The following is a 72,089-nucleotide window of genomic DNA, read 5'->3' on the forward strand; positions in this document are numbered from 1 at the left end:
TACGGCTGTCGACCCTGCTGGTTGCGGAGATGCTCCTCCAAACTGCAGCATGACTAGGGTTGAGATCAGAAAATTAGACAAGAATAATCTGCAGCCACAGAGAAAACTACATTATAGAAGTGATTATTCAAACATCTTTTCATTGGCTAGTGCAAGATGGAAATGAAGACTTAATTACAATTCCATCCACTTTTTAACAACCCTCATTTACATATGTGGCTAAGAAGGTGACGTGACAAATTATTATAATCACCTTAATAATATAATTACCTTATGAAAGACAACAAGTTTCTCAACTGCATCACATGGAGACTTCAGTCCCCCTGGAGGTGGTGGAATGAGATGTAACAGCAACAACAGGGAAGCCATTTCTTGGTCGTAGGCTGAGGACAAAGAGTCACAAGAATGAACTGAAAACTCTTCAACTGTAATACTTTTAAAGTTTGAATGAGAACAGGGAGGCAACATTTTAAACCGTCATCCATCTATTAGTCACATTTATCCCAAAAATCAGATCAACGTTCAGAGATACACAGAATAAACAAATTAAATATTATTGCAGTTATAGTTTAACTGCAATTATAGCAAATTTATTAAAATAAAAAAAATAAAAACAACTCACTTGTTGCCTCATCATGCTTCACATGTTTCTGCTGTCGGCTGTACTTCACCTGGACCAGCATTTTCACTGAGACATGCAAGGAAGTTTGACAAAGTAAATAAACATTTAAAGGAAGAACGATAAAGATTAAAGCTAAGTCGACAGTGTTACACCATTTTTGGTGACCCATCAGATTCTGTGACTGAGATATTAAAATGCTGCTTATGCATTGACTCATCAGTATTTAATGATGCACTTAAATGTTTAATAAATGTTTAATATATCAGTCACAGCCCGATTTTCTGCTAATTTTGTACTTTAGCTTTAACTTAGTAATTTCAGTACAATTAACTGGTAATACTTATATACTTTTACTTAAGTAAATGATCTGAGTATTTTTTCCAACACTGCAGGTCATAGAATCTGATGGGTCACCAAATACAGTGGTACGCTGGTCACACAGACAACGAAACACATGAAACACCGTCTGCATGTTGGGACATGTTGTTTGCGGCCCCTTTGATGTTCAAAGTGAAGGGGGGAAAAAAGACGTTAGCTCCAGCCTCAAACAAGATTTTATACAGTAAAAAAACATAACGCTTTGTTTTTCCTTTATTAAATCATCATTGATGAAGTTGGAGACGGTTTAAGTAACAAACTGTTAGCTAGCTTACCATACACTTCTAGCTAGCTAATCACCAGGACAAGTTTGCTGCTCAGACCTGGCAACAAACACGGTTTTGTGAGGCATATATTCTCCATAGATGTTTCATTGTTCATACTGAAATTCTCAGCATCAATTTATAATTGTTTCAGTAAGTTTGAGTTAATTGCACTTACGGTATAGTACTGCATGGGAGGGAGAAAATGGCGCAGACTTGTCTCCTCTGTCTCCAACCGAATAAGTGAAAAGCATGGGCGGAGCTTAATTACATCTCTGCGGAGTTGGGTTAACACTGACCGGATCAACTCTGTCAAATAACTCCAACACTGAACACCATTTAAATCAGAATGTGTTAAAATTACACTCTGGGAGTGAAAATCAACTCGGAAATGTTTAACCCTGAAATTTCAACACTCCAATTTTTGCTGTGAAGTATACTTCTAAAGTTGTGGCAAAATGGCTTAAGGATAACAAAGTCAAGGTATTGGAGTGGCCATCACAAAGCCCTGACCTCAATCCTATAGAACATTTGTGGGCAGAACTGAAAAAGTGTGTGCGAGCAAGGAGGCCTACAAACCTGACTCAGTTTCACCAGCTCTGTCAGGCGGAATGGGCCAAAATTCACCCAAATTATTGTGAGAAGCTTGTGGAAGGCTACCCAAAACGTTTGACCCAAATTAAACAATTTAAAGGCAATGCTACCAAATACTAATTGAGTGTATGTTAACTTCTGACCCACTGGGAATGTGATGAAAGAAATAAAAGAAAAATAAATCAATCTCTCTACTATTATTCTGACATTTCACATTCTTAAAATAAAGTGGTGATCTTAACTGACCTAAGACAGGTAAGGGAAGACCCCATGAAATGGACAAAAATGAATGGCAACGTATTGCCATTGGGCGATACATACACGATCACAAATACCCCTCAAATGGACAGCAGTTCATTCAAACCTTATTGCAAGTGGCATATGGCAAATGCCAAGTGTCATAACTCATATATCCCAAAGATGGTGAACACGCTCCACCGTACATTTTCATATTGCAAATGGACATAAAGTCAAGACCCAAGGGTCAAATTTAGAAAAAAAAATGTAAAAAATATTTTTGGTCAATAATACATATATAACAACCATATGAACATAATTTTGTCTTATTTTATTGAGTTTGTCCATAAGGCCTATGTTTTGTCCATTTGCATTATATGACCATAGGAAGTCAAAAGTCAGTGAACCATATCCAAATGGCATAAGAAATGTCCACATGCCATACATAAGTATTGAAAGTGCCAAATCAGTATTGAAAGTGCCACGGTAGGATATGCATAGTATTAGTAGATTTGGATAGAAAACACTCTGACGTTTCTAAAACTGTTTGAATGATGTCTGTGAGTATAACAGAAGTCATATGGCAGGCAATAACCTGAGAAAAAATCCAACCAGGAAGTGACTAATCTAATCCCTATTCAAACTACAGTGTCTGTGGGGTCATTTTGCACTTCCTACGGCGTCCACTAGATGTCAACAGTCTTTAGAACCTTGTTTTATGCTTCTACTCTTGCTGGGCAGAGAATAGGAGCTGACTCAAGCCTGGGACCAACGAGTTGTTTACTGCGCAAGCACGCAAGCGCGCCGCTCCTTCTTTTTCCTCTGTAATGAATACGCTATTGTCCGTTTGGAATATTATCGAAGATTTATGTTAAAAAGACCCTAAGGCTTGATTGTAAACATCGTTTGACATGTTTCTACAAGCGGTAATGGAACTATTTGACTTTTCGTCTCTGGTTTTGCGCTCTCGCGTTATGCCTTTGGATTAGTGATCTGAACGCGTGAACAAAACGGAGGTATTTGGACATAAATATGGAGTTTATCGAACAAAACAAACATTTATTGTGGAAGTGGGAGTCCTGGGAGTGCATTCCGACAAAGATCAGCAAAGGTAAGTGAAGATTTATAATACTAATTCTGAGTTTAGTTGACTCCAGAACTTGGCAGGTAACTGTATAGCTTGTTTTGATGGCTGAGCTCTGTACTCAGAATATTGAAAAATGTGCTTTCGCCGTAAAGCTATTTTAAAATCTGACACAGCGGTTGCATTAAGGAGAAGTGTATCTATACTTCTTTCAATAACTGTTGTAAATTTTATCAACGTTTATGATGAGTATTTTTGTAAATTGATGTGCTCATTCACCGGTAGTTTTGGAGGGAATTCATTTTCTGAAAATCACGTGCCAATGTAAAATGGGGTTTATGGATATAAATATGAACTTTATCAAGCAAAACATACATGTATTGTATAAAATTGAGTCCTGGGAGTGTCATCTGATGAAGATCATCAAAGGTTAGTAATTAATTTTAGCTGTATTTCTGTTTTTTTGTGACGCCTCTCCTTGCTTGGAAAATGGCTGTTTGGTTTTTCTTGTCTCGGCGCTGTCCTAACATAATCTAATGTTATGCTTTCGCCATAAAGCCTTTTTGAAATCGGACACTGTGGTTGGATTAAGGAGAATCTTTAAAATGGTGTATAATACTTGTATGTTCGAACTATCAAAGAACCGTCAGACCTAGAGCTCTGAAACTGTATATACATGTTCTAGAGTGATAGTGCACGATGAGTTATGTGGCTCTAGAAGGTTCTCAGGCCGAGAAACAGCCTCGTACATTTGCAATGACTTCAATTCATTTTTGACCATCGCGAAAATGACAACTTTTAGAAAGTCCCAGAGTCACAAGACTAGGTGCATTGAAATTGCCTCGGCCCATAGAGAAGGACCCTAAAGTTTCTGTACCATAGCTCATTCAGGGACCACGTAGCAATGCCCTGGAAAAGTGGATTTTTAGCACTAATTAAGGTCACAGCTCGGGTTCCGAATGACCTACCGAGCCAAAACTCGGTATTCGGGGTCGCCTCAGTTAGGCCAACACATAATGTCATAACTGGACCCACAGCTTGAATGTAACTACATGTTTTATGTTTTTATTATGGTTTAAATAGAAGGCGCTGTGAATTTTGGGCCTGCTCTGAAATATGTAATAGTTGGCTTCTAAACGTGTTGGACAAAGTGGGTTTGGTGTCAAAATGATATCTTATTGACTGATGGACGCTGACTTGATGGCTGACTTTTGTCCATTTGCAATACGTTTAAACAGTGATGAACCATCACCAAATTGACATGCTGAAATCAACACCAACGAGCGATGGAGAGGAACCACTATCACTGCCTGGCCATCCCGAGTTCAACGGGCCAGTCAATTGGGCATTTCTGCAGTATATTAGAACATGTCAAATTCGTGATGGTAAATGCCCATTTTAAGACATTGCAAATGGACAGCTGTGCACCTGGTGATAGGAATGGGTTACCAGGAGCACATTTTTAAAATGGTTTTTAACCTCTCTAGGGTAGGGGGCAGTATTTGCACGGCCGGATAAAAAACGTACCCGATTTAATCTGGTTATTACTACTGCCCAGAAACTAGAATATGCATATAATTGTATGATTTTGATAGAAAACACCCTAAAGTTTCTAAAACTGTTTGAATGGTGTCTGTGAGTATAACAGAACTCATATGGCAGGCAAAACCTGAGAAGATTCTATACAGGAAGTGCCCTCTCTGACCATTTCTTGGCCTTCTACACTCTCTTTATTGAAAACTGAGGATCTCTGCTGTAACGTGACACTTCCTACGGCTCCCATAGGCTCTCAGAGGGCGCCAGAACGTTGAATGATGACTTTGCAGGCCATGGCTAAAAAACAGTAGCGCATTTGGTAAGTGGTCGATCTGAGAACAATGAGACGGGGCGCGCGTGCATGTGAAGAGTCCATTTTAGATTTTGAGTCTTTGAACGAAAACAGTGTTTCCCGGTTGGAATATTATCGCTTTTTTACGAGAAAAATCGCATAAAAATTGATTTTAAACAGCGGTTGACACTCTTTGAAGTACGGTAATGGAATATTTAGAAATATTTAGTCACGATAAGCGCCGGGCGCGTCACCCTTCGTTACCCTTCGGATAGTGTCTTGAACGCACGAACAAAACAGAGGATATTTGAACATAACTATGGATTATTTTGAACCAAACCAACATTTGTTATTGAAGTAGAAGTCCTGGGAGTGCATTCTGACGAAGAACAGCAAAGGTAATCAAATTTTTCTTATAGTAAATCTGAGTTTGGTGAGTGCCAAACTTGGTGGGTGTCAAAATAGCTAGCCTGTGATGGCGAGCTATCTACTCAGAATATTGCAAAATGTGCTTTTGCCGAAAAGCTATTTTAAAATCGGACATAGCGATTGCATAAAGGAGTTCTGTATCTATAATTCTTATAATAATTGTTATGTTTTTTGTGAACGTTTATCGTGAGTAATTTATTAAATTCACCGGAAGTTTGCGGTGGGGTATGCTAGTTCTGAACGTCACATGCTGGTTTTTGATATAAATATGAACTTGATTGAACAAAACATGCATGTATTGTATAACATAATGTCCTAGGAGTGTCATCTGATGAAGATCATCAAAGGTTAGTGCTGCATTTAGCTGTGGTTTGAGTTTATGTGACATTATATGCTAGCTTTGAATATGGGTATCTGATTTTTTCTGGCTGGGTACTCTGCTGACATAATCTAATGTTTTGCTTCGTTGTAAAGCCTTTTTGAAATCGGACAGTGTGGTTAGATTAACGAGAGTCTTGTCTTTAAAATGGTGTAAAACAGTCATATGTTTGAGAACTTTGAATTTTGACATTTTGTGGTTTTAAATTTGTCGCTCTGATTTGTCACTGGCTGTTGAATAGTGTGTGACGATTTCGTCCCACGTACCCTAGAGAGGTTAAAGACTATAATCCAATGCTGTTTGTGAGTAGATTTTTAAGACTAGGACACTGTTACTACTTCAAAATGAGCAGGGCAGAGTTGATAAGATGACCTTGGGAAAGGAACAGGAGAAGAGGCCTCCCAAAGTTAGGGAGAGAAACAACGGCCTGAGAACGGCTTAGCTGGCAGGAGATTAGAAGACAGGTTGCAAGGTTTGATAATGAATGTATGTGTACAGTGGAAAAATACCGCCGCCTAAAGCGGGGTGGAGTTCTCTATTGATGCGAGTTCATTTGGGTGTGTGTGTGTTAACTTCTATGGGCTAGGTGGGACGTTTGCGTCCCACCCTAGTCAACAGCCAGTGGAATCACGTGGCGCGAAATACAAATACCTAAAAAATGCTATAACTTCAATTTCTCAAACATACGACTATTTTACACCATTTTAAAGACAAGACTCTCGTTAATCTAACCACATTGTCCGATTTCAAAAAGGCTTTACAGCGAAAGCAAAACATTAGATTATGTCAGGAGAGTACCCTGCCAAAAATAATCACACAGCCATTTTCAAAGCAAGCATATATGTCACAAAAACCAAAACCACAGCTAAATGCAGCACTAACCTTTGATGATCTTCATTAGATGACACTCCTAGGACATCATGTTATACAATACATGCATGTTTTGTTCAATCAAGTTCATATTTATATCAAAAAACAGCTTTTTACATTAGCATGTGATGTTCAGAACATGCATACCCACCGCAAACTTCCGGTGAATTTACTAAATTACTCATGATAAATGTTGACAAAATACCGAACAATTATTTTAAGAATTATAGATACAGAACTCTTTTATGCAAACGCTATGTCAGATTTTAAAATAGCTTTTCGGCGAAAGCACAGTTTGCAATATTCTGAGTACATAGCTTGGCCATCACAGGCTAGCTAATTTGACACCCACCAAGTTTGGGGCTCACATTTGAATCCCTCTCTCTCTCCTACCCTGCTTTTCCATTCTTTTCTGTCACCTCTACCCTTCCCTGCAATCTATCCTAGAGTGGCCATCAAATAATCCGCTCCCTTCCGTTCCTTCTTTTCTTTCTCACTTTTCCCATGGTGCTCATAGTGAACTGCATATCTCTTCACTTCTCTCAGCTCTGCTAGCCCCCACCCTACGAGGTTCTGTTTGATGGCATGACTTATCTCGGGACGCATTCCACTGAGGAAAGTAATTTTTAACTGCTGATAATACGGGGCATTAAATCCATCCACTAACTGGGGTTCTATTAACCCACTATTTGCGTTGAACACATCCTTTAATCTCTCTAGGTATTGGTTTATAGTCTCACTGTCTTCTTGTTTACACTCATGGACCTTAGATACATCTGCATATCATTGATAGTGGTCCCTCAGATTATTACGCAGCTGTGTGATTTTCTCGACATATTGTCCATCTATCGCCCAGGGCACTACTACTAAATCACCATGTCCTGGTACCCAATTTCCCCCTTTCTTTTGACTCTCTATCCACTTTTCTCAACTTAACATTGTTCCAAGTAATGGAAACAGATTATAATGTTAGAATACATTCACTTCTTGTTCAATTCACTGGTGTTACTAAACAATCAAACCAAGAATCAATAACCAGAAACTATCACAGAGCTTTTACGATTCAACTATCCAAACCTGAACCGCTTTACAGCCAATATATATATATATATATATAGCCCAGCGAGCGCGCAAACAATGTTCTGCTTTACCTCCATCATAAGATCAAAACATATGTTACAACTTTCTTCTCTCTTTCGGCTTCACATTTTTGAAATGTCTACGACTTTAAATGTACCATGTAAATCGCCCCATTTCACAAAATACTTAATACAACTCCTTTCCAATAAAAACACATTTCGGTCGGTACTATTCTATCGCAATCACCTATCCGCTCATTATAATTGATTAGATTTAGGTAACTGTCTCTTAAATTTAAACTAAACAAGCTATCAAAACGTTCAGTTTATATCTTAAACAACCGTATCTTTCCAGGCAAAACATACCAACAGTTGAATAACAATCAGCACCTCAAATTTCAATCCACAGGCTGAGAAACGAACCATAGCCTCCTGCCTGGCAGTCGAGAATTCTACCACTGAACCACCAACGCGCTATTGAAATGATGGAGACTGCTCGCAAACAACGCTATTTCTAAATGTCTGTAGTCGTAAAACTAGGCATGTACTACCGATACAATTTCCAGAACATAACCCTAATGTAAATGTCTAAGCCTTTCTCCTGCAATTACTCTCCTTAACCTTGCTCCCGTTGACTCTGCCTCTCTCTTTTTCTCCTTCTCAGAATTTAGGAATAATTACTATTGTGACTTTTGATAAGTTATTAGGTCTCACACATATACTAGTTACCGAACTTATGACTTTTATTAACTGGTCAACAACCCTTTCTCACACGCACATAATTATTTATTTATTTTTCCCCTGCTGATATCCTTCTTCAAACCTTCTCTCTCTCTCTTTCGCTACACTTGCCTTCTTGCCTTCTTCTTCAGCCATACCCTGGCTATGTCTAACCCTCAACCTGCTGTTTCCCTGTCTCGTCCCCACATACCTTATGTATCTTTCTTATCATTAGTCCCAAATTTTCTACGTCCAAACTTCCATCAAATTCATACTTCCTTCTCCACATTGGACCGAAATAAATATTTATTTTATAACATTTAACTCCATGTATCGCTCATCTCCCGTTAATTCCTGCACCTCCTTTGAGGATTTGCCATCCATGGTTATCCAATAACTATCGTTGTTATTATGCTTCTTCTCACAATCTGTGTGTACTTACCATTAATCTCTATGTGAGTGGTTTCTACCGTTATTATTAAAACTCAAATTCAATTTAAAACTTCTGTGTGATGGCCGACCAATTGTCTTTATATCCTGTATCTATGATCTCTTGTACTTTTTAATGGTTTGTGCTATGATTCCATACCTTTCTGATACCCTATTTCTAGTCATAGCTCATTTAAAGTAGAGAAATAATTTGTGCTTTGTGCATACCATGTACACTACATGACCAAAAGTATGTGGACACCTGCTCGTCAAACATCTCATTCCAAAATATTGGGCATTAAAATGGAGTTGGAGCACCCTTTGCTAGTATAACAGCCTCTACTCTTCTGGGAAGGCTTTCCACTAGATGTTGGAACATTGCTGCGGGGACTTGCTTCCATTCAGCCGCAAGAGCATTTGTGAGGTCGGGCACTGATGTTGGGCGATTACGCCTGGCTCTCAGTAGGCATTCCAATTCATCCCAAAGGTGTTCAATGGGGTTGAGGTCAGGGCTCTGTGCAGGCCAGAAAAGTTATTCCACACCGATCTCGACAAACCATTGTCATGCTTAAGTTGAGGGACTGCAGAGAAGAATGGGAAACTCCCCAAATACAGGTGTGCCAAGCTTGTAGCGTCATACCCAAGAACACTCAAGGCTGTAATCGCTGCCAAAGGTGCTTCAACAAAGTACTGAGTAAACAACAATCTAACAATAGATTGTGTCACTTGCTTTTCTATAATCTGTGAATAAAAATATAAGAATAAAAGTCTCTGTGACAACACAGGGTAGGATTAAAAAACCTACAACGAGTTTCTAACCGCAAATCTCATGTGTCCTTCTCAATCGCACATAATGTATCTAACAGCAAATTCACATAATCTGTATTAAGTGTCCATAATAATCTATGAAATTCTATTTAAATGAAAATCTCATGAAGTGCTTAACTTCTATGGGCAAGGTGGGACACAGCCAGTGAAATATCAGGGCGGCAAATTCAAAAACAAGAAAATGCCACAATTGAACTTTCTCAAAGATACAACTATTTTACACCATTTTAAAGATACACTTCTCCTTGATGTAACCACATTGTCCGATTTGAAAAAGGCTTTACAGCGAAAGCAAAACATTAGATTATGTTAGGAGAGTACATAGACAAAAATAAATAATCACACAGCCATTTTCCAAGCAAGGACATGTGTCAATAAAACCCAAAACACAGCTAAATGAAGCACTAACCTTTGACGATCTTCATCAGATGACACTCCTAGGACATTATGTTACACAATACATGTATGTTTTGTTCGATAAAGTTCATATTTATATCCAAAATCAGCATTTTACATTGGCACGTGATGTTCAGAAAATGTATTCCCACCAAAATGCCGGTGAATGTGCACATCAATTTACAAAAATACTCATCATAAACATTGACAAAATATACAACAATTATTAAAAAAATTATAGATAGACTACCCCTGGATGCAACCGCTGTGTCAGATTTTAAAATAGCTTTACGGAGAAAGCACATTTTTCAATATTCTGAGTACATAGCTCAGCCATCACGGTGAGCTATTCAGACACCCGCCAAGTTTGGGGCAACCTAAACTCAGAATTAGTATTAGAAATATTCTCTTACCTTTGCTTATCTTCGTCAGAATGCACTCCCAGGACTGCTACCTCCACAAGAAATCTTGTTTTTGTTCGAAATAATCCATATTTATGTATAAATACCTCCGTTTTGTTCGTGCGTACAGATCACGTGCTCGCGTGACCACGCATATCCAATCCCTTTGTTGCCAGGCAGACCACTCAGTAACTGAGCTCCTATTATCTGCCCAGTGACAGGAAAATGCTCAAACCACTTTCTGAAGGCTTTTGACAGCCAATGGAAGCCTTAGGAAGTGCAACGTCACTCCATAGACACTGGAGCTTCGATAGAGAATCAAAAGAAGAACTACAATTCTCAGACTTTTCACTTACTGCTTGGATTTGAAAATACTGCCCCCTAGCCCAGACAGGTTAACATCAAACCAGGAGCACTGGGTATTGGCGCTTCTCTTGAATCGATTCTCTGTGGATATTAATAGTTATGCTATTCTCAGAAATGTGTGAGAAACAGAAATTATTAAGGTTGAGGGGATTTTGGTTGCAAAGGAAACATTGAGCTCTGTGGTTTGCCATAGTTTTGAAAAGTGTTCATAGTTAAAGTCGTTTTTATTTTAAAATAAGGCCACTTAGAAAAGCTTTAAATTCATTTTGAATAAGGCAAACAGTTTTTAAAGGAATTATCTTCCTAACATTAAAATCCCTTTTCCCATATACTGTAGATTCCTTTCGGAGACAGCATTTTGTACACAGTAAGGCACAATGTTATTACAAGCATGACTTCAACATTTTTCACTGAGGACAAACAAAGGACAGGAAGAGATCCACTTCATTTTGGATCACCACAGAGGACGGGTGAATGTTGTCCGGAGAATAGTGGCAGGAGGTCATCTGCCAAACGTCGATGAGGACCACAGGCAGGTCCCTGAAAATTTCCCTGAGTGCCATGTCGAGCTGCCAGGAGAGCCAGTCGCTGCCGTACACATCCTTGTAGCCCGTGTTGGCTGACTTGATCACTACCAGAGTAGTGGGAGATCGTCGTAGGAGCGACGCCACAGCCCTACGGATGATGACCAGACGGTGTGCGTACATAGCCAGTGGGTACGTGGTGAAATGAGCCCAGATGGTGAAGACAACTACAGAGTGTGCACCCCCTGCCAGACCCTCCACCTCACTGGCGATGTAGTGGAGGTCAGCCCAGGGGGTCTTGCTTGTCCGTATAGGTATCCCATGGGCCCGCCAGATGATGCGGGTGTTGGACTGGGTGTCGACTGCCTCAAAGGGGCCCGATTTGCTTGATGTGTGAAGGTTCAGGCGTTTCAATGCTGCAGAAGGATCATACGTTTAATGGAAATATATGAATTCAGACAAAGAATGCACTGGGATGTGCATTAAAGAAATAAGTTATAAAAGTTATTATTACACTTTTGCCATATACCATGACTTACATGGGTGTCTTTGCATTCAACAATACCAGTTGCATAATTGCCTGGCCAAAGCTTTGTTAACCCATGTAAACCCATTTGAACACATGGACTTGACTACAAACATATTGACATAATAAACTGATTACAAACTATATCATACTTGGAACAGTTTTCTCCAGGTAGTCGAACCACTGACGGAGAGTGGAGTCACCCATCATAAGGATCTGTTTGTCCTTCAGGCATCCAGATATCAGTTTAGCTGAGGGAAAGGATTTTGAGTCACACACCAGGGACGTCCAGTGATCCTGGAGGTAGAATCCAGCTGGTACTGAGGTGTGCAAACCAGGACGACATTTTGTTTGTGATCCTAGAGAGAGAAAAAAATACTTTCAGGCCTATGTTAGAACAACATGGGGTTAATAGATAACAGTGGGTTAATAATTAATCATATGCGTTAGGCTAAAGCATGTGATTTATTTGAAATGTTTTTATATATCCTCATTTTGACATTCAATGTGATAATCCCACAACTAATCATGTGATTAATTTAAATGTTTTTAGTATCATCTATTAACATAAATAATTCAAATGATTGTTAACCTCTATGGGCTAGATGCGTCCCACTCTATTCAACAGCCAGTGGAATCACGTGGCGCGAAATACAAATACCTCAACAATGCAATAATTTCAATATTTCAAACATAAGACTATTTTACACCATTTGAAAGATAAGACTCTCATTAATCTAACCACATTGTCCGATTTCAAAAAGGCTTTACAGCGAAAGCAAAACATCAGATTATGTTAGGAGAGTACATAGCCACAAATAACCACACAGCCATTTTTCAAGCAAGCATATATGTCACAAATACCCAAAACACAGCTAAATGCAGCACTAACCTTTGATGATCTTCATCAGATGACACTCCTAGGACATTGTGTTATACAATACATGCATGTTTTGTTCAATCAAGTTCATATTTATATCAAAAAACAGCGTTTTACATTAGCATGTGATGTTCAGAACTAGCATTCCCACCCAAAACTTCCGGTGAATTTACTAAATTACTCATGATAAACATTGACAAAATACATAACAATTATTTTAAGAATTATAGATACAGAACTCCTTTATGCAATCGCTATGTCAGATTTTAAAATAGCTTTTCGGTGAAAGCACATTTTGCAATAATCTGAGTACATAGCTCAGCCATCACGGCTAGCTAATTTGACACCCGCCAAGTTTGGGGCAACCTAAAATCAGATTTACTATTAGAAAAATTGGATTACCTTTGCTGTTCTTCGTCAGAATGCACTCCCAGGACTGCTACTTCCACAACAAATGTTGTTTTGTTCCAAATAATCCATAGCTATGTGCAAATATCCCCGTTTTGTTCGTGCGTTCAGGTCACTATCCAAAGGGTAACGCGCGAGCGCATTTCGAGACAAAAAAATTCAAAATGTTCCTTTACCGTACTTAGAAGCATGTCAAACGCTATTTAAAATCAATTTTTATGGTATTTTTCTCGTAAAATAGCGATAATATTCTATCCGGACAATGCTGTATTCATTCAAAATGGAAGAGAAAAAATGGCGAGGTCTTGTGAAAGCGCATTTCCCATGTCTTAGCCACCAGGCAGTCCACTGACAAACTGTGCTCCTGTTATCTGCCCGGAGACAGGAGATGCGTCAATCCGCTTTCTGAATGCGTTAGAGAGCCAATGGAAGCCTTAGAAAGTGCTACATAACCCCACGGGCACTGTAGTTTTGATAGAGAAGGAAAGGGAGAACTACAAAATCGCAGACAGGCCACTTCCTGCTTGTAATTTTCTCAGGTTTTTGCCTGCCATATGAGTTCTGTTATACTCACAGACACCATTCAAACAGTTTTAGAAACTTCAGAGTGTTTTCTATCCAAATCTACTAATATGCATATTCTCATTTCTGGGAAAGAGTAGTAACCAGTTTAAATCAGGTATGTTTTTTATCCAGCCGTGAAAATACTGCCCCCTAGCCCAGACAGGTTAAACAAGATTTCACCTTGAAGTAATGTCGTCAAAATAAATTGTACTGGCAAAGGACTTGCATCACCTTGAAGCAACCATTATGTGCCATCATTGTGGTTATGTTTTTATTTTTAAAAAATCTGAAAGTCAAAGCTGTGAGAAACACATACGAATGTCTCTGCAAAAGTCTTGTGAGTTACAATCAATTAGCTAGGTGTCACGGTTGTCGTTGGTTAAGGAGGACCAAAACGCAGCAGGTATGTGTAAGCTCATCTTGACGTTTATTAACTCAGAATGAACGTACAAAAATAACAAACAAGAGAACGAACGATCAACAAACAGTCTGTCAAGGCACAAGGCTAAACACAGAACAATCTCCCACAAACACACAGACAAACACACCCAACTAATATAGGACTTCCAATCAAAGGCAACACCACACAGCTGCCTTCAATTGGAAGTCCACCCCAATTAACTCAACATAGAAACAGACTACCTAGACTAAACACAGAATGAATCTCAAACAGTGCCCAAAAAACCCCGGAATACTAAATCAAATGCCCTTACTACAAAAACACCACCCTGAACCACATAAAACAAATACCCTCTGCCACGTCCTGACCAAACTACAATAACAATTAACCCTTATACTGGCCAGGACGTGACACTAGGCCTATGTCCGACTTGGTTATTGGTTCATAAGTTAAGCAAAGGATAAGTAGTTTGCAACAACTTACGGATTTCAGTGTCCTGTTGCTGGACATCGATAGCTGAATTGTCACCTGGTACAATAATGTTTGTGGAACTACAGAGAAGAAGGAACTGTTAGTTCACAATTATTTCAAACCTTGTAACCAAAAGTGATTTCTTGAGATTTTGTTCTTAGTACTGTTTACTACTTGGCTGCTGTGCCGTGTGTTTCAACATCTTTGCTGCAAGAAACTTTCATGTTTCACACCAGAAATATATATATTATAATGGTTTCAATCACTAACGGTTGAATGTGGGCTGGTCTGACCTAATTCCAATAAGGGAAATTTCCCCCATAATTTACATTTTGTGTTGTTACTATAAATATTTAGGTATTTCCTGCACATTCCCATTTTATGTCATGCTTATCTGACTGTATAATGGAACGTACAATTTAATGACATAATAAATTGTATTCTTTAGATGACTAAAAGTGAATTCTACATAGTCATTTTCAGCATCAAATGGGAAACCTTCCAAGCAAATCAAACTGTAATACATTACACATTACAAATGATCATTAACCTCTAAAGGATTTATTTAAAAAAAATATATATTTCACATTTATTTAACCAGGTAGGCAAGTTGAGAACAAGTTCTCATTTACAATTGCGACCAAGATAAAGCAAAGCAGTTCAACACATACAACAACACAGAGTTACACATGGAGTAAAACAAACATACAGTCAATAATACAGTCAATAATATAAGTCTATATAGAATGTGAGCAAATGAGGTGAGATAAGGGAGGTAAAGGCAAAAAAGGCCATGGTGGCAAAGTAAATACAATATAGCAAGTAAAACACTGAACTGGTAGATTTGTAGTGGAAGAAAGTTGTTAAAAGAATTTTATATCTTGATGATAATAATCAATAATCAATACGCCTTGACTAATGCCCAAGGTTTGTAAGATAATGGGTTAAATAATTAGGCAAGGACTCAGCTTTCTGCAAAAGGTTCATGTAGCTTTATTCAGAGAACGTTCTGAGGTCAAGATAACAAAACAGTCATTATATCGTTTCTTGCTTACCTACGCACATGCATTTACACACAAACTGTTGGTGAACTGCATCCCCCTTTGACTTCCCACACTGTTTATCACTAACCAGTTCAGACTGTTCCTTTCCCTCAAGGTTAGGAACCCCTTGAAGTTTCTACTCCATTTACCATCTGGCCCCTGCCCTCTTGGGCACACTAAATACACACACACATTTCTCTCCCTCTCCAGCCTCTACTAGACTTTCTGGGAATAATCAATCATTACATTGATTATTCATTAACCATGCTACATGACTTATAATTCATAATGGTTTATTGATTAATTTACCTTTATTAGATAATTCTCTTATCAAAAGTGCAAAGTAGAAAAATAAATAATGGTGTGCAAAGGAGCAAAATAAATAAATAAATACAGTAGGGGAAGTGGTAGTTGTTTGGGCAAAATTATAGATGGGCTATGTACAGTTGCAGTGATCTGTGAACTGCTCTGACAGCTGGTGCTTAAAGCTAGTGAGGGAGATAAGTGTTTCCAGTTTCAGAGATTTTTGTAGTTCGTTCCAGTCATTGGCAGCAGAGAACTGGAAGGAGAGACGGCCAAAGGAGGAATTGGCTTTGGGGGTGACCAGAGAGATATACCTGCTGGAGCGCGTGCAACAGGTGGGTGCTGCTATGGTGACCAGTGAGCTGAGGTAAGGGAGGACTTTACCAAGCAGGGTCTTGTAGATGACCTGGAGCCAGTGGGTTTGGCGACGATTATGAAGCGAGGGCCAGCCAACGAGAGCGTACAGGTCGCAGTGGTGGGCAGTATATGGGGCTTTGGTGACAAAACGGATGCCACTGTGATAGACTGCATCCAGTTTATTGAGTAGGGTATTGGAGGCTATTTTGTAAATGACATCACCGAAGTCGAGGATCGGTAGGATGGTCAGTTTTACGAGGGTATGTTTGGCAGCATGAGTGAAGGATGCTTTGTTGCGAAATAGGAAGCCAATTCTAGATTTAACTTTAGATTGGAGATGTTTGATGTGAGTCTGGAAGGAGAGCTTACAGTCTAATTGCTTGGTCCCACTCGAAACGCTTGAGCTAACATAGGCTAATGCAATTAGCATGAGGTTGAAAGTAACAAGAACATTTCCCAGGACATAGACATATCTGATATTGGCAGAAAGCTTAAATTCTTGTTAATTTAACCGCACTGTCCAATTTACAGTAGCTATTACAGTGAAAGAATACCATGTCATTGTTTGAGGAGAGTGCAGTTATGAACTTCAAAAGTTATTAATAAACCAATTAGGCACATTTGGGCAGTCTTGATACAACATTTTGAACAGAAATACAATGGTTCATTTGATCATTCTAAAAGTTGCACATACACTGCTGCCACCTAGTGGACAAAATCTAAATTGCTCCTAGGCTGGAATAATACATTATGGTTTTTCTCTTGCATTTCAAAGATAGTAAAAAAAAATGCAAAAAGCACATGGTCTTTTCTTTGTATTATCTTTTACCAAATCGAATGTGTTATATTCTCCTACATTCATTTCACATTTCCACAAATTTCAAAATGTTTCCTTTCAAACGGTATCAAGAATATGCATATCCTTGCTTCAGGTCCTGAGCTGCAGGCAGTTAGATTTGGGTATGTCATTTTAGGCAAAAAAAATGTTTTAAAGAGTCCGATCCTTAAGAGGTTTTTAACCAAAGGGCCTTGGTAACTACATTCCATTCACCTCATATCAGTCCACATACAGTAATACACTACTGTTCAAAAGCTAATCCAAGTTTATCATTTTAAAAGGCTAACTGATCATCAGAAAACCCTTTTGCAATTATGTTAGCACAGCTGAAAAATGTTGTTCTGTTTAAAGATGCAATAAAACTGGCCTTCTTTAGACTAGCTGAGTATCTGGAGCATCAGCATTTGTAGGTTCGATTACAGGCTCAAAATGGCCAGAAACAAAGTACTTTCTTCTGAAACTCATCAGTCTATTCATGTTCTGAGAAATTAAGGCTACTCCATGTGAGAAATTGCCAAGAAACTGAAGATCTCGTATAACGCTGTGTACTACTCCCTTCACAGAACAGCGCAACTGTCTCTAACCAGAATAGAAAGAGGAGTGGGAGTCTCCGGTGCACAACAGAGCAAGAGGACAAGTACATAAGAGTGTCTAGTTTGAGAAACAGATGCCTCACAAGTCTTCAACTGGCAGCATCAGTTAAATAGTACCCGCAAAATACCAGTCTCAATGTCAACAGTGAAGAGGCGACTCCGGGATGCTGGCCTTCTAGGAAGAGTTGAAAATAAAAAGCCATATATCAGACTGGCAAATAAAAAGAAAAAATTAATATGGGCAAAAGAACAGAGACACTGGACAGAGGAAGATTGGAAAAAAAGTTATGGACAGACAAATCTGAGTCTGAGGTGTTCGGATCACAAAGAAGAACATTCATGAGATGCAAAATTTTTTTGAAGATGCTGGAGGAGTGCTTGACGCCATCTGCCAAGCATGGTGGAGGCAATGTGATGGTCTGGGGGTGCTTTGGTGGAGGTAAAGTTGGACATTTGTACAGGGTAAAAGGGATCTTGAAGAAGGAAGGCTATCACTCCATTTTGCCATGCCATACCCTGTGGACGGCGCTTAATTTGAGATAATTTCCTCCTAAAACAGGACAATGACCCAAAACACAGCTCCAAACTACGCAAGAACTATTTAGGGAAGAAGCATTCAGCTGGTATTCTGTCTATAATGGAGTGGCCAGCACATCTCAACCCTATTGAGCAGTGCCCATCAAGCCAATCCAACTTGTGGGAGGTGTTTCAGGAAGCATGGGGTGAAATCTCTAGTGATTACCTCAAAAAATGGACATCTAGAATGCCAAAGGTTTGCAAGGCTGTAATTGCTACAAATGGAGGATTCTTTGACATAAGCAAAGTTTGAAGGACACAATTATTATTTCAATTAAAAATCATTATTTATAACCTTGTCAACGTCTTGACTATATTTCCTATTCATTTTGTAACTCATTTCATGTATGTTTTCATGGAAAACAAGGACATTTCTAAGTGACCCCAAACTTGTGAACAATGTAGTATCCTACTGGCTACATTCAATCTCACTAAAGAATCCATTGAAATTATCTACATTTGCTCTTTTTTAAAAGCGCTATAGAAGTTGAGCGTATTATTATTATTATTATTATTAATAAATATAGACCTACTATGTATAGTAGTTCACAGCTCAATTGAAAATGACCCACAAAGCAATACACACTAATACTGTATACTGAATCCTCGTTCCCAATGTGCTCCCTTCCACAGTGGGACCACTCCTTAAAACCAGAGGAAGTGCTCTAAATGTCATAAAACATCATTCACTCATGCAGGACATTCTACTACTGTTACCTCTTTCTGTTTGGCCTTGCCCTAGGGAACCTCACTGCCCAGCAAACCTTACTGCAGTACATAAACTGATAATCCAATCTTGAATAAACAACAATTGTTTTGTTTGCCATACATTTTTCTTCTAAATGAAAATCTTTGCATTAAACCAATAAGGTTTTCTTTGAATAAGTCTTTTGGTTATTCTTCTTCATGCAATATAGCATTTTTTTGTCATTTGGGGGGGGATTTTGTTTGGCTTTATTATACATTTCTGTAGTTTTGTCATACTGTTCTAATTTAGCGGGATTAATCCAAACTAGCCGCACCCTGCCCTTATGGGCGGTAAATCATCTGAAATAATACATTTGATTCAATGCAACTTCATCTTTGAGGACTGACAGTGAAGAACCCACCACAGAATTCTCACCTCAATACCTGCAAATATATATTTTTGAGGTTATTCTCTTTAGCTTTTTGGTCTGCATATGCCTCAACTCTGCATGGTCTCAACTCTGTCCTAAATTTCCTGTTGTATCAAGGCTTGCATTCCATGTTATCCAATAGGACACCGAAGGCCAGCTAATTCTTTTTGCTCCTGGATGTGCATTGCGCAAAAATAAGCTTGGAGTGAAGGTTATATTTCGCCCTCTAAGTGAAGACCGACTAATCTACCAGCTCAGTTTGTGGTTAACATAATTATAATATGGATAGTATTGCGTATAAACCCGGTGAGTCGTAGAAATTTGCACATACAGTGCCTTTAGAAAAAATTCACACCATTTGACTTTTCCATATTTTGTTCTTTTACAGCCTGAATTTATAATTGATTAAATTCTGATTTTTCATCACTGGCCTACACACAATTCCCCATAATATCAGAGTGGAATTATGTTTTTCTACATTTTTACAAATTAGTTAAAAAGAAAGCTAACATGTCTTGATTAATTTGGTAATCAACCCCTTTGTTAATGTGAAGTTCGTCAGTATGGGTAAACCAAGGCGCAGCATGGAGTTGGGCTCATCATATTTTATTTAAAGGTGAACCAGCAAAAAACAATAAACAATACAACGAACGAAGAGCTTCGTTGTGCAAAATTACATGCAACCAAACAAAGACAAGATCCCACAACTGACTGTGGGAATAAGGGCTGCCTAAGTATGATCCCCAATCAGAGACAACGATAGACAGCTGCCTCTGATTGGGAACCATACTAGGCCAATCAAAGAAAAAGAAAACATAGATATACAAAAACTAGAGTACCCACCCTAGTCACACCCTGACCTAACCAAAATATAGAGAATTTAAAAGATCTCTAAGGTCAGGGCGTGACAGTACCCCCACCCCACCCCAAAACCTGAAACTATAGGGGAGGGTCCGGGTGGGCATCTACTTCCTCGGTGGCGGCTCCAGTTCGGGGCGTAGCCCCAACTCCGCCCGCCAATCCCTCCGCTTTTGTGTCACCGGACCATGAATCGTCGCCGGAGGAACCGGACCGTGGATCATCGCCGGAGGTTCTGGACTACCGACCGCCGCTGGAGGCTCTGGACTGCAGACCGCCGCTAAAGACTCTGGCCTGCAGACCGTCGCTGAAGGTTCAGGACTGGGAACCGTCGCTGGAGGCTTCGGACTGGGGACCGTCGCTGGAGGCTTCGGACTGGGGACCGTCGCTGGAGGCTCCTTGCCATGGATCATCGCTGCAGGTTCCGTGCCATGGATCATCACTGGAGGCTTCTTGCCATGTATCATCACTGGAGGCTCTGGGCCATGGATCATCACTGAAGGCTTTGTGCCATGGATTATCACTGGAGGCTCCGTGTCATGGATTATCACTGGAGGCTCCGGACCATGGATTATCACTGGAGGCTCCGGACCATGGATTATCAGTGGAGGCTTCGTGCCATGGATCATCACTACAGGCTCCGGGCCATGGATCATCACTGGAGGCTTCGTGCCATGGATCATCACTGCAGGCTTCGGACCATGGATCATCACTGGAGGCTTTGGACCATGGATCATCACTGGAGGCTTCATACGTGGAGCCGGAACAGGTCTCACCGGACTGGGGAGACGCACTGGAGGCCGGGTGCGCAGAGCAGGCACAGGATATACTGGGCCGTGGAGGCGCACTGGAGGTCTGGAGCGTGGGGCTGGCACAACCCGTCCTGGCTGGATGCTTACTTTAGCCCGGCAAGTGCGGGGCGCTGGCACAGGACAAACTGGGCTGTGAAGGCGCACTGGCGACAGTGCGTAGAGCTGGCGCAAGATATACTGGGCCGTGGAGGTGCACTGGAGGTCTGGAGCATAGGGCTGGCACAACCTGTCCTGGCTGGATGCTCAGTTTAGCCCGGCAAGTGCGGGGAGTTGGAACAGGCCGCACTGGGTTGTGCTGGCGAACTGGGGGTACCGTGCGTAGAGCTGGCGCAGGATATACTGGGCCGTGGAGGCGCACTGGAGGTCTGGAGCATATGGCTGGCACAACCTGTCCTGGCTGGTTGCTCAGTTTAGCCCGGCAAGTGCGGGGCGCTGGCACAGGACGAACTGGGCTGTGAAGGCATCCTGGCAACACAGAGCGTAATGCTGGCGCAGGATATCCTGGAACGAGGAGGCACACTGGAGACCAGGAGTGCTGAGCCGGCACAATCCGTCCTGGCTGAATGCCCCCTCTAGCACGGCAAATGCCGGGAAGCAGACACAGATCGCACCGGGCTATGAATGCGCCCTGGCGATATAGTGCGCATCACAGCATAACTCGGTGCCTGACTGATCACCTGCTCCCTACGGTAAGCACGGGGAGTTGGCTCAGGTCTGAACCCTGACTTAGCCAATCTCCCCGTGTGCCCCCCCCCTCATTGCCGTGCTAGTTCCTCATCTCGTCGCCGCTCTGCTCTCACTGCCTCCACCTGTTCCCATGGGAGGCGATCCCATCCAGCCTGGCACTCCTCCCACGTCCAGGATCCCTTGCCATCCAGGATGTCTTCCCAGGTCCATGTCTCCTGACCACGCTGCTTGGTCCTTTTGTGGTGGGATCTTCTGTGACGTTCGTCATTATGGGTAGACCAAGGCGCAGCGTGAGTTGGGTTCATCATATTTAAAGGTGAACCAGCAAAATACAAGAAACAATACAACGAACAAAGAGCTTCGTCGTGCAAAATGACATGCAACCAAACAAAGACAAGATCCCACAACTGACTGTGGGAAAAAGGGCTACCTAAGTATGATCCCCAATCAGAGACAACGATAGATAGCTGCCTCTGATTGGGAACCATACTAGGCCAATCAAAGAAAAAGAAAACATAGATATACAAAAACTAGAGTACCCACCCTAGTCACACCCTGACCTAACCAAAATATAGAGAATTTAAAGGATCTCTAAGGTCAGGGCGTGACATTTATGGCAAGTCTTAATAAGTTCAGGAGCAAAAATCCACTTAATAAGTCACATAATAAGTTGCATGGACTCACTCTGTATGCAATAATACTGTTTAACATGATTTTTGATTGACTACCTAATATCTGTACCCCACATGTACAATTAACTTTCGGATCCCTCTGTCGAGCAGTGAATTTCAAACACAGATTCAACCACAAAGACCAGGGAGGTTTTCCAATGCCTCGCAAAGATGCGCACCTAATGGTAGATGGGTAAAAAAATAACAGACATTGGACTATGCCTTTGAGCATAGTGAAGTTAATAATTACACTTTGGATGGTGTATCAAAACACCCAGTCACTACAAAGATACAAGTGTCCTTCCTGCCAATGGTGACTTTAAAACAGTTACAGAGTTGAATGGCTGTGATAGGACAAAACTGAGAATGGATCAACAACATTGTAGTTACTCCACAATACTAACCTAATTGACAGAGTGAAAATAAGGAAGCCTGTACAGTATAATATATTCCAAAACATTCATCCTGTTTGCAACAAGGCACTAAAGTAATACTGCAAAGCAATTAATGTTTTGTCCTGAATATAAAGTGTTATGTTTTGGGAAAATACAAAACAACACATTACTGAGTACCACTCTCCATATTTTCAAGCATAGCGGTGGCTGCATCATGTTATGGGTATGCTCGTAATTGTTAAGCACTGGGGAGCAGAGGTGAAAAAAGTACCTAAATGTCATACTTGAGTAAAAGTAAAGATACCTTAATAGAAAATGACTCAAGTAAAAGTAAAAGTCTCCAAGTAAAATACTAATTTATTAAAAGTCTAAAAGTATTTGGTTTAAAATATACTTAAATATAAAAAGAAAATGTAATTGCTAAATATACTTATGTATCAGAAGGAAAATAAGAAATAATTTAAATGTACTTATATTAAAACCTGTTGAGGCCAGGGGGCAGGATCTTATCCCGGTATTGGGATTCATTGTCATGTGACCATGGCGGGGAATTCAAAACTGCAAGAGTAATCATTTCAAATAATCAAATAATCAACTATTTTCCTCCATTTGAAAGATATATCTCCTAAATCTAACCACGCTGTCCGATTTTCAGAGGCTTTACGGAGAATGCATAAAGTTAGGTTATGTGAGGAGAGTACATTGACAATAGCTGCGTGTAATGTTTAGCCAATTCAAAGAAGGGCATCAACAGACAGAAAACTAGCTAGAATTATGCACTTACCTTTGACAATCTGCATCAGATGACACTCATAGGACATTATGTTATACAATACATGCATTTTTAGTTCCATCAAGTTCATATTTATATCCAAAAACAGCATTTACAGTCGCGGTGAAATTCAGAATTTTTTTCGGCTCGAATGCTCCCAGTGAATCTAGCATTACAAATCACGGAATTACTATTTGAAAACATTGGTAAATTATAATATTGTCATTCAAAGAATAATATATTATCATCTCGTAATTGCTACCGAATGGCCAGATCTCAAAATAACTTTACTGGGAAATCACATTTTGCAATAAACTTGGTACTATGCTAACAACAATAAGCTATAAGCTAAGCTATACCGTTAGCATTAGCATCATCTAATATCGATAATAACATTCTAAATATCCCCTTACCTTTGATTATCTCCATCAGAAGGCGCTGCCAGCGATCCCAGGTCCAGAACAAATGTGGTTTCTTTTGATAAAGTTCATAATTTATGTCCAAATAGTTAGCGTTCAGTAGGCTCCCACAAAATGAGGTGGGCAGTGTAAAGTCACGCCGAAAAGCTAAAAAAAACCTAGTAAATAATCTATTTATGTTTGTTCAAACATGTCAAACGTTGTTTAGCATTAATCTTTTGGTCCATTTTTAACGTGAAACATCAGTAAACATCAGTAATATTTTCACACAACCTATCAAGTGTCTAGAATAAACGATTATGACAAAGACACTCTTCTCAGATTCATGCGCAGGCGCAAAAAATGAAGTGATGACGTGTCAACTTGTAAGCATTCTAATTCGGTCTGTATTCATGACAGATGCTTCCAACAACTTTTCTAAAGATCGTTGACATCTAGTGGAAGCAGTAGGAGTTGCGAACTGAATCCTTTCTCACTGTGGTATCTTTAAAACAATGACACTAAATAGTACAGTCACAAAATTCTCATTTTTTTTAATCTATTTTTCACAGGTTTTTGCCTGCAATATGAGTTTTGTTATACTTACAGACACCATTCAAACTGTTTTAGAAAATTCAGAGTGTTTTCTATCCGAATGTGTTAATAATATGCATATCCTAGCTTCTGAGTTGGTGTAGGAGGCAGTTAAAAATGGGCACATATTTTTTTCAAAATTCTCAATACTGCCCCCGTGGCCCGTAGAGGTTAAGCAAACCAGACGGCACCGTTTTCTTTTTTTTTACATTTACGGATAGCCAGGGGCACACTCCAACACTCAGACATAATTTACAAAGGAAGCATTTGTGTTTAGTGAGTCCGCCAGATCAGAGGCAATTTGACCTTTTTCCTGTCCTGCTAAGCATTCAAAATGTAAGGAGTACTTTTGGGTATCAGGGAAAATGTATGGTGTAAAAAGCACATTATCTTCTTCAGGAATGTATTGAAGTAAAAATAACAGTTGTCAAAAACATATATAGTAAATAAAACTGCTGGGGAGTCTATAACAAAACAGAATGGAGCTAAGCACAGGAAAATCCTCGGGGAAAACCTGGTTCAGTCAGCTTTCCAACAGACACTGGTAGATTAATTCACCTTTCAGAAGGACAATAACCTAAAACACAAGGCCAAATCTACACTGGAGTTGCTTAACAAGAAGACAGTGAATGTTCCTGAGTGGCCAAATTAGTTTTCACTTAAATCTGCTTGAAAATCTATGGCAAGACTTGAAGAGGGTTGTCTATGATAAACAACCAATTTCACAGAGCTTGAAGAATTCTGAAAATAATAATGGGCAAATGTTGCACAATTCAGGTGTGGAAAGCTTACCCAGAACGGGTATGAATCTTATGTAAATTATACTTTTATTTTATTTTTATTTATTTTATTTATTTCACCTTTATTTAACCAGGTAGGCAAGTTGAGAACAAGTTCTCATTTACAATTGCGACCTGGCCAAACATACTTCTGTATTTCATTTTCAATACATTTGCAAAATGTCTAAAAACATGTTTCCACTTTGTCATTATGGGGTATGGTGTGTAGATGGGTCAGAAAACAAATCCATTTCATCCATTTTGAATTCAAGCTGTAACAAAAAAATGTGGAATAAGTCAAGGTGTATGAATACTTTCTGAAGGCACTGTATCTACCTCTTTAGAAGGGTCGTCTCCAACTTGGAGAGTACTGCCTGGTAACCGCCCATGCTGTGGTAGGTCAAAGCAAGGCAAGGCAGGGAAGATGGCCGACGACAGAACCAGGTCTCCCCAGTGACTGGCTCTCTGTACTCACAGCAACACTGTGAGTTGTTCCCCACCAGCCTAGGACTTCTCTGGGCATTGCACATCGCCGTTTCCTGCTTGCCACCCTCCTCAAAGTAGCCTTGGAAGTAGACCTTATCTGGGTCCTGTTCCCTTTGCCTACACAGTACCTGCACGGCCTCACTGGAGTGCACTAGGCGGATGGACACCTTGGCAGGTCCGGGCCAATGCAGGGCCAAGCGGGCAGTGTAGGTGCCATTAAAGTGGTCTGTTACAGCTCCATAAGTACTGGCCTTAAGTTCTGAGTTAAACAACTTGGCCTGAAAAAAGTCACCTCCATAGGTTTTGATCCTGTTTTTAGTATCTCTAGCTATCAAAATCACATCTATAAACCCTCCAACTGTGTGGTTTGAATTGGGGTTGACAACAGAGAATGAACACTTAGTGGGGTTTGTGGCCTCATCTGTGGATAAGAGGAAAACAGGCGGTAGTGACCATTGTAGCTCTGTGAGCAGAGATTCCCATTCCTCTTTACTTATTAAGGAGTCATTGGTTGGTGTAAATGTCCTGTTGGTGATACCACTACAATGACTTGTGAAGCCAGTGTGGTTGTATTTGAGATGATTGGATGGTGACACATTCAGTAGGCACTGGTTGAATTGACATACCTAAAGTGAGACAAAGAAACAATCTGTTTATCACCAAACAAACTATTGACCTAAACATTATGCTGAATAAAGCCAAAAGGCACATAGAAAGTGTACCTCAATACCTCTTGAGCTTAGTATAGCTGTCTTACCCCATCAAAACCCCAAACACAGTGCATTCGGAAAGTATTCAGACATCTTGACCTTTTCCACATTTTGATATGTTGCAGCCTTATTCTAAAATTGATTAAATTGTTTTCCCCTCATCAATCTACACACACAATACCTCATAGTGACAAAGCAAAAACGGGTTTAGAAATTTTAGCACATGTATTAAAACTAAAAACTGAAATATCACATTTACATAAGTATTAAGACGCTTTATACTCAGTAATTTTGTTGAAGCACCTTTGGCAGGGATTACAGCCTTGAGTCTTCTTGAGTATGACGCTAGAAGCTTGGCACACCTGTATTTGAGGAGTTTCTCCAATTCTTCTCTGCAGATCCTCTCAAGCTCTGTCAGGTTGTATGGGGAGCGTTGCTGCACAGCTATTTTCAGGTATCTCCAGAGATGTTCGATCGGGTTCAAGTCCGGGCTCTGGCTGGGCTACTCAAGGACATTCAGAGACTTGTCCCGAAGCCACTCCTGTGTTGTCTTGGCTGTGTGCTTAGGGTCATTGTCCTGCTGTAAGGTGAACCTTCACCCCAGTCTGAGGTCCTGAGCCCTCTAGAGCAGGTTTTCATCAAGGATCTCTCTTTACTTTGCTCCGTTCATCATTCCCTTGATCCTGACTAGTCTCCCAGTCCCTGCAGCTGAAAAACATCCGCACACCATGATGCTGCCACCACCATGCCTTAAGTTAACCTTTATTTAACTAGGCAAGTAAGTTAACCTGTCTGGGAACCTGGGACGTTTGCGTCCCACCCTAGTCAACAGCCAGTGGAATCGCGTCGCGCAAAATACAAATACCTCATAAATGCTATAACTTCAATTTCTCAAACATATGACTATTTTACACCATTTTATAGATACACCACTCCTGAATTGAACCACGTTGTCCGATTTCAAAAAGGCTTTACAGCAAAAGCAAAACATTAGATTATGTTAGGAGAGTACCTTGCCAAAAATAATCACACTGCCATTTTCAAAGCAACTAGCATGCATCACAAATACCCAAAACACAGCTAAATGCAGCACTAACCTTTGACAATCTTCATCAGATGACACTCCTAGGACATCATGTTACACAATACATGCATTTTTTTCGATAAAGTTCATATTTATATATAAAAACAGCATTTTACATCGCCACGTGATGTTCAGAAAATATATTCCCTCAAATGCTTCCGGTGGATCAGCGCTACAATTTACAAAATTACTATTCGAAAACATTGGTCAAATATAATATTGTCATTCAAAGAATTATAGATTAACATCTCGTGAATGCAACCGCATTGCCAGATTTAAAAATAACTTTACTGGGAAATCACACTTTGCAATAAACGAGGTGCAATGCTCAGAAAAATAGGCTAGGCGATACAGGTTAGCGCCATCTTGGAGTCATCTAAAATCAAATATACTATTGTAAATATTCACTTACCTTTGATTATCTTCATCAGAAGGCACTTCCAGGAATCCCAGGTCCACAACAAATGTAGTTTTGTTCGAAAAAGTTAATAATTTATGTCCCAATAGCTCCTTCTTGTTAGCGCGTTCCGAAGGCTACTCAAAATGTACGAGGCGCGCGGGACTTGTCGTCACGAATGTGCAAAAAAACTATATTTACGTTCCTTCAAACATGTCAAACGTTGTATAACATAAATCTTTAGGGCCTTTTTCAATCAGAGCTTCAATAATATTCAAGGCGGACGATTGCATTGTCTTATTAAACGTTTCGGAACGAGAGGGTACCCACGGGCGCCCGCGTCATAGTAGTAATGGCCCTCCCTCTATGACCAACTTTCCAGGCCTCTCGTTCGGTCAGTTTTTACCGGAGACAGTGTATGTTTTTGCAAAGACATACACTGTCAACTGTGGAACCTTATATAGACAGGTGTGTGCCTTTCCAAATCATGTCCAATCAATTGTATTTACCACAGGTGGACTCCAATCAAGTTGTTCAAACATCTCAAGGATGATCGACGGAAACAGGATGCACCTGAGCTCAATTTCGAGTCTCATAGCAAAGGGTCTGAATACTTATGTAAATAAGGTATTTCTGTGTTTTATTTTTTATTAATTTTCGAAAATGTTAGGGAGCATTGTATGTAGATGGATGAGGATTTTTTTATTTAATCAATTTTAGAATAAGGTTGTAATGTCACAAAATGTGGAAAAAGGGAAAGGATCTGAATACTTTCCGAATGCATTGTATAATCTTGTATCAATAATGCTGTCGTAAACAATGTATAGCTTCACAATGGTTAAAACAAAATAAATGTTTAAAATTATCCTATGGATGGCATGCCAGTCTTAACATCTGAAGCTCTGTTTATACATTTGGCTTGGGTTCCAGTTCAGAACTTACAAATAAAAGATAAATGCAGATCAATAGAATCAAAGCCAATATCAGTAGCTGAAGCAGTCTTCCCATCCTCCATATATCTGTTGGTAAATTAAAGAGAACATCAAAGTGAACTTGAGCACAGTAATAATAAACAGTCAGAATTATACCAATCCGAATGAAAATGTGTAAATTAATAGAATGGACCTATAATGTAGGTCAGGTTTATTCTCCGAAGGGAAGCTGAATTTATCAAGTTTTCTCAGCAGGATTGATGGGGCATATCCACAACATACTTTGCTTTGTACTCGGACTCTGGCCGAGAAGTTCACTGCTAGAGAGAACCACATGAGGATGGTGGACGCTAAAGTTAGCTATCTAGATAGCTAGATATTGACTGCATCCATTGTTTTTTCAACTTGCTGCTTGTCTGGTCACATTTTCAGTTCTGTTTGGTAAAGCCTACCACTCTTGTTCTTGATGAAAATAGAGAGCTGCTAATTCAACGGTTGTTGCTAGCCTGCATGAAGCTATATACTGCAGCTAGTGCTCGCACTGGAGGAGACGCAGATGGGCACTGTCTGGAGGCTCAATAGAGAGCAATAGTAATTGTAGGCCCTAACTCCGCCATGGCTCGTTGGCCAACGCTAATAGGGAAATTAATTGTTTAGATAAATGCCAAAAATAAGGTCTGAGGTAAACACAGGCTTTGGAGATCTTGTAGGTTTTTGTAAATCTGGACGCATTTATGTAATCCAAAAATCACTTAAAGCAGAAAGGTTTCATACTTCATAAAGGTCATGGTAACTGAATGATATTATTGTTGTTCATTTTCTCGAAATCTAAAGGCAAAACCTAGATTTGAGCCAATGTCATAATAGCTGAAACTGTAATTACTACAACCTCGTGAATGTGTCAAAGTGGGCCTCCCGAGTGGTGCAGCGGTACTAAGTCACTGCATCGCAATGCTTGAGACGTCACTACAGACCCGGGTTCGATCCCAGGCTGTGTCACAGCCTGCCGTGACCAGGAGACCCATGAGGCGGTGTACAATTGGCCCAGCTTCATCCGGGTTAGGGGAAGGTTTGTCTGGCCGGATTTCCTTGTCCTAGCGACTCCTTGTGGCGGGCCGGGCACCTGCAAGAAGACTTCAGTCGCCAGGTGTACGGTGTTTTCTCCGACCCATTGGTGTGGCTGGCTTCTGGGTTAAGCGAGCAGTTTGTTAAGAAGCAGTGCTTGGCAGGGTCGTGTTTCGGAGGACGCATGGCTCTCAACCTTTGCCTCTGTATGGGAGTTGCAACGATGGGACAAGACTGAAACTACCAATTGGATATCACGAAAAACGGGTAAAAGCACAAAAAAAAGTGACAAAGTGACAGGTTTTTATTTGATCAAAAACAACTTTATATTGAAGGCTGCTATTTGTTTTGTAACAGAGGGGGTTAATATAAGCCTTGCTGTCTGCCTGTCAGACCTCATTAACATCGTTATGGATATATCCAAGTAAATACCAATAGAACAAAGCTCAAATAAACAAAAATGCAGCTAGTGTGTCATTCCAGGTGCAATGTTTGACATGACTGTGGTAGTTGAAGTTTGCTAGCTTGCTAGCTAGCAAGTGACACGAACGTTAGCAAAGATACTGGTAACTAACCCAAGATATCTCATCAGCGTCGTTTCCAATGGGAGAAAAATAAACTGTATCTTGGAAAGTCTACACATTATAGTTATCAGATTCACATGGAATTGTTGTGCAATTTAAATGTTTAAATATGAAACTATTTGTGAACAGATGAAATGTAATTTTAGCTTCTAAATGAGAGAATTTGTTTTCATAAGTGAACTAGGCTCAACTCAGTGGCCCTGCCCATGTGATCAGACATTGGTTGTGAACTATGAAACACGCCCTTCTCTCCCTACTACAGAAGCCCTTTACGAAAATGTAACATTTGTGTTCCCGAGGACGTGAGGATGGCTGTCCAGACGTTAAAAGGGCTGACATCAACTACAGAACTAAGACAACACCCTAACGAAATTAGCATTGTGTTCCAGACGACGTGAGGGCTGCTGTAAGTCGCTCTGGATAAGAGCGTCTGCTAAATGACTTAAATGTAAATGTAAATGTAGCTCGCTCATTAATTTCTTAATCAAAATTATAGATTGCCTCTTGTCCGCTCGTTGTCCCCTTATGCCATAATTTGTACAGCTCAAGTGTTAGTAGAACCCACATTTGTTTAATAACCTGTTTGGGATAGGGGGCAGTATTTTCACGGCCGGATAAAAAACGTACCCGATTTAATCTGGTTACTACTCCTGCCCAGAAACTAGAATATACATATAATTAGTAAATTTGGATAGAAAGCACTCTAATGTTTCTAAAACTGTTTGAATGGTGTCTGTGAGTATAACAGAACTCATATGGCAGGCCAAAACCTGAGAAGATTCCATACAGGAAGTGCCCTGTCTGACAATTTGTTGTCCTTCTGTAGCATCTCCAGTCCAGAGCTGCCGGAGTCGCCCTCCAGTCCGGAGCTGCCGGAGTCGCCCTCCAGTCAGGGGCTGCAGGAGTCGCCCTCCAGTCCGGAGCTGCCGGAGTCACCCTCCAGTCCGAAGCTGCCAGAGACGCCCTCCAGTCCGGAGCTGCCAGAGTCGGTGCCCAGTCCGGAGCTGCCAGAGTTGCCCTCCAGTCCGGAGCTGCCAGAGTCGGCGCCCAGTCCGGAGCTTCCAGAGTCAGTGTCCAGTCCTGGGTCGGCGGCGAGGGTCCCCGCTCCAGAGGCGCCACCTAAGTGGGCCGTGCCAGAGGTGGAGCGGGGTCTGCGTCCCTAACCGGAGCCGCCACCACGGAGAAAAGCCCACCCAGACCCTCCCCTATAGGTTCAGGTTTTGCGGCCGGAGTCCGAACCTTTGGGGGGGGTACTGTCACGCCCTGGCCATGGAGAGGTTTTTTTATTCTCTATTTTGGGTAGGCCAGGGTGTGACTAGGGTGGGCATTCTATGTTCCTTTTCTATGTTCTTTATTTTCTATGTTTTGGCCGGGTATGGTTCTCAATCAGGGACAGCTGTCTATCATTGTCTTTGATTGGGAACCATACTTAGGTAGCCCTTTTCCCTCCTTGTGTTGTGGGAAGTTGACTTTGTTTATGGCACATAGCCTTTAGCTTCACGGTTTGTTGGGTAGTGTTTATTGTTTTGTTCGGCGTCTTTTCTAATAAAAATAATATGTACGCTCACCACGCTGCACCCTGGTCCTCTCCTTTCAACCGACGTGACATCTGACTTGTGTGATAAGTTTGTCTCTCCTCATTTGATAGTAAAGAAATGAACCACCACACTACAGACCCTGGTTCGATTCCAGGCTGAATCACAACCGGCCGTGATTGGGTGTCCCATAGGGGGGTGCACAATTGGCCCAGCGTCGTCCGGGTTTGGCCAGGGTAGGCAGCCATTGTAATTAAGAATTTGTTCTTAATTAACTGGCTTGCCTAGTTAAGTAAAAAAAATATCAGCTATGTTTTTAAAAGGCAGTAAAATGAGGCTGAATGAACTGTTTCGCTGCCAGACAAGGCTCCGCTGATTGCCATGTGTAGCAGTGGTAAAGTGTTGGGACTCTGCTTTAGGGGAGAGCTCATAAAGGCTCGTCCTATAAAACTACTGCTGTACACACCTTTTTTTATTCATATACTGTCTGTAAATAAATAAGTAAATTCATCTAGCTGGCATGTTCAACGTAATGTTTCCACTCCTCCATTGTCCAGTGTTGGTGATCGCGTGCCCACTGGAGCCGCTTCTTTTTGATTTTAGTTGATAGGAGTGGAACCTGTCGTGGTCGTCTGCTGCAGTAGCCCATCAATGACAAGGCTCGACGAGTTATACGTTCCGAGATGCTGTTCTACACACCACTGTGGCACTGCGCCGTTATTTGCCTGTTTGTGGCCCGTCTGTTAGCTTGCATGATTCTTGCCATTCTGCTTCGACCTCTCTCATCAACGAGCTGTTTTTGCCCATAGGACTTCCGCTGACTGAACACTGCCCTGCGTGAAAAGCCCAGGAGGGCAGACGTTTCTGAGATACTGGATCTGGCGCGCCTGGCACCAATGATCATATCACACTCAGTCGCTTAGGTCACTTGTTTTGCCCATTCTAACGTTCAATCGAACAGTAACTAAATGCCTCGATGCCTGTCTGCCTGCTTTATATAGCAAGCCACGGCCACATGACTCACTGTCTGTAGAAGCGATCCATTTTTGAGAATATGGTGGATTCTGACATTGCTCGTTCTGATATTTCTTCCTTTCTTTATTTGGGATTTATGCATTTTGTGTATTTAGGTATTACTGCACAGTTGGAGCTAGAAACATAAGCATTTCGCTGCACCTGCGATAACATCTGCAAAATATGTGTATGCAACCAATAAAATTTGATATGAGCTAAACATTAGGAAGCTGGCTAGTTGACTGCTGTGGCTAGCCAAAAAATAACACATTTGGAAAGTTTGATTATCTTATCGTTTGAGGCTTTAAAAGCGTTCTTACACTATGATTTTGAACATTCAAAGCAATTGGGAAACGTCCATGGCCGGCATTGTTGTCACCTTAGCTTGCTACATAACTTCTGAGTGATAGGAAGCACAAGCACCACCACCAATCAGCCTACACTACCGAACACACACCAGTCGTTACTATGACAAATAGCGTAGCCATGTTAGCAAATTACTATCTGAACACACACAAGTCTGACTTGGTCATGTAACTTGCTGTTTAGACAGTCAGTATTCCAAAACGGATTTGAAAAACCAAACTGATTTGAGCATTAAAGCCGGCAGTGTGAACAAGGTTTCAGTGTAGAACATGGGGATGTATGAAACTTGCTCCTCAGCCTGACATGTTGCCACTTCACCTTGACTAACCTGTACCCCGCACATTGACTTAGTACCAGTACCCCCTTTATATAACCTTGTTATTGTTATTTATTGTGTTACTTTTTGTCTTACTTTATTACATTTTTTATTCATTTATTTTAGCAAATATTTTCTTGTATTTTTTTTTATTCTGCATTGATGGTTAAGGGCTTGTAAGCAAGCATTTCACTGTAAGGTCTACACCTGTTGTGTTCGGCGCAAGTGACAAATAAATTGTGAACTTTTCGGTGGCGCCGACTGGTAAGACGTGGTCACATGTGCCAGCAAGCCAGAGGTCCTGGTTTGAGCCTTGGTGTGAGCCAATTAAGGAGGAAGCGGTACTCTCTGAGCAAGCAGGGTGACATCCTTTACATAAGCACAAAAATCTAAACAGATCAATAAAATGCCTCTTCCTTAAAACTCTAAGCACATTTTCAATTCACTGAGTACAACAAGCAAATTCACAAAGTACTTGCTTCCCTGTGGCTCAGTTGGTAGAGCATGGTGTTTGCAACACCAGGGTTGTGGGTTTGATTCCCACAGGGGGCCAATACAAAAAAAAAATGCATAAAAAGAAAATGAAATGTATGTATTCACTACTGTAAGTTGCTCTGGATAAGAGCGTCTGCTAAATGACTAAAATGTAAATGTTGTTCACTGCACCAAATCACTCTTTCAATTTGGATACATATTCAATATAAGTATCTGACTTTCATGATGCAATATTCAGTTTACTTTTGAAATTATTTTCTTGTCATTTGTTAACAATACAATCACTTAATCAAACTGCTCAAAACAGATAACTAGTGAAGCAAAATGATGTAGTGCATAGTCAAAGATGCAATATGCAAAATCACTCTGCCATTTCCTAGTTGCTAAAATTCTAATAGTTTGCCTAATTTCAGATTATGTGATAAAACAAGCAAGTATAGTCTAGAGAATCATTGTACCACCTAAACCGCTGTGAAATATATATTTTCCATAACCAAATAGATTGTATTTTCAGCTGTTTGAAGCTGGTGTACAAAACTGAAAGTAAAGGATGCAAAAACAAAACTAGCGTACATAGAGCCGATCTACCGCTTCTTAGACTTGCATTCATTGAGAATGACAAATCTATAACTCACATTTCTATGTGAATTTTGTCGGGTCGCCCAAAAAGTTACATATTGCAGCTTTTACGTATATAGTTTGATAACTGCTAAACACTTTTTATTTATAGATTTTTTTTCATCATAAATGTATCAATTTGACATCAATTTATGTTGGAAGGTAAAACCAAATCCTATATGGATGTGGCTGTAAATACTACATCATTATTCTCCATCAGCCAGTGTGCTTCAATAGGACAAAGTGGAAATAGTCACTCTATAGGGCTCCTGAGTGGCGCAGCAGTCTAAGGCACTGCATCTCTGTGCTAGAGATGTCACTACAGACCCTGGTTTGATTCCAGACTGTGTGCACAATTGACATTTGTATCTTGTTTTTTGTATTATATATATATATTTTTTTTTTTTAAATGACCAAATAACGGACCTATAATTATCCTATGTATTGGTGACTAAATGTTGATATGGTATTTCACAAAAACAATACAAAAATAAAATAAACTGTAGCAGGCTCGACTCAATTGTTTGCAGTGTTCATTGTATATGTATATTGGCACTGTTCCATTTTGGTTCAGTATTTATCAGTTTGGAGCAGTTTTATTAAGTGAAACGTACTGTTAATAAATGACAAGAAAATCTTATCAAATGTAATGTGAATATTGCATTGTAAAAAGCAGATGTATGCAAATTGAAAGAGTGATTTGGTGCAGTGAACAAGTGACACTGTGAATTTGTTTGTTGTACTCAGTCAATTGAAAATGTGCTTAAGAGTTTTGAAATGTGCCATTTTGATGATTTGTTTAGATTTTTGTGCTTAGAGTTGTGAAAATGTACCACACGCTTGTGAAAATTGCACCAAAGTGATTGAAACTGAAATTACCCCAAAAAGAGAAAATCTTATCACTGTACTGTAAAAATTATGACGCCCTGGAGCTGTTTTCTGTTAAGCCTACTCAGCAAAGGTTCCTCCTTGCCACTCCTATGGCTGCCACCAAAGCTAGTTTACATGCACCAAACCTTTGTTCATGGGAACATGGATGTCTTATCTATGGAAGCCTGTTCCTGTTGTGCAATGGGGCTTCCCACTCTACTTTCTAAACTGGCTCTAACCAGAATAGAAAGAAGAATGGGAGGCCCCGGTGCACAACTGAGCAAGAGAACAAGTACATTAGAGTACTTAGAGTAGCGCATTAGAGTATTGCAAAACACCAGTCTCAACGTCAACAGTGAAGAGGCGACTCCGGGAAGCTGGCCTTCTAGGCAGAGTTCCTCTGTCCAGTATCTGTGTTCTTTTGCCCATCTTAATATTTTATTTTTATTGGCCAGTCTGAGATAAGGCTTTTTCTTTGCAACTCTGCCTAGAATGTCAGCATCCCAGAGTCGCCTCTTCACTGTTGACGTTGAGACTGGTGTTTTACGGGTACTATTTAATGAAGCTGCCAGTTGAGGACTTGTGAGGCGTCTGTTTCTCAAACTAGACACTCTAATGTACTTGTCCTCTTGCTCAGTTGTGCACCGGGGCCTCCCACTCTTCTTTCTATTCTGGTTAGGGCCAGTTTGCGCTGTTCTGTGAAGGGAGTAGTACACAGCATTGTACGAGATCTTCAGTTTCTTGGCAATTTCTCGCATGGAATAGCCTTCATTTCTCAGAACAAGAGTAGACTGACGAGTTTCAGAAGAAAGTTCTTTGTTTCTGGCTATTTTGAGCCTGTAATCGATCCCACAAATGCTGATGCTCCAGATACTCAACTAGTCTAAAAAAAAGGCCAGTTTAATTGCAACTTTAATCAGGATAACAGTTTTCAGCTGTGACAACATAATTGTAAAAAGGGTTTTCTTGTTTCTAATGATCAATTAGCCTTTTAAAATGATAAACTTGGATTAGCTAACACAACGTGCTTTGGAACACAGGAGTGATGGAAGCTGATAATGGGCCTCTGTACGCCTATGTAGATATTCCATAAAAAATCTGTTGTTTCCAGCTACAATAGTCATTTACAACATTAACAATGTCTACACTGTATTTCCGATCAATTTGATGTTATTTTAATGGACAAAAAACGTTATTTTCTTTCAAAAACAAGGACATTTCTAAGTGACCCCAAACTTTTGAACGGCGGTGTACTTAAAACACAGACAAATCAAGATTTTGATGCACTGGACTTTTAAAGTGTTCCAAGAAGTAATCATCTATTTTTCAAAAGTATACATCACCTGATTACAATATTTTTGCTGGTAAAGTACTTGATTACAGTTTCAGGTTTTTTGCAATTAAATTATACGTACGTGAAATCAGGTCTCTGTAAATGTAGCCTATTGGGCAGGCTGTGCTGCAGCTGGTGCATGTTGGGATATGTCCTTGCCACTCCAGCATAGCTGTAATGCATTTGCAGTTCAAAAAGACTCGTTCAAACTTGCTTTCTAGTAGGCAACCACCATGTCATGATGAAAGATGATGTTCAAACACTTCATGCTGGATTTGTTTGAATATAGGCTATATGGGTTATATCTAAACATAATTAAACTTTCCTGTAAAATACAGTAAACAGAGCAGTAGGTCCCTCTGAAGACTGCAATCTTGCACCAACTATGGGACGTTAACAACTGTATGAATATCACATGACGCTTTGACGTTTGTTACAGTCAATGCTTCATACTTCTGACAGTCAAAAGCTGTCGTTAAATCAAACTAGAGCATCATAAATAGTCAGCAAATAATCAAAAGGTGTTCATAGGCTATCTGAGAGTTTGTTCTTATTAAAGGAGTATTCAATCCAAGAGTGATATTATGCCTTATTGATCACCAACATACAAAGTGTACGAAATACCTTCATAACTGTCACTGTAGGCTCTTATACTCTTCTGTATATGGGCCGAACAACCATGATTGATAATCCATATAGGCCTACTCTAGTAAATAATAATAATAATTATAATAATAATGAAAACATAATGATGCATTAGATACATTAACCTAATATTCATATGGTCTGATAATGACACTGATTTAGTGAAGACTAAACCACCATTACTGTTATTTTACAATAATGTACTTAAATTACTCAAAACATACTGTTTCTTTCATGGGAAACAAGATGAATTGAACACATCTCGACAATCTGGTACAAAAAAGTAAAGGACTGAGTAGTCTACATACTCGGAAAAGGGAAGTCATTTGCTTAGTTTCCATGAACTTGTCCAGTGATTTTGTTTTGTCGACATTTAGAAAAGTCGCATATAGAAAATAAATTCGACAATTGCCAGCCAGCTATGGTACATTTCCATTTAACCATCTTGTGTCGCAATATCTATCTTTTATCGGTGCAATAAAAGACAGATAATTCATTCATCAATTAAATTGTATGTGAACATATCGGCCTATGTTGGACCAAAGTGACAAATATGGTGATTGAAAATAATTGAAATGTTAGCAAGGCGGCTATTTCAGTGGCTGATTGACTGATGCGCTCTGTACAGAGCTGATAGCATTACAGGCGAGACAGTTCTCTCAAGGTAGGATTTCAACGCTCATGATTGATTACAGTTGTAACACTTTCAGAGCCCTTATATTAGCAAAAAACTATAGTGTCTAATAATAATTATGAGGTGATTGAAGTGTTTCCATTACCCATTTAGGCCAATTGCGCAGTTTCATGTCTCCGGTAGCCCGTTAAATGCCCGAACCGGTATAATGCAAGAATTGAGTAATGTTTGCCATATTCTACTAATTATAATGTGCCAGAGTATCGCCACGGTCTGTGCCATGGTGAAACGTGCACTCATGTAGATCGGAAACAAGTGGATGGTTAAACCTGCCAGCCAACCACAAAAGTAAGGCGAAGCAATTCAGGCATTATTGAAAGTCTGTACAATCCTTGTCCTGCAAATAAACATTATTTGTATAGTTAAATGTTTATTTTGCAAGCAGTAGGCATTTAAAATTAAATGTGAAGTGGAACGTTACAGTTACACGGTGACCTAACATGCCCAATGTAGCTACCTTCAAAATGATTCGGCAATCACCGTTAATTCGAAAAACACAGTTTCCATCATTTGTCGCAATAAAGAAAGTTCTACAAAACAAATATTCACCCCTGTGGAACGAATAAAAATGTTGTCGATTTTTAGAAGGTTACTCCTATATCTGCCGCTTCAATTAGACGTTGTAATGATTTTTTTGCAACTTTGCTTTTGTCGAATAAACCTGTGTCAATGGAAACATGTCTAATGTAGGCTATTTTCACTTTTTAGATTAATAAGACCAACAAATAATGGAAATTGTAGGTATCAAAAATATAAACGAGGTAGGCCTAATGATTTCTATTATTCCATGTAAAATTAGGCTAATGCGTATTTCGATAATCGATTCATCTGGGTGGCTAATAATAAGCCGAAACCGTTACAATACCTTCTTCAATGGATAAGCAGAGTGTAAATAATCAAACTAATCTTAGGAAAACGCTCCATATCATATGTCAAATGTTACCATTTTTCATTAAGTCTAGTAGCCTAACCTACAAAACGGATATGAAATAATATTCTCCATCCACTCTCCAAAGTCTCATTTATTCACCAGGTATTATTTTGAAAGTATATTGTACTTACCGACGTAAAGGTCGTAGGCTACCCTGCAACAAGCGCTACTCCACAAAAATACCCTCTTGACACACTCGTATACGGTGCTGAATGATCAGTCATTTATGATTATCTCCTATAATGGCTTTCGACCATCTCTCCCCACACAAATAGTGTACCAACCTACAGCTATCCACCCTATGTAGCTGAATTTAAAAAGGTCCAATGCAGCCGTTTTAATCTCATTATCAAATGATTTCTGGGTAAAAAATTACTTGTTAAGTACCTTACAGTGATTCTTTTAAATTAAAATCATCGATTAAAAAAACATTACAAAAATTGCTTCTTAGCAAAGAACAATTTCTCAAGTTAGAATTTTTCTAGAACTTTCTGGGAGTGGTCTGAGTGGGGAAAACTAGCTGTTATTGGCAGAGGGGTTTGAAGCTCTCTTTCTTATTGCCTGGTGACGTCACCTGGCAGGCCAACACTCCAACCCACCACAGCAGGCTGACATTTCAGGTGGTCCTTTCAAACAGCTCTTACACTAAAAGGGTATTATCATAGTTTTCACAATTTCACAGTATTATTCCAACCTCATAATGTGGAAATGGATATAAAACACAGGAATCACGTTTTTGACTGCACTGGGCCTTTAAAATAATCCAATAAGTAATCATCTATTTTTTCAAAAGTATCCGTCACCTGATTACAATATTTTTGCAAACATAACAGATTACAGTTCCAGGTGGTTTTTTGCAATCTTATTATACGTACGTGTAATCAGTTATTCCCCAACACTGTTGACAGGAATAAATATTCAGTCACGTCTACCTGAAGCAAGTAATGAGGTCTCTGTAAATGTAGCCTATTGGGCAGGCTGTGCTGCAGCTGGTGCATGTTGGGATATTCCTTGCCACTCCAGCATAGCTGTAATGCATTTGCACTTCAAAAAGACTCGTTCAAACTTGCTTCTAGTAGGCAACCACCATGTCAAAATGAAAGATGATGTTCAAACACTTTATGCTGGATTTGTTTGAATATAGGCTATATGGATTATATCTAAACATAATTAAACCTTCCTGTAAAATACAGTAAACAGAGCAGTAGGTCCCTCTGAAGACTGCAATCTGCACCAACTCTGGGGCTTTGAGAACTGCATGAATAGCACATGACGCTTTGACGTGTGTTACAGCCAATGCTTCATACTTCTGACAGTCCAAAGCTGTCCTTAAATCAAACTAGAGTATCATAAATAGTCAGCAAATAATCAAAAGGTGTTTATAGGCTATCCGAGAGTTTGTTCTTATTAAAGGAGTTTTCAATCCAAGAGTGATATTTTTCCTTATTGATCACCAAAATACAAAGTGTACGAAATACCTTCAAAATTGTCACTGGCTCTTATGCTCTTCTGTATATGGGCCGAACAACCATGATTGATAATCCATATAGGCCTACTGAAGTAAATAATAATAATAATTCTAATAATAATGAAAACATAATGATGCATTAGATACATTAACCTAATATTCATATAGGTCTGATAATGACACTGCTTTAGTGAAGACTAAACCTCCATAATTGTTATTTGGCAATAATGCGGCCAGTGCCCCTGTGACAACAATTTTGGACCCCCTTGTGGCCCCCCTGAATGTGGAGTATGAAATAATTTTTACATAACACATTTTTGCTATCGTTCTTTTTTTACATCCATTATTAGACAGTGGCAACGCGGAACATGGTATTTTGCCTGATAATGCCTGCAATGCAGTGAAGAAAACCATATGACAACAATAACGTCTAATGTAACTGGCCCCTCTAACAGTACAACTGGCCCCAGCTTGCCCCCCCCCCCCCCCCCCCCCCAGTTGAAATGGTCTAGAACAGCCACTGCGGATATAATGCAAGAATTGAGTAATGTTTGCCATATTCTAATAATTCTAATGTGCCAGAGTATCGCCACGGTCTGTGCCATGGTGAAACGTGCACTCATGTAGATCGGAAACAAGTGGATGGTTAAACCTGCCAGCCAACCACAAAAGTAAGGCGAAGCAATTCAGGCATTCTTGAAAGTCAGGACAATCATTGTCCTGCAAATAAATATTATTTGTATAGTTGAATGTTTATTTTGCAAGCAGTAGGCATTTAAAATTAAATGTGAAGTGGAACGTTACAGTTACACGGTGACCTAACATGCCCAATGTAGCTACCTTCAAATTGATTCGGCAATCACCATTTTTTCGAAAAACACCATTTCCATCATTTGTCGCAATAAAGAAAGTTTTCAAAAGCAAACATTCACCCCGTAGAACGAATAAAAACGTTTCCGATCTTTAGAAGGTTTCTCCTATATCTGCCGCTTCAATTAGACGTTGTAATCATTTTTTTTTGCGACTTTGCTTTTAACGAATAAACCTGTGTCAATGGAAACATGTCTAATGTAGGCTATTTTCACTTTTTAGATGAATAAGACCAACAAATAATGGAAATTGTACGTATCAAAAATATAAACGAGGTAGGCCTACTGATTTCTATAATTCCATGTAAAATTAGGCTATGGAATATTTTGATAACTGACTAATCTGAGTGGTTAATAATAAGCCGAAACCTTTACAATACCTTCTTCAATGGATAAGCAGATTGTAAATAATCAAACTGACCTTAGGAAAACGCTCCAGATCATACGTTAAATGTTCCCATTTTTCATTAAGTCTGGTAGCCTAACCTACAAAACGGATATGAAATAATATTCTCCATCCACTCTCCAAAGTCTCATTTATTCAGCAGGTATTATTTTGAAAATATATTGTACTTACTGACGTAAAGGTCATAGGCTACCCTGCAACAAGCGCTACTCTACAAAAAATACCCTCTTGACACACTCGTAGACGGTGCTGAATGATCCGTCATTTATGATTATCTCCTATAATGGCTTTCGACCATCTCTCCCCACCCAAATAGTGTACCAACCTACAGCTATCCACCCTATGTAGCTGAATTTAAAAAGGTCCAATGCAGCGGTTTTAATCTCATTATCAAATGATTTCTGGGTAACAATTAAGTACCTTACTGTGATTGTTTTCAATTAAAATCGTCGAAAAAAAATACAAAAATTGCTTCTTAGCAAAGAGAAATTTGTTAAGTTAGAGTTTTGCTAGGACTATCTGGGAGTGGTCTGAGTGGGGAAAACTAGCTGTATTGTCAGAGAGGTTTGAAGCTCTCTTTCTTATTGCCTGGTGACGTCACCAGGCAGGCCAACACTCCAACCCACCACAGCAGGCTGACATTTCAGGTGGTCCTTTCAAACAGCTCTTACACTAAAAGGGTATTATCATAGTTTTCACAATTTCACAGTATTATTCCAACCTCATAATGTGGAAATGGATATAAAACACAGGAATCACGTTTTTGACTGCACTGGGCCTTTAAAATAATCCAAGAAGTAATCATACTGTTTTTCAAAAGTATCTGAAATCTGATTACAATATTTTTGCTAACACAACAGATTACAGTTTCAGGTTTTTTGCAATCAAATTATAAACTCAGCAAAAAAAGAAACGTCCTCTCACTGTCAACTGCGTTTATTTTCAGGAAACTTAACATATGTAAATATTCGTATGAACATAACAAGATTCAACAACTGAGACATAAACTGAACCAATTCCACAGACATGTGAAAAACAGAAATGGAATAATGTGTCCCTGAACAAAGGGGGGGTTAAAATCAAAAGTAACAGTCAGTATCTGGTGTGGCTACCAGCTGTATTAAGTACTGCAGTGCATCTTTTCCTCATGGACTGCACCAGATTTGCCCCACTCTTCCACCAAAGCACCTGCAAGTTCCCGGACATTGACCCTAGCCCTCACCCTCCGATCCAACAGGTCCCAGACGTGCTCAATGCAATTGATATCTGGGCTCTTCGCTGGCCATGGCAGAACACTGACATTCCTGTTTTGCAGGAAATCACACACAGAACGAGCAGTATGACTGGTGGCATTGTCATGCTGGAGTCTCATGTCAGGATGAGCCTGCGGGAAGGGTACCACATGAGGGAGGAGGATGTCTTCCCTTGTAACACACAGAGTTGAGATTGCCTGCAATGATAACATGCTCAGTCCGATGATGCTGTGACACACCGCCCCAGACCATGACGGACCCTCCACCTCCAAATCGATCCCACTCCGGAATACAGGCCTCGGTGTAACGCTCATTCCTTCGACGATAAACACAAATCCGACCATTACCCCTGGTGAGACTTCACCGCAACTCATCAGTGAAGAGCACTTTTTGCCAGTCCTGTCTGGTCCAGCGACGGTGGGTTTGTGCACATAGGCGACGTTGTTGCCGGTGATGTCTGCCTTACAACAGACCTACAAGCCCTCAGTCCAGCCTCTCTCAGCCTATTGTGGACAGTCTGAGCACTGATGGAGGGATTATGCGTTCCTGGTGTAACTCGGGCAATTGTTGTTGCCATCCTGTGCCTGTCCCGCAGGTGTGATGTTCGGATGTATCGATCCTGTGCAGGTGTTGTTACATATGGTCTGCCACTGCGAGGACGATCAGCTGTCCGTCCTGTCTCCCTGTAGCACTGTCTTAGGCGTCTCACAGTAAGGACATTGCAATTTATTGCCATGGCCCCATCTGCAGTCCTCATGCCTCCTTGCAGCATGCCTAAGGCACGTTCACGCAGATGAGCAGGGACCCTGGGCATCTTTCTTGTGGTGTTTTAAAGAGTCAGTAGAAAGGCCTCTTAGTGTCGACTATCGAGGATTGCTATGGGGCGCAATCAGGCGATGTAGGCTTGTACACGATCGCCCAACCTTAACACACACACACACACTCTCTCTCTGTGGTTACAGTAGGCTAACGTATGTCAATGGTTTTAGGAACAGCAGTAACATCAGTCAGGATTTAGGCTACCAACTGCCTAGCCAGTTGTAGCTCAATCTTGGGTGCAATGATCACGTTCCCACACTGACTGACTGTGGGGAGGCTCATTGATTTAACGTTACTTTAGCCTACATGATACACTACTAAAGTAATAAAATATATAGCTGTTGGCTATATTAGCCACGACTTAGCATTCTTTGTGCAGCTTCAAATGTCGAACAAAGTTGGAAATTGTTGCGCCTCCGTCTGTAATTTTCTTCCCGCATGTTTTGAAAGTTGCAGTCCATTTCTTGTTGATACAGCATCATCATTATATCGGAAAATAATAATTTTGGGTATCATCTTTCTAAGGGCTCCATCTGAATTCACCCGCCGACGTTCGTTAGCACTGCCACGCACAACTTTTTCTCAGCTGGCACAATTTGATTGGCTGCTGTCCGATTCAAACTGTAATCCGTTAAATGAGAGTTGATGTCCTGCACACTTTTTTTAATAGCATCATTTTTAATATTTGGGCTTGGGGAGGGTATCAAGTCAGGTCGAGTCATAAGGCTCCAGTCCAAGTCAAGTCACGAGTCATTGGTGTTAAAGTCAAAGTCGAGTTGCCAGTCATCATATTTCTGACTCGAGTCTGACTCGAGTCCAAGTCATGTAACTCGAGTCCACACCTCTGTAATTTTCTAACTCTGTCTCTACTTTTATCCAATGTAAAAAACACCATTTCAAATGTTGCTACATAAGACCGAATCGAGCCGGTCGGTCACAAAATATTGTGCATCTAGCTTGGTAGTGTATTGGCCATGGACATATTGTCAAGTAACTCAGTAAACATTTAGGTCATGTAACCTACATAATTGAAACATTGACAAGTACAGTTGCTTTAATATATATATATACTGCTCAAAAAAATAAAGGGAACACTTTAACAACACATCCTAGATCTGAATGAAATAAATCATCTTATTAAATACTTTTTTCTTTACACAGTTGAATGGGCTGACAACAAAATCACACAAAAATAATCAATGGAAATCCTATTTATCAACCCATGGAGGTCTGGATTTGGAGTCACACTCAACATTAAAGTGGAAAACCACACTACAGGCTGATCCAACTTTGATGTAATGTCCTTAAAACAAGTCAAAATGAGGCTCAGTAGTGTGTGTGGCCTCCACGTGCCTGTATGACCTCCCTACAACGCCTGGGCATGCTCCTGATGAGGTGGCGGATGGTCTCCTGAGGGATCTCCTCCCAGACCTGGACTAAAGCATCCGCCAACTCCTGGACAGTCTGTGGTGCAACGTGGCGTTGGTGGATGGAGCGAGACATGATGTCCCAGATGTGCTCAATTGGATTCAGGTCTGGGGAACGGCCGGGCCAGTCCATAGCATCAATGCCTTCCTCTTGCAGGAACTGCTGACACACTCCAGCCACATGAGGTCTAGCATTGTCTTGCATTAGGAGGAACCCAGGGCCAACCGCACCAGCATATGGTCTCACAAGGGGTCTGAGGATCTCATCTCGGTACCTAATGGCAGTCAGGCTACCTCTGGCGAGCACATGGAGGGCTGTGCAGCCCCCCAAAGAAATGCCACCCCACACCATGACTGACCCACCGCCAAACCCGTCATGCTGGAGGATGTTGCAGGCAGCAGAACGTTCTCCACGGCGTCTCTAGACTCTGTCACGTCTGTCACGTGCAGAGTGTGAACCTGCTTTCATCTGTGAAGTGCCAGTGGCGAATTTGCCAATCTTGGTGTTCTCTGGCAAATGCCAAACGTCCTGCACGGTGTTGGGCTGTAAGCACAATCCTCACATGTGGACGTCGGGCCCTCATACCACCCTCATGGAGTCTATTTCTGACCGTTTGAGCAGACACATGCACATTTGTGGACTGCTGGAGGTCATTTTGCAGGGCTCTGGCAGTGCTTCTCCTGCTCCTCCTTGCACAAAGGTGGAGGTAGCGGTCCTGCTGCTGGGTTGTTGCCCTCCTACGGCCTCCTCCACGTCTCCTGATGTACTGGCCTGTCTCCTGGTAGCGCCTCCATGCTCTGGACACTACGCTGACAGACACAGCAAACCTTCTTGCCACAGCTCGCATTGATGTGCCATCCTGGATGAGCTGCACTACCTGAGCCACTTGTGTGGGTTGTAGACTCCGTCTCATGCTACCACTAGAGTGAAAGCACCGCCAGCATTCAAAAGTGACCAAAACATCAGCCAGGAAGCATAGGAACTGAGAAGGGGTCTGTGGTCCCCACCTGCAGAACCACTCCTTTATTGGGGGCGTCTTGCTAATTGCCTATAATTTCCACCTGTTGTCTATTCCATTTGCACAACAGCATGTGAAATTTATTGTCAATCAGTGTTGCTTCCTAAGTGGACAGTTTGATTTCACAGAAGTGTGATTGACTTGGAGTTACATTGTGTTGTTTAAGTGTTTCGTTTATTTTTTTGAGCAGTGTATATTAGAAGGCCAGCATCCCAGTCGCCTCTTCACTGTTGACGTTGAGACCGGTGTTATGCGGGTACTATTTAATGAAGCTGCCAGTTGAGGACTTGTGAGGCATCCGTTTCTCAAACTAGACACTCAAATGTACTTGTCCTCTTGCTCAGTTGTGCAGTTTGCGCTGTTCTGTGAAGGGAGTAGTACACAGCATTGTACGAGATCTTCAGTTTCTTGGCAATTTCTCGCTTTGAATAGCCTTCATTTCTCAGAACAAGAGTAGACTGACGAGTTTCAGAAGAAAGTTCTTTGTTTCTGGCTATTTTGAGCCTGTAATCGAACCCACAAATGCTGATGCTCCAGATACTCAACTCGTCTAAAGAAAGGCCTGTTTTATTGCGTCTTTAATCAGGAACAGTTTTCAGCTGTGATAACATAATTGCAAAATGGTTTTCTAATGATCAATTAGCCTTTTAAAATGATAAACTTGTATTAGCTAACACAACGTGCCATTGGAACACAGGAGTGAAGATTGCTGATAATGGGCCTATGTACGTATTCCATAAAAAATCGGCCATTTCCAGCTACAGTAGTCATTTACAACATTAACAATGTCTACACTGTATTTCTGATCAATTTGATGTTATTTTAATGGACAAAAATTGTATTTTCTTTCAAAAACAAGAACATTTCTAAGTGACTTCAACAATTTTCAAGGGTAGTGTATATATATAAAAATATGAATATCATGGAGGATAACTAAGCCTTTGTATGCAATGCCCTGATACATTAAGTGCTCAAATCTCTGACAACTGAACAATGAGGTGGACACAAGGAATAGTGTTTTTGTAATTTGTGATAGGCTGTTTTTAAGGACACGTAAATGTGGCTCATATGGCCAAGATCTCTCATTTATTGATGGATCTGAATGCATATGGATGTCCATTAAATTTCTCATATGGCATATTGTTGATATGAAGATTTTAGAATATTCATATGAAAATCTGTCACCAGTTGGATGGAAACCTAGCTGTAGACACCCTAAAGACTCTGGCAAGTGCGCTAGTCCTGTGTCACGTTGATTACGGCTGCACATCATGGTTCACCAGCAGCCACAAACATCTAAGGATTATGCATCCAGCCAAACAAACTTGTAAGAATTGTACTTAAAACCCAATCATACTCATCTGGAGGTTGAGCATTTTTTGTCTATCTCTGTAATGTGTCTGATTCTATGTAATTGTAGATTTATTTATGTATAAAATAGGGACCACAATGGAAATAGGTCCCCGACTTTATTGTACAATACACAAAAAATCTGGGGTTTTTTACTTACAAATAAAGTAAATCAATCAATCCAAACTGTGCAGCAGCCAATTGATTAATGGAAATAGACATCTGTAACAAAACACCAAAAAGTTTAATGACATTCGGAGATTGTCAAGCAAAGCCTTCGATACTGGGTAAGTCTACAAGGTAGGGGGGATGTATTTTCTGTTTGTCGAGATTGCCATAGTCTAGTTATCGTGGTGTTGAAACTGAAAACCATGATATTGAAGTGTCCGTAGTTGGTAGGCTTTGTTTATTGGTTGTGTGGTGCATTGGCACATAAACTTGTCTGTGGAAAGTTCATTGCATATATTTTATATAATTAGAAATATGGCATCAAAATGTTGAAAATCAGATTCCCCCTAGCTGATCATTGTTTGCAGCTGGCTCTGATTGTAGTGCAATGAAACAGGCAGGGAGAGTGAGCACATCTGTGGTGGTCGGTGAACCCTCAACATTCGGGCCCGTAGCCCTGCGTGGCATCGACTGTGCCACAAAAGCAAGCTAAAGTGAGAAAGTCAATATCCACGTTTATAAACACAGTTATTGTTATTTGTGGTTGTAAACATTATTTTGAGTTAATTATGTAAGGGGGAGAGTGTTCAATTTACTTTTAGAAGGGGAGGGTCATTTGAAAATATTCCCCCCAATAAATGTAGATCTGTCCCTTAGGAAACCAACCAGGTTGTTGATAGGAAAATTTAATAGGAAGTGTAGCATGATTTAGTTTTCTCCAGCCTATCAGATAGGTCTGTGAGTATAGACTTGCCAATTTTGCATTTCATGGGCAGAGGACAACTGCACCAGGCGTGTAAGAGCTACTCACCAAGATGATCAACATTGGAGTGATTGTGGTACTTCTCAGTTTGATATGTAAGTGAAATTCCAACCTTAACCTATATTTTAATAATGAATGGCTTAATTCCAAGACCCTAGTTCTGGACTAAAACTATTCTTAATGGAGATTCTGAAAAGCATTCTAAATGGAGATGGCCTAATCTGTCTCAGGGAAAGCAGTCATTTATCATATATTTCTAACATGTAGTTCATTAATCTGAAATGTTAAAGGAAACATGGTGCATATGGATAAAAACTGTGGACATGTTTCACCTCAAACACAATTGAAGGTGTTGCAGAAAAAAATATGAACAGAAAAATATTTTCCCATTTAAGTTGAGTGTTTCTTGTAAATGCATTGCATTATCACTTTATAACATTGGCAATGGTTGTATTTTAATTGGCATGGTTATAAAATGTGTTTTTACAGATGTGACACAATGCAATGATGTTCAGTATCAAACTCAAGTTCGGGAGGTTCATCCTGGGGACCCAGTGACTCTCTACTGTGTTTTTTCAAAGGAAGATATCAATATGTTCTGGTACAAACAAATGGTGTAGCAAAAGCCTCAAAGTATTGTAACAATGACAAAATATGATATGCCTGTATGGCACAAGGACTTTAACCATTCACGTTTCAATGTGGAGAAGGCTGATGCTGATGGGATGTATCGACTTGCTATTACAAACACGGACCCAACAGATGAAGCCGTGTACTATTGTGCAGTGAGAACAGTCTATGAAGTAAACTTTATCAATGGGACTCATTTACTATTGAAAGGTAATCATAGTACCTAAATACTATTAACATTAGTACATTTACATGTTATTCACACAGCTCCCTTTGTACCCACTGTGTTGTGTTGATTGTTTGAATGCCAGTAGTATCATACACATATGTTTTATTACAAAAGAAAAACCCTCATGAATGTATACAATTAGCTGAAAAAACTGAACTCTTAGAATCTTTGTGAAGCATGTGATAAATTAGAGAATCAAAACATATATATAATTTAGGTAAGAATCACCAGAGGTCACACTACCATACTGTGGTGCAGAGGCCAGTGTCTGACCCAGTCCATCCAGGAGACTCTGTGACTCTACAGTGTACAGTACTCTCTGAGACCTGCACAGGAGAACACAGGGTGTACTGGTTCAGAGCCAGATCAGGAGAATCCCATCCAGGAGTCATTTACACCCCTGGGAACATGAGTGATGAGTGTGAGAAGAGCCCTGAGACTCCCTCTCCTACACAGAGCTGTGTTTACAGCCTCTCTAAGAACAACCTCAGCCCCTCTGATGCTGGGACTTACTACTGTGCTGTGGCCACATGTGGGGAGATCTTGTTTGGCAATGGAACAAACCTGCATATTGGTAGGTAGTATATATATATATATATCGAAAATCTGAAACATTCTTAACAACTGAAGCTATGATTAAAGGTTGAGTGGCATCAGTTCTTGAGATTGTACACCTAAAAAAACATCTGCATATTTTACATAAGTAAAAACAATGATTTTGTTGTACATTTCTAGAAAAAGCAACAGATCCTGTAATCATTGCTTTAGGAGTGACCTCGGCATTCTGTCTGATAGCGATCCTTATCCTCATCTGCACCAGACATACTAGACCAGTTTGTGAACATTGTAAAGGTGAACTGTTTAACGTTGCAAATTGTTAAGGATTATCTAAAACTGTTTGGCAAATTTCCCTTTGAAAGTCTAGTAATTTTGATGCTTTGTTTTTATTAATGGGAACAGCGGGTGCTTTTCAGCATATCGGACATGACAACTCAAGTAGAGAATCAAGCAGCAAGGTAAACACCGCAAAGTTGTCTAATCAATATTGTCCAGAAATGTAACATGGCATTACTTTTCTCACCTTATTATTTTAAAACTACGTATCCTGTTAGGGATTAACATTGTATAATAGTTGGATGAAAATATGACTATTCACAGGATCAAGATGCAGATACCCTGAATTATGCTGCATTGAATTTCTCTGAGAGCAAAACTAAAAGAGGAAGAAAGAAGAGCGAGACACCACAGGACAGTGTGTACTCTGATGTCAGGTGTTCAGACTGGGAGTGAACTACAGTACAGAGGAATACATTTTGGTCAAAAATCGATTTTTTAATTGCTATTATATACTTTAATTGTCAAGACAAAAAGCAACACTCTTTTGTATCATAGGGCATCAGGGTTTTTCTCATCTCTGAAACCCAGAACCTAATCTAATTTCTAGACTAATGTGAGTAGCAGAACCAAGGACAAATTCTCTATCCTGTATTTTATTGTTCATGTTTTCACGTAATTCAAGAATTGATCCCAATTGTTGCTGTAATGTTAAATTAAATTAAGCTTGTGATATTTATGTCTATTTTTATCTAGTATACTTTGTGTAGTATCATTGCATACCACAGCATTTCTTGAGTTGAAATTTGAATTTATGAATCTGTTGATGTACCGTATATTTGCTTTATTACATTACAAAATGTACCATTGCATATTAAAACACATTTCACCAATAAAATATTGTTTCCATGTGAACCCAGTGCAGTCTCTCAAAGTTGCATTAACAATGTCAAAATGAAATCATGAAAAACCACCAAAGCCCATACTGCTTCCTGGTGGTGATCTGGGCACCCTTTCCAACCATGTACATGCTGTATGTCCACATGGTACCGTCTCCATTCAAGGACTTGACAACACCCCCTCTTACAATTAATGTAAGATCACCACACTGGAGTTTCATTTATACCCTGTTCACACTGCTAAACTGAGCTTTACTGCATTGCCCTGGTTGCCTGGCAAGCATAAAGATGTAGGATCTTAATTTGTTCACACTGTTGCATGATCAAATTATATTTTTCACATGCTTTGTAAACAACAGGTGTAGACTAACAGTGAAATACTGACTTAAAATAATAGAAAGATAATAACACGAGGAATAAATACACAACTAGTAAGATTAACTTGGCTATATACACAGGGTACCAGTACCAGTACCGAGTCATTGTGCGGGGGTACGAGGTAATTGAGGTAGATATGTACATTTAGGTAGGGGTAAAGTGACTAGGCAACAAGCTAGATAATTAACAGTAGCAGCAGCATATGTGAGTCAAAAGAGTTAGCGCAAACAGGATCAATAGAGATTGTCTGGGTAGCTATTTGGTGAACTATTTAGCACTCTTACGGCTTGAAGGTAGAAGCTGTTCAGGGTCCTGTTGGGTCCAGACTTGCTGCATCGGTACTGCTTGCCATGCGGTAGCAGAGAGAACAGTCTATGACTCGGTGGCTGGAGTCTTTGACCATTTTTAGGGCCTTCCTCTGACACCGCCTGGTATAGAGGTCCTGAATGGCAGGGAGCTCAGCCCCAGTGATGTACTAGTCATTACGCACTACTTTCTGTAGCACCTTTAAAAAAAAAATCACCTTTATTTAACCAGGTTGGCCAGTTGAGAACAAGTTCTCATTTACAACTGCGACCTGGTCAAGATATAGCAAAGCAGTGCGACACATACAACAACACAGAGTTACACATGGAATAAACAAGCGTACAGTCAATAACACAATAGAAAAAAATAGAAAAATAAATAGGCCATAGTAGCGAATTAATTAACATTTAGCAAATTAACACTGGAGTGATAGATGTGCAGGTGATGATGTGCAAGTAGAAATACTGGTGTGCAAAATAGCAGAAAAGTAAATAAAAACAATATGGGGATGAGGTGAGATGAGAGTGAAGAAGGCTTTGTTGTCAAATAGGAAGCCAATTCCAGGTTTAATTTTGTATTTGAGATGTTTAATATAAGTCTGTAAGGAGAGTTTACAGTCTAGCCAGACACCTACTGTAGGTATTTGCAGCTGTCCACATATTCTAAGTCAGAACCATCCAGATTAGTGATGCTAGTCGGGCGGGCGGGCGGGCAGCGAACGGTTGAAAAGCATGCATTTGGTTTTACTAGCATTTAAGAGCAGTTGGAGGCCATGGAAGGAGTGTTGTATAGCATTGAAGCTCGTTTGGAGGTTTGTTAATTTCTTATGGGCAGGTGGGACGGTAGCGTCCCACCTGGCCAACATCCGGTGAAATTGCAGAGCGCGAAATTCAAACTACAGAATTATAAATATATTTTTTTCTCATAAAATCACAAGTGTAATATATCAAAATAAAGCTTAACTTCTTGTTAATTAGGGACAGACGTTCCGCTAGCGGAACGCCTCACCAATATCCAATGTTATAGCGTGGCGCGAAATACAAATACCTCAAAAATGCTATAACTTCAATTTCTCAAATATATGACTATTTTACAACATTTTAAAGACAAGACTCTCCTTTATCTAACCACATTGTCCGATTTCAAATAGGCTTTACAGCGAAAGCAAAACATTAGATTATGTCAGGAGAGTACCCTGCCAAAAATAATCACACAGCCATTTTCAAAGCAAGCATATATGTCACAAAAACCAAAACCACAGTGTTATGTATGGTACGACGTGCTGTACGTCATACCGTACGTTGTTATGGTTTACGACAGTGTGCTGCTTTACGGATGAATGGGTTGTCAGGATGAGTGGGACATGTCATTAAACGACAGAGTGATGTACAATGTGAAACCGTGCAGACGTGCGTTCTTCTACAGCTAGGCTAGATATAACACACAGCTAAATGCAGCACTAACCTTTGATGATCTTCATCAGATGACACTCCTAGGACATTATGTTATATTTACTGAATTTACTAAATTACTCACGATAAACGTTGACAAAAAACATAACAATTATTTTAAGAATTATAGATACAGAACTCATTTATGTAATCACGGTGTCAGATTTTAAAATAGCTTTTCGGTGAAAGCACATTTTGCAATATTCTGAGTACATGGCCCGGCCATCATGGCTAGCTAATTTGACACCCACCAAGTTTGACCCTCACCAAACTCAGATTTACTATAAGAAAAATTGGATTACCTTTGCTGTTCTTCGTCAGAATGCATTCCCAGGACTTCTACTTCCACAACAAATTGTTGTTTAGGTTCGAAATAATCCATAGTTATATTGAAATAGCTCCGTTTTGTTAGTGCGTTGAGGTCACTATCCGAAGGGTCACGCGCGGGTGCATTTCGTGACAAAAAAAATCAAAATATTCCATTACCGTACTTCGAAGCATGTCAAACGCTGTTTAAAATAAATTTTTATGCTATTTTTCTCGTAAAATACCGATAATATTCCAACCGGGCGACGTTGTATTCATTCAAACACTGAAAGAAAAACATGGAGTCGTCTCGTGCATGCGCGCTCCAGTGTCATTGTTCTCAGCAGGACCACTCACAAAAAGTCCTGCTGTTTTTCGCCCAGAGACTGGAGAGCTCTCATTCCACTTTCTGGCTCCTTCTGAGAGCCAATGGAAGCCTTAGAAAATGTCACGTTACAGCAGAGATGCTGTATTTTTAATAGAGATGCCCTAAAAGGAGAACAAATTGTCAGACAGGGCACTTCCTGTATAGAATCTTCTCAGGTTTTGGCCTGCCATATGAGTTCTGTTATACTCACAGACACCATTCAAACAGTTCTAGAACCTTTAGAGTGTTTTCTATCCAAATCTACTAATTATATACATATTCTAGTTTCTGGGCAAGAGTAGTAACCAGATTAAATCGGGTACGCTTTTTATCCGGCAGTGAAAATACTGCCCCCTATCCCAGACAGGTTAATGGGTTTGTGCTTATTAGTAACTGGAATAAGCAATTTCATAAATGTGTAAAGTGTTGTGTCTGGTTGCTCCTCATTAAACACCACAGACCAGCAAATATTCTTTACATCATCAACATATGAATCAAAATGTTCACTATAAAACGTATTGTATGACCTCTTATACACTATATTAAGCCCAGCTTTTGGAACTTTGGTTTTTCTAGATATGGTATTTATATTGTGATCACTACATCCTATGGATTTGGATACTGCTTTAAAGCTAATTTCTGCAGCATAGGTAAAGATGTGAACAATACATGTCGATGATTTCATTCCTGTGCTCTTTGTAAATACCCTGGTAGGTTAACTGACAACCTGAACCAGGTTGCAGGCAATGGTTACAGTTTGAATTTTTTCTTGAGTGGGCAGCTTGATGATAGCCAGTCAATATTTAAATCCCCCAGAAAATATACTTCTAGGTTGATATTACATACATTATCAAGCATTTCACACATATTATCCAGATACTGACTGTCAACACCTGGTGGTCTATAGCAGCTTCCCACAAGAATGGGCTTTAGGTGAGGCAGATGAACCTGTAGCCATATTACTTCAACAGTATTTAACATTAGATCAACTCTAAGCTTTACAGGAATGTGGTTCTGAATATAGACCACCACACCGCCCCGTTGGCATTTCTGTCTTTTCGGTAGATGTTAAACCATGTATTGCTACCACTGTTTCATCAAAGGTATTATCTAAGTGAGTTTCAGAGATAGTCAGAATATGAATGTCATCTGTTACATGCAAGTTATTGACTTCGTGGACCTTGTTTCTCAGGCTGCATATGTTAATATGGGCTATTTTTTAGCACTTTTTGGGTTGCTTGATTGTTTTTAATGCTTTACTGGGAAGCTTATCAGAAGTAGACTTGCTCATGTTATTTGTATTGGAGCTGATAGTGCAGGGTGAGCTGCACAAAGTGGTCTTCTACACACCACCTCAGTGTTAACAGTGTAACTCTGGTTCATAGGCTCATGACTACTCATGATTACTGCATACAATAGCTGTAGGATCAAAGGAATTAAGGGAAATTTGGGGAACATAAATTAAGTTACTTACATTGTGTCTGCCAACTCACCTAAGGACAATATTAATTTGATGCAACATTATGATGACTCATTGTCACAAAGGTAGGGATTAACTGAGCTGGTCGTGGGTCATTGATAAGTCATTGTTTCAACGCGGCCCTGAAATGCGTGGACAGAGTCCAGGAGCCATGATGACTTGCATTTACTCCGTCATTCCTGTAGAGTATCTTCTGTTTCCAGAAGGTGTCAAAGTTATCTATAAAAGTGACTCCAGCAGAGGTACAGCAATCTTTTAGCCAGATGTGTAATGCCAGTAGCCTGCTGAATCTTTCACACCCATGGCCCAATGATGGAACCTGAAATGATTGTCTTTTAATGCTAAAATAAATTCTTTAAAATCCTTTTTCAGATGTTCTGAGCTAGCCTTCCTGATGTTGTATGACCCCACATGGACTACGACAGTGTCAGCTCCCGTCAATTGTCGTAGCACAGTTGGAAGCAGCCTTGTGACGTCCTGTACTCGTATTCTCCTGGGTAGCACAGGGTTTTTGCCTTGGGAACAGAGATGTTTCTCACCATAGAGTTGCCTATGATGACAGCTGGTGATGTTGAATGGGCCAATATCTCAGGCAGCCTTGTGGTCTGATGAAGGTGGGAGCTCCGAGGATCTTTCTTTCTCTCTCGGATGAGGACCTGAGCCCTAGGACCATGCCTCAGGACTACCTGGCCTGATGACTCCTTGCTGTCCCCAGTCCACATGGCCGTGCTGCTGCTCCAGTTTCAACTGTTCTGCCTGCGGCTACGGAACCCTGACCTGTTCAACAGACGTGCTACCTGTCCCGGACCTGCTGTTTTCAACTCTCTAGAGACAGCAGGAGCTGTAGAGATACTCTGAAAGATTGGCTATGAAAAGCCAACTGACATTTACTCCTGAGGTGCTGACCTGTTGCACCCTTGACAACCACTGTGACTATTATTATTTGACCCTGCTGGTCATTTATGAACATTTGAACATCTTGGCCATGTTCTGTTATAATCTCCACCCGGCACAGACAGAAGAGGACTGGCCACCCCTCATAGCCTCGTTCCTCTCTAGGTTTCTTCCTAGGTTCTGGCCTTTCTAGGGAGTTTTTCCTAGCCACCGTGCTTCTACACCTGCATTGCTTGCTGTTTAGGGTTTTAGGCTGGGTTTCTGTACAGCACTTTGTGACATCAGCTGATGTAAGAAGGGCTTTATAAATACATTTGATTGATTGATTGATCTGAACCTGAGGTACAAGCCACCGGAGAGGGAGACAGAACAGAGGACGAAGACACAGGTACCTCCGGATCCGATCTTGAATCAGAAGCCACCAAGGAAGAAGGCGCCGGAACCTCTGGATCCAGGGTAGCAAAGCCGTTTCTGGTCTGTGTCAGGTCCAGCCTCAACATCTCCAAGGAAACTCACGTTGCCAGAGAACGCTTTCTTCGACTTCCACGGCGAGTGACGTATCTCCATGGCTGGTTGGTTGCGTCGAGAACAGCTCTGAACTCCAGGGAAGGGGGAGACCCTTCAAGGATGGAACCCTGCTGAGCACTGGCCAGTCGGCAATGGAGAGCCGACACGGCAGAAAGTTAGCAGGCGTGGATTCCCCAGTAGCTTGTGTAGGTTTGCTACAAGCAAAGAGTAGAAAAAGTATATAAAAACACACAGCTTTATAAAATCAATAAACCAAGGTCTCTCGTCCAGCTTTCAGCTTTTGGCATTTCAACAGCGTTCAAGAACAAACATACGTTGCGCTCAGATGACGTTGGTGTGTGTGGACCATGTTAATTCCTTAGTGATGTGGACACCGAGGAACTTGAACCTCTCGACCTGCTCCACTACAGCCCTGTCAAAGTGGATGTGTGAGTGCTGGGCCCTCCGTTTCCTGTAGTCCACGATCAGCTCCTTTGTCTTGCTGACATTGAGGGACAAGTTGTTGTCTTGGCAGTCTCTGACCTCCTCCTTATAGGCTGCCTCATCCTCGTCTGTGATCAGCAAACTTGATGATGGTGTTGGAGTTGTGAGTGGTCATGCAGTATTTGGTGAACAGGGAGTGCAGGAGGGGACTATGCACACACCCCTGTGGGGCCCCCATGTTGAGGGTCAGTGTGGCAGAGGACATGATACATACCCTCACCAGCTGGGGTTGGCCCATCAGGAAGTCCAGGATCAAGTTGCAAAGGGAGGTGTTCAGTCCCAGGGTCCTAAGCTAGGGCGTCCACTATGGCTCTCCACCTCCCTCTTTTCTCTGCGAGGGTGTTTGCCTCTTGTCAGGTGACCCCTGTTTTATTCAGTTCCTGTAGAGTGGAGCATCTCTAGTTGGTTTTTGGTCTGTTTATTTTTCCTTGTGGTTTGTAGCCCAGCGCCTGTCTTGTTATGTGTATTATGTCTTTCCTGAGTGATCCTGAGTGATCTCCATTTTCTTCTCCTCAGATTGATGATGACCTCTTTCTTCTTCATTCACAGGTCTTGGTTTGTTATGTTGTTGGGCCACTATATCCTCAGTATATACTGTACCATTGGAAGTTATTGATAAATATTTTGAGTGAAGCCCTTTTATATGATAATTGAATTGTGGCCTTGATCTATTCCTTGACCCTAAAGGCCTGGAGTAGAATAGCACTGTCCTATTCTATCCTGTTTGTAGGGTAGGATCTCTGTAACGTGTACCATTGCTGTACTTACACTCTACCTGTCTATGTAACCACCAGGTTAATACATAGGTATCATTGGTAGACAATTACATTTAACTAGGTGTACTTTCTAACAAAATATATGATTAGAGTTGATGTTCTGCCATTATGATTATTATATTACCTGTACAATAAAGGTACAATGAGCTCAGAACTTTGAGAACTTTTTGTTGGCTATTCCCCTTCACAACTACTGGCAGTGACTACCTTTGGCATAATATTATCTGAAAGCTGTACAAATAGCAATGAAGCCTACTTGACATTACCCTCTTGTAAAGCACTTCAGGAAAGAGTTGCAGGTGTCTATATAATAGAAACATCGAAAAGTGACACAACTTTAGCAAATAACAGAATAGTGGCCTAAATGAAAAACTGCAAGGGTTTGGGTAACCAAAAATACTGTTGCTAGTTCAGAAATGTAACAGGAAGTATTGTGTTTTTTACACCAGCCTATCAGGTTGGTCTTTGACTTCAGACCTGCATATTGGTACATACTTATTTCAAGTGTTTATCCGGTCAGAGGACTAACCTGAAGTTGGAGCTACACACCAAGATGATCAGAATCTGGGTTGTTGTGGTATTATTTAGTACAATATGTAAGTTTTGTAATTCCTACCTTGACTAGTCTAGCCATAATGTGATTCTGTTCAGTTCACAACGTAAGAATTGGAGGGGATAATTGTCTTTATGGGGTTTCTAATACTGTTGAGCTTTCGTCAGTCATTCAGTTCTAGTTCTTCTGATTAACCTAAACTTTTCTATCTGTTTTGCAATTTTAGATGTGACAAAATGCAACAATGTTCAGCGGCATTTTCAAGTTCAGGGTGTTCAAATTGGTGACCCGGTGACTCTCTACTGTGTTTTCTCAAATCAAGTATACAATGAGGGAAACATGTTCTGGTTTAAGCAAATAACGGGGGAAATCCCTGAAGTTGTTGCAAGGATGCAGAAATTTCAGCCCAGGCCTGAACTGTACAAGGAATTTAACAATTCACATCTCAATGTGGAGAGGGCTGAAGCTGACGGGATATATCGTCTTACAATCCCAAAGATGGAACCAACGGATGAAGCTATTTACTATTGTGCAAGTAGGACAGACTATGAAGTGAACTTGATCAATGGGACTTTTTTAGTATTAAAAGGTAATGTCAAGATGTTAATGCCCTTTATTTTTTGTTCAGGGTTCTTACGTCTTCATATGTTTTCTATGTGTCTGTGTGCTTTTAACATTCATGTGCATTTTGGAAAGTTTTGTTTCAGACTGATTTATATGAAACTATAAATGTACCATTTAGGTAAGAATCACCAGAGGTCTGATTACAAGACCGTGGTACAGAGGTCAGTTTCTGACCCATTCCATCCAGGAGACTCTGTGACTCTGTAGTGTACAGTACTCTCTGAGACCTGTACAGGAGAACACAGTGTGTACTGGTTCAGAGCCGGATCAGGAGAATCCCATCCAGGAGTAATTTACACCCCTGGGAACAGGAGTGATGAGTGTGAGAAGAGCCCTGAGACTCCCTCTCCTACACAGAGCTGTGTCTACAGCCTCTCTAAGAACAACCTCGGCCCCTCTGATGCTGGGACTTACTACTGTGCTGTGGCCACATGTGGTGAGATCCTGTTGGGCAATGGAATAAAATTGGACATGGCCACTGACACGAAACGCAATGAGTCAGGTAGAATCAGTTGAATTAAAGTGTACAGATGTAGGATCTTAATTTGAGCCAGTTTTCTAAAACAGGAAAATAATCCTGCAGCAACATGAACTTTGGATATAATTAATGGACGTTTTTGTAGGGGTTGATACATTTTTTGTTAGGGCAAATTAAGTCTGAAATTTCAAAGTGGAAATTACAAACTTTAGAATCTTTCAGAAAACTCAAAGCACTACAAGTTCGCATTTCCTGCTGTGCAGTAAAATTCTTATTAACATAAGAGTGATCAAATTAAGATCTTACATCTGTAGGCCTTACGTCTGTAGGCCTAATCATTCATTTATAGTGCCAATACATTAACCTAAGCCAATACATTTTTCTTGGATAAAAATGATGATAGATACTTCATGACATTCATATTTATCTTTGTTTCAGAAAAGGCTATGGTAGCGGTTGTTGTTGGTTTGGCAGTGGCGTTGGTGTTGTGTGGGATTGGGATCATCTTCCTTGCCTGCACCAGAAGTAAAGAGCAAGTCTGCGACAATTGCAAAGGTAAGCAATACAATTACGAAAATATGCAAGATAACTTTTGCTACCCTGGAGTTATAGTAGTTTTGAATTGCTATGGAGTTGTATCTTGTCTTTCGTCCCTGTCTGATGAAAACCTTGTTACTCCATTTTTGCCAATGTACATTTTTTTACACTTCCATTTTTCCCATTTCCTGACAAGTTTCTGTTTTGGAGATAAGAGGTTTTCATCAGACAGCAACGCCTTGTTTGATTTATTGTTTGTTTTCTATTGAAGCAGTAGATGCCTGTTGGGGAGGAAGACATGATGGATTAAGGGGAGAACAGGTATATTTACATTGTGAAATGGATCAATTCCAATTTGAGGGAGAAATTCATCAATGACTCTACTACATAGCTCATGATAACCCTTGAAAACAACTCTGTGATTAATAATGAGCCAGTAATTATTATTAAGTATTTTCCAGCCAATATGTGGCCTACTGTCTCATAGAAACTTTTAGTATTTCTGTGAGCATAACCTTTAATGGTTTGAAAATGTAATATGAAAAACCTGTAACTGAGAAGTATTTATGTGTAATAATCATGGTGTTCCTGTGTTTCTAAAATATGTTCCTCCTTAGGATCAAGATGGAGATACGTTGAATTATGCTGCATTGAATTTTTCGGAGAGGAAAACTAAAACAGGAAGAAAGAAGAGAGAGACACCACAGGACAGTGTGTACTCTGATGTCAGGTGTTCAGACTGGGAGTGAACTTCGTTTATGTGCAGAGGAACTTAGCCAGTGAACTTAGCATCATCATTCTAAAATGTAAAATTAATAATACTTACATTTATAAGTCAGTGCCCTTCTACACAGAGATTTTGAAAATGTGAGACTATGACAAATGTAATAAAAAATTTATAAAAATCATGATCAAACAGAACATTAATTCACTCAATGGAAGAAAAGCTATTGTTTTTCTTAAAGGGATATGTTTCTCCCCCCAAAATGTTTTAAATGTTTTGTTAGTTCGCTGGATACAGTCCCAAACAATTGTGCATGTCAGCAGTTAACAAAATAGAGCAGTTTCAGTAAACATCTAAAAGTTTGATGATGATTTGTTTTGAATCACGAGATGAATCATCATCATCATCATCATCATCATCATCGTCAACACCATCATCATCATCATCATTATTACATCATTACATCATTATAAAGTAAATGGTTGTAAAGCTAAGGGGCGGTGCTGTAGAGCTGTGTGGGTGGCTGTTTGAGTGAAACAGATGTGGAGGAGAAGCAACCAGTGTAATAGCACAGCCCTTCCGTTATTGATGCATCCTGTTGACAACATCAAAAGAGCCTTCCCAGATACATAGATTAGACTGATGCCCTTTGTTCCACAATGAAACACAACTGGTGTTAACCCAATATGAAACACAACTGTTATTAACCTACCATGAAACACAACTGGTATTAACCCACCATGAAACACAACTGGTATTAACCCACCATGAAACACAACTGGTATTAACCCACCATGAAACACAACTGGTATTAACCCAACATGAAACACAACTGTTATTAACCTACCATGAAGCACAACTGGTATTAACCCACCATGAAACACAACTGGTATTAACCCACCATGAAACACAACTGGTAACGTGAAACACAACTGGTATTAACCCACCATGAAACACAACTGGTATTAACCCACCATGAAACACAACTGGTATTAACCCAACGTGAAACACAACTGGTATTAACCCAACGTGAAACACAACTGGTATTAACCCAACGTGAAACACAACTGGTATTAACCCAACGTGAAACACAACTGGTATATTAACCCAATATAAAACACATCTGGTATTAAACCAATATGTATAAAAGAGGTCCAAAGAAGGGAATATATTGATATATTTATCAAAACATATAATAATGATTTATTTTTTGTGAATTTAAAAATAAATAACATACTAGGTCAAAACACTAAAACCCTGCCTTTATTTCACAGAATCTCAACCCCGAACTAGCCTCAACTCAATCACCTCCCCTCAGTGTAGGGGAATGGAAAAGGGTTACAGTATACAAGAAAGAATCCATACTGATAGTCAGTTACAAACAGAGTGAGAGAGTCCTGACCCACCCCTAAATGAAGATAGCAATGTGTTATTAATGTCATAGCCTTTATCTCCGCCCATTAGTGGGAGGTACCACTTATGCTCCAAACTAGTGTAGCAAAAAATAGACTAGTCAGTCATCTGCAATACAGAGAGATTATTCCCAGGTTTTATCTGAATATGAATACTTTATTTGCATGGGCATTAAAAAAATGGAACAGGTGAAACATAAAATGGTTTGTTGTATTCAATAGAACAAGTACTATTAGTCTCAACATGATGGAGTGGGTGTTTGTTACTAGCTATCGTTAAACTCTTCTGCTGTACTTCAGATATGCCTAGTACTTATCTGGTAATGCACACAGGTAGCCTACAATATTGATTCAAATGTGAATAAGTTGTTTAATTAAAGAGTTTGTATCTGAGGCCACAAAGACAACATCACATGCAGTGTTTCCACAGGAGGGCTGCTGAGGGGAGGATGGCTAATAGTAATGGCTGGAACGGAGTAAGTGGAATGGCATCAAACACATGGAAACCTGGAACCATGTGTTTGATGTATTTGATACCATTCCACCCATTCTACTCCAGCCATTACCACAAGCCCGTCCTCCACAATGAAGTTGCCACCAACCTCCTGTGGTGGTATGCCCTGTATATAACTAGGTGGTACCATATGTCCTGTATATACATTAACTAGGTGGTACCATATGTCCTGTATATACATTAACTAGGTGGTACCATATGTCCTGTATATACATTAACTAGGTGGTACCATATGTCCTGTATATACATTAACTAGGTGGTACTATATGTCCTGTATATACATTAACTAGGTGGTACTATATGTCCTGTATATACATTAACTAAGTGTTACCGTATGTCCTGTATATACAGTACGAGTCAAACATTTGGATACACCTACTCATTCCAAGGATTTTCTTTATTGTAGAATAATAGTGAAGACATCAAAACTATGAAATAACACATATGGAATCACATAGTTACCAAAAAAGTGTTAAATAAATCAAAATATATTTTATATTTGAGATTCTTCAAAGTAGCCACCCTTTGCCTTGATGACAGCTTTGCACAAGGTTCATTTGTAGAGGTAAGGGGCTGCTGTTAGTGACCAGTTATGTGTGTGATGATAATCACCCTGTAATTTTCCACTCGGTTTTCGACCGAGCGAGACCCACACAGGATGACTGACCTGCAGTTGAGGTCGCACTTGAAAGAACAGGCAGACACATGTGCATTAACAAGACATGCCCTCCACTCTGAGCCTGCAAATTTGAAATGTTCTATCTAGTTATTGAAACATTTACAGAACTCCTTTCATTAAAGTTATTTAGGTTGTTTATTAAGTACATTTTACTTTTTTAGTCATTTTAGCAGACACTCTTATCCAGAGCGACTTACAGTAGTGAATACATACATTGTTTCCATACTGGTCCCCCATGGGAATCGAACCCACAACCCTGGCGTTGCAAACACCATGCTCTACCAACTGATCCACATTGGACTACATAACCCTGATATAAATAAGTCAACTTTGCATAAAAAACACTTCTATTTGATATAATGTTAAAGAACAGCAGATATATTACCCAGGCCTGTTTGACCTCCCCACTAGAGACCATCAGATCTGTTACCCAGGCCTGTTTGACCTCCCCACTAGAGACCATCAGATCTATTACCCAGGCCTGTTTGACCTCCTCACTAGAGTCCATCAGATCTGTTACCCAGGCCTGTTTGACCTCCCCACTAGAGACCATCAGATCTATTACCCAGGCCTGTTTGACCTCCTCACTAGAGTCCATCAGATCTGTTACCCAGGCCTGTTTGACCTCCCCACTAGAGACCATCAGATCTATTACCCAGGCCTGTTTGACCTCCCCACTAGAGTCCATCAGATCTATTACACAGGCCTGTTTGACCTCCTCACTAGAGTCCATCAGATCTGTTACCCAGGCCTGTTTGACCTCCCTCTAGAGACCATCAGATCTATTACCCAGGCCTGTTTGACCTCCCCACTAGAGACCATCAGATCTATTACCCAGGCCTGTTTGACCTCCCCACTAGAGTCCATCAGATCTATTACCCAGGCCTGTTTGACCTCCTCACTAGAGTCCATCAGATCTGTTACCCAGGCCTGTTTAACCTCGCCACTAGAGAACAGCAGACCTAATCATATTTTTTTTAATTATTTTTTGATTGAACCTCTGTTTAACTAGGAAAGTTAGTTAAAAACAAATTTTTACAAAGACGGTCTACCCCAGACAAACCCTAACCCCGACAACGCTGGGCCAATTATGCACCGCCCTACGGGACTCCCAATCACGGCCGGCTGTGATACGGCCTGGAAGCAAACCAGGGTGTCTGTAGTGACGCCTCAAGCACTGAGGTGCGGTGCCTTAGACCGCTGCGCCATTCGGTAGCCCTTACATGACTATAGTTAGTCCTATATGACTATAGGTAGCCCTATATGACTAGAGTAAGCCTTATTTGACTATAGTTAGCCCTGTATAACTAGAGTTAGCCCTATATGACTAGAGTTAGCCCTATATGACTATAGTTAGCCCTATATGACTAGAGTTAGCCCTATATGACTAGAGTTAGCCCCTATATGACTATAGTTAGCCCTATATGACTATAGTTAGCCCCTATATGACTAGAGTTAGCCCTATATGACTAGAGTTAGCCCTATATGACTAGAATTAGCCCTATATGACTAGAGTTAGCCCTATATGACTAGAATTAGCCCTATATGACTAGAGTAGCCCTATATGACTAGTTAGCCCTATGTGACTATAGTTAGCCCTGTTTGACTATAGTTAACCTTATATGACTATAGTTATAGTCTACTATAGAAGACATATAGGACTATTTGACTAGCCCTATAGTTAAGACCTTTATGACTAGAGTTAACCCTTTGTGACTAGCGTTAGCCCTGTGTGACTATAGTTAGCCTTATATAATAAGACCAAATTCTTATTTACAGTGACGGTCTACCCTGGCCAAACCTGGATGACACTGGTCCAATTGTGCATCGCCCTATGGGACTCCCAAGCATGACCAGAAGTCATGCAGCCTGGATTTGAACCAGGGACTACAGTAATGCCTCTTGCACTGAGAAGCAGTGCCTTAGACCGCTGCGCCACCCAGGAGCCCTATCATGTCACTGTCATGTGTCAGGCTGTTTGTGAGACTGTGTATGTGACACGTTTCAGGTAAGACCCAGATGCAGACAACGTCGAAGTAACAACAGTTTATTAATCCAACAGGGACAGGCAAAAGACAGGTCAAAGACAGGCAGGGGTCAGTAATCCAGATAGGTGGGGCAAAGGAACAGGACAGCAGGCAGGCTCAATGTCAGGATTGGCAGAGGTCAGTAATACAGATAGCTGGGGCAAAGGTATAGGATGGCAGGCAGGCTCAGGGTCAGGGCAGGCAGAAAATGTCAACACCGGGAAAACTAGAAAAAAGGAACAAATCGAGAGATAGGACAAGAGGGAAAAACGCTGGTAGGCTTGACGAAACAAAACTAACTGGCAACAGACAAACCGAGAACACAGGTATAAATACACAGGGGATAATGGGGAAGATGGGCGACACCTGGAGGGAGGTGGAGACAATCACAAAGACTGGTGAAACCATTCAGGGTGTGACAGAATGGGAGTAAGTGATGGAGTATGCAGGATGGAAATAAGTGTCTCTCTGTGTGTGTACCCATGTGCTGGTATTTTTGTGTAAGTAGGTACACATTGGTATGAGTGAGACTGATCATGCATGTGCGTGTCCCTGTATGTTTGCTGTTGGTGTGTAGACCTGTGTGTTTGTGTGTAAGCGTGTGTGCATGTCAAGCATGTTCCAAGGTTGTACATTTTGTTTAAAGTGTAAATATGCAGTTTAAACAGTAACAAAGGGGTCACACCACTACTGAGGGGTATCCTACAAAGCAGGTTTGACGAGTTAGCGAGGTAACTTTGGTCAACTCTGAGTTCATCTCAGGATAACCAGTCAAATGAAATTGCTCAACTTTTAACCAGGTAAATTTCTAATGCAACAAATCCTTCAGAACTAACTTGCTCGGGGTCAGGCTAACTCACGGTGAACTCCACTTACCCTGTATGAAGTGACTGTGCTGCGAGTTGAGGACCAATGAAATCAGATTCCTTCCCTCATGCAAAGATTGCATCATCATCACCTTCATTTGAGGAAGACAATTACTTAAATATTTTATTAATGACATTTCTAATCTCAATAATTTAATTGGATTACTTTCCATCACTTCTGGATTACTTTCCCCTTTAGGAGGCTTTGAGAAGAAGACAAAACGTATCCATCAAACGCACTTAGTGTGTCATCATACTGGTCTCTCTGACTTGTGGTCAGACTCGCTCAGTTGGAACAAATGTTAACTTTTTTCAATGCTGAATTGAATGTTATTGAGAAAACAGAAAGGTGTTATACATTTTTTGCAAACATCTGAACATTTATGAATTTAAAAGTAATCCAAGAAGTAATCATTTTGTTTTTAAAAGTATCTGTAATCTGATTACAATATTTTTGGTTGTAACATAACCGATTACATTTACCCGTTTTGACATATAATCAGTTACTCCCCAACCCTGTACAGAAGAGAACACGAACTTGACTCATGTGGACTGTATGAGCAAGCATCTGTAATGATCTGTAGGGCTTTGTAACATTTCCTTTGTTATTTATCTAAATAAAATAATGTGTGCATTTGTATGAATGTGTGTATACCTGCATGCATGTGTTCATCAACAGTCATAAGGACCAGTCAAAATGAGTCAAACCTTGCTGGCCATTACAATATACTTTTGCTCTTTTGTTTTGCAGCAATGTTGCTGGCATGTTTTGCACGCCCACGCTTGACAAGTGGTGAGCCGGTTCACAGTGGTTTAGCTCGTAGGCGTGGGTTGTGGCGGGCCATCTCTGCACTTTGGACAGACCTCCGAGCTGTTTACTCACTACAGACCTGTCTTCGCTGCCTGTGTGGGTAGCCACAAGATGCACAGCTATGTTACGGCTGTGAGAGACTATGACAAACAAGCTAATTTTAGCAAACCTGTTAACTTGGGAGTTGTAGGGCTAGCTACACAGACATAGAATAAATCTTGGAGTGAACTTTGTTCTCACTTAGTACATATCTAACTTTTACCCTCAACAAGTCTTGATCTAATGTCTGTTTTTTCTTGAAGGCATACTTTTACAGAGTTAGTCAAAGTCCTCTAGGAGTACATGTAAAACATGTTGTTAATGCAGTGTTTAATGCAAACATATGAAAACTGGTCATGAGGTACCTATACATACCTGTTCATTGATGTATATGACATTGGCATGACATGTATTACACTCAAGATGTGCTTTTCAACTGATATCTGCAGTGTGCTTGGCCTAAGTATGGACCATTTACACAGGGAGGCTGTTACAGAAACACTGAACACTGAAAAGCCCCACTTAGTTTCAGCTGCTTGGCCAGGGTGACATGTGTGCTGGGGGAGTGTGATTGGGTTAATCAGTAACTCTCTGAGACTCACCACCTTATTATGACCTATTTTCAGACAGAGCTGTTTCTATGACTTACCGGATGTAGAGACAGGCTCCCTGTACAACAAAACTCTTTCCAAAGTGCCAGTCCTTTGTGCGTCCAAAATTGCACCCTATTCAATTATTGTTGGATAGTGTTATAACATATGGGATTTTTGATGTTTTCAATTATTTCTGGCTTGTGGTTCATCTTCATGTTGAAAAGATTGAAGCACAGAGAGCAGAGGCTTTTTAGATGATCATGGTGATATTGATGATTATGAGGATGAGGATCATGATGATACTGATGATGATGATGATGATCAAAATGATGATGAACTAACATAGAATATGCTGTGAAAGAATGTCATTTTCTGAAATCAAGTCATTATTGCAAACATTGTTAAAGACACTCATAGTTTATGCTAATATGGGGGGGCATTTCATATTTTTTTCAACCAACTTTTAACCTAAATCCAATGACATGGTGACATTTGTTGTTGATTTCACGTTGAATTCACAGTTAGTTGACAGCTCAACCAAATGTAAATCCAAACTACTCGTTAAACTAACCCAGTGGGTGAACCTGAATGTCTTTGTTGAGCCCCAATAAACCCCCCAATAGGTTTCAAAAGTCTTGCTGCTACTTTGTAGAATGTGAATGATATGCAGTTGTGTTTTGCCAAATGCAAACACACAAGTACAGTCAACATCATGTGGAGCTCTCAACAAAATAGAAATCCAGCAAATTATATACAATGGCACATAATTGTTGTTTGTTAGCTGGACTCAAACTCATGTGAGAATGTCTCTATGATATTTTCCACCCACAGTGCACTTGGTGTGAGAGCAGGTCTGTTACAGCAAGAGTAGCCTCTGTAGAATTCACACCTCTAACATCAAAACCACACTGATTTTCAAGTTTCCAGGCATCATTGTTTGTCTCTGGACATGTTTTGTGTTTGTTGGTTTCATTGCGGATGGCTAAAAGACCGCAGTGGAAAATGTTACAGCCCTCTCGTTCTGGAAGCCCTCCCTCCTTATTCAAGCCAAACACAGATAACCTCTTGGTCTTATTCCCCTGAATGTGACCCCTAACCATGTTCGCCATATCCACTGATGTAGCTACTTCTACCCATTATGAAGAATCACTTCGCTATAACTCCACGCTTGCAGGTATTCTCAAACAATAGGATATATTTGACTACAAGGTATTGGCTGAAGAGGGAGTTTGATTCTCCCCACTAGTCCACTCTACTGTTAGTTTTGACAATACTGAGTACAGTTTAGGTCAACACAGCAAGTTAAATCGCATGCACAAAGTCCAGTATGCATGAAGAATATGGTTGGCTGGATTCACTTGTACCTTTCTTTTCAAGTTTCAATTTATTTGAATTTTGAGGGGTCAAGCCTCTCACTACTTTTCCAGCTGATTCCTTTACACTTGCATGTATAAGGTATTTGTTGTGAAATTGTTAGGTTTGATAACTCGTTGGATATTACTGTATTGTCGGAACTAGAAGCACAAGCATTTCGCTACACTCGCATTAACATCTGCTAACCATGTGTATGTGACAAAGAAATACAATTTGATTTGATTTGATAAAACAGAATGAAACATTAGCTCATGTTAGTAAAGGCATATTTGATGATTTAAGTGTTTAATGAGATACAACAGTGAAGGCTAACAAGATCAATTTAATTGGTTGCATAAACCATGACCAATAGACTACAGCGTTTTAGCAGTATGAATAGATTACACCTGAGAGAATAGTAAGATTCACCACATTGAGCTACGTTTTGACTGTGAGACTGGTAAGATAGTTATGTCCTAAACTAGTGAAACAGCGACATCTGGTGAAAGACTACCAGAGCATCATCATGTAAAATGTTCCTTCCTGATGCTGTATCAATTGTAATGTCATTGACAGAAATGTGGCCATGTTCACTTTACACCCCTCTGTTATGTCTTACATTGTAACATGTGCTTTGTATCATTCCTTACTCATTGAATAACTACAAAAACACATCTACAGTCAAGATCAAGTTTCACTACTTTAGACAAGTAAGAGCTGTTATCATGACAGTGATCATGACAGTGAGCGGCTACATATTGTACACTCTGTCCTTTTAGCCATTTCTCATGGACTTGCACACCTTTCCCTTTAGTATTATCAAGTGATCAACACTGTACAGTACAGTATCACTGGTTTGCTGCTGTGAACACACCCACCAGACTTTTGATCCAAGGGTGTGAAGTTCCTCATGTCCTTAGAATGGAACAAGGTAAATATTAACAAAAGCAATCAAACCATAAACATGTGAAATGCTTGAGTTTTTTTTAGATAAATTCCCCTTGAACCACACCCTGTCTGTCAACTCCTGCAGCAAACATTGTATACTGCAGCCAGTGCCGAGTCACATCCCATTTCTGTAGTGTTGCCCTCCCATTCTGCTTCACAACACGAGGACACCACAGAAGAAGCTATTGGGTTAGCTAGACCAGAGAGTTGTACCAACAACACCAACATGACAATTCAATGGTGGGGCCTCCTACTGGACCTGTGGTTTCTTTTGGCCTGCCTACCATTTCACATCTCAGCTTTCAATCTGGACACGGACACAAAGCATGTTCTGAGGAAAAATGGTGATCCCGGAAGCCTGTTTGGATTCTCCCTGGCACTGCACCAACAACTGAATCCTGTCAATAAGAAACTGTGAGTTGACCTCTTGTAAGAAATGATTAACAGTGTCCCATACATACTATTATCTGACCTTGCTGGTCATATATTAACTTATTTGTGTGTCCTCTATCCTGTCTGATTACCCATCTGTCTGATATAAGTACACAATATGAACTGAGAAACAATCTGGGCTTAATGGCTACTCTTAATCTCTAGCCGGTACAGCCAGAAGAGAATGGGCCACCTCTCTGAGCATGGTTCCTTTCTAGGTTTCATACTCAGTTCCTTCTAGGGAGTTTTTCCTGGACTCTCTGTTTTCACGTCTGCTTTGCTTGCTCTTTAAAGGGTCTAGGCCGGAAAACTGTAAAGCACTTCATGACAACTGCTGATGTAAAAATGGTTTAATAAAATAATATTGATTGATTGATTGATACAACTCAGACCAGCAGTGACAAAGTTGTTTTTAGTTTGAATATTTTATTGTAGAGCTGCATGTGAATTTTACATCAATGTACAACACTCTGATTTATTTTTCCTAGATTGCTGGTTGGAGCACCACGTGCCAAGTCATTTATCAAAGCTGAAGTTACGGGAGGAATCTACCAGTGTGAGCTCACCACTGATTCTAAGAGCTGTGAGCGTGTCAAGCTTGACAACGATGGTTTGTTTATTTCCACTCACGTGTGATAGGTTTTTGTGTGTTTGATTGATTGCTGTTGAGAAAATGTGTGATTTTGTTCATGTGTGTTTAACATTAATGTGCGTGAACGCTAACTTTTGTGTTCGAAAACGAATGTTCCCCAGAGTTTCTTAAAAGCAATGATGTCAAAGACCAATGGATGGGTGTACGAGTGACAAGCCAAGGCCCTGGTCAAAGCGTTATGGTATGGTATATACTGTGT

The 72,089-nt window shown here is 40.3% G+C and overlaps 3 protein-coding genes and 1 long non-coding RNA gene across 6 annotated transcripts in view; 3 read left to right on the forward strand and 1 right to left on the reverse strand.

The window, feature by feature from the left end:
- Positions 1-11,306: 11,306 nt before the first annotated feature.
- On the reverse strand, positions 11,307-40,099 carry LOC115169465 (NXPE family member 3-like). 2 transcript variants are annotated; one of them, XM_029725113.1, is made up of 7 exons: positions 39,677-40,099; positions 37,358-37,447; positions 29,090-29,166; positions 25,807-26,582; positions 14,689-14,756; positions 12,106-12,312; positions 11,307-11,843 (listed from the first exon to the last, which is right to left on the reverse strand). In XM_029725113.1, the coding sequence occupies exons 2-7, from the start codon at positions 37,443-37,445 to the stop codon at positions 11,311-11,313; spliced, it is 1,749 nt and encodes a 582-aa protein (XP_029580973.1). In that variant the 5' UTR covers positions 37,446-37,447; positions 39,677-40,099; the 3' UTR covers positions 11,307-11,310. The 2 variants fall into 2 exon arrangements, with proteins under 2 accessions (XP_029580973.1, XP_029580981.1); XM_029725121.1 differs by lacking the exon at positions 37,358-37,447 and having other exon boundaries at positions 39,677-40,098.
- A 9,632-nt stretch (positions 40,100-49,731) lies between these two features.
- On the forward strand, positions 49,732-51,695 carry LOC115164133 (uncharacterized). Its single transcript, XM_029716326.1, has 5 exons — positions 49,732-49,927; positions 50,164-50,520; positions 50,682-50,798; positions 50,907-50,962; positions 51,105-51,695. Exons 1-5 carry the CDS (start codon positions 49,732-49,734, stop codon positions 51,234-51,236), a joined length of 858 nt encoding a protein of 285 aa, XP_029572186.1. The 3' UTR covers positions 51,237-51,695.
- Positions 51,696-60,977: 9,282 nt separating this feature from the next.
- LOC115164732 (uncharacterized) lies at positions 60,978-61,518 on the forward strand. The gene is made up of 2 exons (XR_003869977.1): positions 60,978-61,161; positions 61,458-61,518. It is a non-coding gene; the product is annotated as an uncharacterized LOC115164732 (long non-coding RNA).
- A 9,183-nt stretch (positions 61,519-70,701) lies between these two features.
- Positions 70,702-72,089, forward strand: part of LOC115169477 (integrin alpha-6) — an 18,785-nt gene continuing 17,397 nt past the window's right edge. The window contains exons 1-4 of one of the 2 annotated variants that reach the window (XM_029725135.1): positions 70,702-70,789; positions 70,892-71,220; positions 71,727-71,848; positions 71,992-72,071. In XM_029725135.1, coding sequence (XP_029580995.1) covers positions 70,769-70,789; positions 70,892-71,220; positions 71,727-71,848; positions 71,992-72,071 — 552 coding nt within the window. In that variant the 5' untranslated portion in view covers positions 70,702-70,768. Of the gene's footprint in view, positions 70,790-70,891; positions 71,221-71,311; positions 71,578-71,726; positions 71,849-71,991; positions 72,072-72,089 lie in introns of those variants that run through there. The other variant, XM_029725143.1, reaches the window with a different exon arrangement.

The sequence above is a fragment of the Salmo trutta genome, chromosome 3, assembly GCF_901001165.1.
Source record: "Salmo trutta chromosome 3, fSalTru1.1, whole genome shotgun sequence".
Lineage (NCBI taxonomy): Eukaryota > Metazoa > Chordata > Actinopteri > Salmoniformes > Salmonidae > Salmo > Salmo trutta.

Coding starts and splice junctions, on each gene's coding strand:
- LOC115169465 (XM_029725113.1), bottom strand. CDS start 37,445: ATGCTGGAGTGGCAAGGACATATCCCAACATGCACCAGCTGCAGCACA. Junction 26,583..29,089: donor TCTGCATTTATCTTTTATTT/GTAAGTTCTGAA, acceptor GTCTCACTTTAG/GTATGTCAATTCAACCAGTG. Junction 11,844..12,105: donor CCTGGAGAAAACTGTTCCAA/GTATGATATAGT, acceptor ATCCTTCTGCAG/CATTGAAACGCCTGAACCTT.
- LOC115164133 (XM_029716326.1), top strand. CDS start 49,732: ATGACAAAATATGATATGCCTGTATGGCACAAGGACTTTAACCATTCA. Junction 49,928..50,163: donor GACTCATTTACTATTGAAAG/GTAATCATAGTA, acceptor TATATAATTTAG/GTAAGAATCACCAGAGGTCA. Junction 50,521..50,681: donor TGGAACAAACCTGCATATTG/GTAGGTAGTATA, acceptor GTACATTTCTAG/AAAAAGCAACAGATCCTGTA.